Genomic DNA, 72,089 nt, shown 5'->3' on the forward strand with positions numbered 1-72,089 from the left:
ATCTTGGAACATACACTTCATTGGAATCCGACACTGCAAAAGAAACAAAGGCAGTTAGGAAAAGATGATAAAAATATATAAGGGAAAAAGAACCCTACGTACCTGTAGGGTCAATAACAGGCCGATAGCCGCCAGACCCATCACCTGAACCTAAAGGAAATCCATCCAACAGGTCAGGCAGACGGGAAGGTGGCATAGATCGGCGGGAAGCCCGGCGCATACCTGATGGTTCGGCCGTCGGTGCCGGGGGCGCAGGCATAGTGGCAGCCGCTGTGGTTGCCATTGTTGGCGCCGCCTCCTCAGCAGCAGTAACCGCCGGCTCCGTGAGAGATGCTGTAAAAATTGCACTCACAGCCGGCGGAGACATCTTCTCAGCCGGAACAGCCTCAGGAAGGCTGGAACCAGCGGAAGCAGGCGCAGGCGCCTGGGTCGACGCCTCGGGAAGGCTGACCGAGCCTACCGTCATTGGCGGGGGAATACTCGCTCCAAATCCACCCTGGAATGCGTTAACATCCACACCTGCACAAACAAAAGTGTTAGAAAAATTTATTTGAAATAAATTTAGACAAGAATCATGATGGTACTTACGGGGTCTCTTGAGCTTGAACGTACGGACGAGCGGGGCGAACCCGAGGGAACCGGCCTCTTGACACCGGTAACCGTCGTCGTCGTTTCCTCCCCGGAGGTAACAGCTATAGCCTCCGGAGCGGTGGTCTCCTCACCACCGGGTTTCCCCGCCACTTCTGCACTATCTGATTCTGAGTCAGATAGGACTACCGGGTCGGCCGTAGAGGCGACCTTCTCCTTGCCTTTCCCGACGGCAGCCTTCTTCTTCCGCACCAGCGGAGGACCTTCTGCGGATTCCTCAGAAGAAGACATGTTAACTCCAGCAGCAGGCACAGCATTGAGGGGTTCAGGATAGAAGATAGGCTTACCTGGCCGTCGGTGGCTCAAGATCTCTTGGCCCGGCGGGTAAACCTCCACGAACCGACCCGCGGTCTGCTCTAAGATGGGCAACTCGTTCTCGTCCAGAGCACGAGTACCCATCCGCGCAGGACCATCTTCCTCCCGCGGATTCAGGAGCGACTGAAGATCGTTACCCTCTGAAATCAACAAGAAAGTTAGAAAAATTCGAAGTCAGCAAAAAGAAACAAGACATACCATAAGGGACAGAGTTCGAACCATATTCGAGGACGATCGGAACCTTATCCGCATTCGCCGCCTTCCACACCCGGCTCATCCCCAGCATCACCATCGCCGACTCCGGAAAACGGAAAACCGGGGACTGGACCCGGGATATCTTCGCGAACCATTCCGCCTCCTCATAGTTGATGGCGGGAAGGTTCGGAAGCGTCTGGCCATTCTTGAACTTCATGGCAATGGGGATGGCTCGAGCGGATATGAAGAACTCTCTTCTCCATGAGCGAAGACTCCGCTCGGTGGTACAAATCTTTAAACCCTTGATACGGGTTGTAAGAGTGTACCACCCTTGGATGCACCTCCAAGTATAGAAGGTCATCAGGCGGTCAACGAGGGGCTCAAGGCCCAGTATCCGGCACACCCACTCAAAGTGCCGGACCTTGGCAATGGCCATGGGGTGCACCTCTGTCAGGTGCACACCGTGCCTCTCTAGGACACGGTACACAAACTTTGTCAACGGAAACCTAAGGTTCCCGTAGACAAAGAATGCAGCATAAACCCCGATCTTGCCACTAGGGGCATCGTACACAGTATGGTGGGGCTCAGGAAACTCAGGCTCGAGAGACTCGAGCATGAACTTCCTGACGATATACTGGTACAGCTCGACAGGAAGAGAACACTGGCATTCGCCAGCAGTCTTCTGATCATCAGCATCGTGAGAAGACATGGTGGAAGAAAGAAGAGATTTCAGAGTAATGCTTTACCGAAAAAGAGAAATTCGCCGGAAATTACTGGAGAAGAAGAGATGAAAGTGGAAAGTGTGAATTGCAAATAACCCTCTCCCCCTTTATATAGTAATCGCAATTAATGCGATGAATTTAATACGGAAGAGAGAGAAATCAAAGGTGCAATGAAACTATGACGCGTGGCAAAGGCAAGCTGGCAACAGCTGTCAAAAGGACGTGTGCCAGAGATTTCGCGGCTACGCGCCCGAAATCCCGTGCCCACGCGCCTGAAAAAGCAACTGGAATGACCACATAATGTCATGTCGCCATAACTTCTGGCACGTCCTGACACAGTCAGAAGAAACCGTCGCACGACGTTTGAGGTATTGGGTTGTTATCCATCCACCAACTCTTCAAATTTAAAAATTTAAAAATTTGAAGACTAAGGTTCAAAAAAGTAAGCGGGAAAATACCCCTTACCTTGGCAAACAAGTAACCATAAGCCGGGTGTGGGTACAGTGTAAAGGCAAAACCCTTCACATACCTAACACCCGCAGGGAATTGAAGCCAAAATATTTGGCAACCAAGTAACCATAAGACGGGTGCGGGTACAGTGTAAAGGCAAAACCCTTCACGTACCTAGCACCCGCAGGGAATGGACGCCAGGAATACCTTGGAAGTAAAGTAACCGTAAGACGGATGCAGGTACAGTGTAAAGGCAAAACCCTTCACATACCTAGCACTCGCTGAGAATTGAAACCAGGAAGGATCTTCTGGGCAATGCTTGTGAAAACGGAAATAATATCCCCGCATAGCGGGAACATCGAGTACTACGTTGTTTGAGGCTCCAAGATGGAATTGGTGGTTTAAACATAATTGATCACTATGTTCAAAAACTACCAGAACCACAGGGAGAATCCGCACAACTAAGACTCAATGCTCCTGACTTGCGAGGAGGTTACAGACCTACCCGCATCATACCCAAAGACCAAGCAGGAAACTCGGGAATTTCTGCAAGTGACAAGGACTTCCGCGGGAAGAACCCCCATGGAAAACCTTACAAAAACCCCTTTTCAAAACCCTTTGCTTAAGTCCAAAAGTTCACCTCACTTTATTAGACATTCGTGAGAAGAACATTGGACTGGGGGGACTTGAAGAGGTAGGTCCCAGCAGGGCTCAGTTGGTCCCGCATAACTCACCTTGAACAGGGATGTCTGCGCAAAGACCATCTACTCCCGCAGGACCCACCATGCTCAGAGAAGCCTACGCGCAGTATGCAAGCTGCATACGCAGGGAAAAGCCTCCCAATGGTAAAGTAACCCGCCTGTTCCCGCAGTTGCGGATACAAGCCATCAGGGAAGGCTACCCGCACAGCATAGCTACACGCATAAGGCTTAACACTTACAAATATTCAGTGTCACCTGAAAGAATGAGCAAAGGCGGGAGGGGGAAAACTCCCGCCAAAATGGGCCAGTCCGTATGATGGAGGATCTTTTGCGTGATACCTGACGAGGTAAAGACAAAAGATCTGACCAAGAATGCGACAGCTCACTGACAGCAGCGTGGCAGACAGCACGCCACAGCACTGTGACCAATAGCCGCCGCCTGCCCACCAACTCCTGCCAGACCACGTGCCTAGCCTGCAGTTGGTAGAAGACGAAGAGTGCACGGCACGCCTGCTCTGTGTCAGCCGCTACCTATCCACCACTCACAGGTAGGGCACGTGCATAGGTTACAGTTGGTAGCGTGTTGGGCCGGCTAAACCCCTTGGAAACCCACCTTCGGCTATAAAAGACAGCAAATGGTATTATCATTTCATCATCTACTATCTCGTATAACTTACTTGATAATTGCTCTAATAGTATTCATATACTTTTATATTTAAAGAGCAATATAGACTGATTCTCACGCCGGAGGGTGGTCACAAGGAGGAACCCCCCCCCCCCTTCTCAGTGACGAGCTCACGGTGTCTGTTTTGCAGGTTCCCTGAAGTACAACTTACTCTGCTGGACCTAACCTTCGAGGGAAACATTACTTAGCCCCCAGATTACCCATAATCTGCCCGGGGTCACTTAGTGTTTCTTCAATAGCTATTTATTGAAAGTGGTAAAAAGATTGCTTCCAGGTCAACCCGACCCGTACATCCTTCCAACTCTATTCATAGATTTCATTAAAGAAGCATAGGAAGATGTCATACCTTAGGCTAGCATTTACGGGCGGATTTAAAAGTCCATTAACGTTTGAAATGTAGTTGTTTCGGAAATCGCTGCAGAAAATATTTTAAGCATAGTCAAGATAAGAACAATAAAGTTTAGGCAAGTCAAGAACAATAAAGTTTATATTCAACTAAGGTTTGACTTTTGACTTTCAAGAAACCAAAGTTAAAGTTATTAACTTTAAAACTAAAGAAAAGTGGACTTTAATATGCATGATTTCTTACAGTAAAAGTGTTGCGGTTGCACTAAATGACTTGTTCTGCCATAGATCAGTGGAGATGGACCCGTTAAGAAAATTGTTGTCCAAGGACCTGCGATTTTCAACATTTTTTACGATATACAAATTTAATAGTGAAATTACTTGATTTTTTTAATAATGGAAAGTGAAAGAAAACAAGTTAATAACATTCGTACAGTTTTTGAAGATAAGGAAGATTTGATAAACTTTCAGGAATCGGTCCGTTTAACTGGTTATCTGATAAATCACTGCACAAGACATATAATGGTTATAAGATCAATGAACATAACAATAAATAGAATCAAACTTGTAAATGAATTTATTCTTTAATATTATTCGACATAGTTTGTTTTTTGCATACGTGGCATCTGGCATGGCATAACTAGTGCCATGTCAGCAATTCACGTGTAAAATAACATAAAATGAAGCAGCAAATATTTTAAAACTTACATAGTTCTTATATTATTTGAAAGCTTATTTGATGGTATCTGTCCAGTGAGCCTATTTCTGCTGAGATCTCTGTTTAATTAACCAAAAAAAAAAGACAAACATAAGACCAATAAGTAATAAATAGATACATACATACTTATACATATATATATACACATATACTTTGCCTATAGACATAAGCTTACATATAGCTAAGATTTGATATTCTGCTAAGATCAGGTATAACTCCTTGCAAACTACAGTTTCTAAGGCTCCTGCAATAAATGTAAAAATCATTCAAAAAACCTTTTTTTTTCACAGAAAAAATTATTATTTATTCACATGAATGACACCATATATTTCTCCAAAATTAAATCATTAGTACTTACAATTTCACTAGTGACGATATATTTCCATACGACGAAGGAATTCCGCCTTCAAAATGATTGTTATCGAGTTGACTGTAAGATAAGATTGGCAAATAGATGAGCATTTAATATTCTTAATATTCATTTTGTAGCTATATCATTATGCAATATATATTTGAGTATGAAGAGAATATTACAGTATGCGCATAATTGGAAAACTGCCAAATTCTGTTGGAAGATAACCAGATAAGTTATTGTTATCCAGAAGCCTACAAATATGACACATAAATGTTAGCAAAAATATTACAGATGAAAAAAAAAAAAATAGGCAGTTCTGGCAGATTATAAGACGGGTTAATATTTGTTCGGGTCGGATTATCAATGGTTCGGAATTCTTTGTCCACATTTAATTCTTTTGTAAAAGATTAATGTGGTAAATATGATTACAAAAACAATATTTAATATTTTTAATAAAATAATCAAAATCTTTGATAACAAGAATTTTAGAATGTTGCATGCATTAAACGTAGACATTGGTTGACTTTCACCATGTTTAGCAAATTTGACTAGTTTCTCATTTTAGGTAATTAATATATAGGATTTGGATCAAATACAAATTAAATTAATGTGCTAACTGTGAAAATCAAGTAGTGTAAGTCATAGTGTAATTATAGTATGCTGCATATATAATTACACTACTTGATTCTCACAGTGAGCACGTTAATTTAATCTGTGCATTAACTTTCTCCTTAATATATAAAACTAACCCCTTTAAAAACTATAAAATAGTTTAAAATGTCACTAAGGGAACTCACAAGTGTATTAGAGTAGACAAGTTTGACAACTCCACGGGGATTTGACCGCTCAACGAGTTATTGTTGAAATGGCTGCAAAATCCAGAAAAAGAAAAATGTTTATGTAATCACATAAACAAACACAGACTCACTTAAATCATGGTTTTGTGATTCACTCACATGTGTCTAATATTGTTCAGATTTGAAAATGATTTGGGAATCGGTCCCGATATATGGTTCTCGTCTATTTGGAATCTATTCAAGTTTTTAAGATATCCGAGCTCATCGGGTAAACTTCCCGTTAACTTGTTCCCATTCAAAAGCCTGTCAAGATTGTAAAAAGATACAAATTAGGCCATTAAAAAAAAAAGTTAATCAAATTATTTAAAAATTGTGAGTAAATAGCATTTTGTTTTAACTTACAAGAGGTACAAAGATGAAATATTTCCAATCTCTTTGGGTATACTTCCAGTCAAGTTATTCCACATGAAATCTCTTCAATAAAATAAACACAAAAGGTAGTTAATAGACCATTTGACCACTTAAAGAAACTTACATATTCAATATATTAAATTTTTAGTATGATTATGACTTACAAAATTCTTAGATGAGAAAATTGACCGAGTTCGGGTGCTAACCGTCCGGAAAGATTCATGTTTAGTAATTGTCTGTAAACCAAATAAAATAATAATAGACCTGTGTAAGCATACACGAGCTAGCAGACTCATACTTGGACGGTTGGACCAACTCGAGCAAACGGGCCAGAAAAGGAGAAAGAACATACATTTCTTGAACATGCCAGTATTTGTCGGCATTGTTTTTATGACCGCATATAACTCCGGTCCAGTTTGATGTACATGGATCCCCTTTATTCCAGTTACTAAGATGATTCATTGGATCAACTAAACTACCTTTTACCGCCAACAATGCAGATACTGAACATAAAAAAAAAGGAGTTAATATACACATGGTGGAAAAAAGGAGTTATCTTTATGTATCATAGCGGTAATTAGAATCATAAAATCAACTGTAACAACTTATTATTGTATCGAAACTCGCAATAAGCATATAATCAGTTAACCTTCAGAAGGATCAGTAACTTTTGCAGCTGCAACCATCAGCAAGCAATGAACTGTGAGTGCAAAAACACATCCACATGATCTGAACTTGAAGCCCATCATCCTGAAACTAATGTTCAGTCAGATGATATAACACTCAAAAACAAAATCTTATATTAATTTTTTCATACTTGAATTCAAGCATCTTGAAATTATGTCTGAATCAATGCTTTCTGACTTCAGCAAGATTGAACTTACTTCAAATAACTGTGTCAATCACAGAAATGAAATCTTCAAAATTTCAAGATTTAGAAATAAAAATTGTTGCTTTTTCTTAAGAATCTTGAAATTATATCTAAGTACATGTGGGCAAATAAACCGGTTAACTGGAATGACCCGAAAATCGAACCGAAACCAAACCAATTTGAAACCGATCATGTAGAAACCGGTTTGGAACCGACTAAAACCGTAGGTTCAGAACCGGTTTGTGATTTTCTCAACCAAAACCGGTTAACCGAACTGAAACAAGCCAAAACCCGAACCGAAACCAGTTGTAACCTGGTTAATATACCGGTTTCAACCCGAACCAAAACCGATCATAAACCGGTTTTGACTTTTGTTAACCAAACCGAACCGGTTTCAACCCAAACCGGTTTTGAGTTTTAAAATGGTTTGTGCACCTCTATATCTAAGCCAATGCTTTCCAACTCTTAACAAGATTGAATTTGCATAATTGTGTCAATCAAAGAAATTACACCCCCCCCCCCCCCTCCCTTCCCCACCCACACCACCACAACCACCACAAATTCTTCAAATTTCAAGAATCAGAAATAAAAATTGTTGCTTTTTTCTTGAAAATCTTGAAATTATTTCTAAATCAATGTTTTCCAACGTCACCAAAATCAAGCTTACTTCATACAACTGTGCCAAACAGAGACATTACAACAAAATCTTCAATTTTCAAGATTCAGAAATAAAAATTGTTGCTTTTTCTTGAAAATCTTGAAATTATATCTAAATCAATGCTTTCCAACTCCAACAAGATTGAACTTACTTCATACAACAGTGCCAAATACAGACATTAAAAACTTCAAATTTCAAGATTCAGAAATAAAAAATGTTGCTTTATCTTGAAAATCTTGAAATTATATCTAAATATGCTTTCCAACTTCACCAAAATCAAACTTACTTCATACAACTGTGCCAAACACAGACATTAAAAACTTCAAATTTCAAGATGCAGAAATAAAAAATGTTGCTTTTTCTTTAAAATCTTGAAATTATATCTAAATCTAAAATCAATGCTTACCAACTTCACCAAAATCAAACTTACTTCATACAAATGTGCCAAACAGAGACATTACAAGAAGACCCTCTAAACAAAATCTTCAATTTCCAATATTCAGAAATAAAAATTGTTTGCTTTTTCTTTAAGTTCATCAAGAAAACAAGAAAGTCAAAGATAAAACACAACCCATAATTATTTTAGCTAATAATAACAAGCTTACCATTATACCATATCTGTTAAAGAGAATCAAATCCAATTATTAATTAAAAGTGAACAATAATAATTTGTTTATGATAACCTCATATTATTAAGTCAATATCCAAGAAACGTGGATTCCCAAAGTTGAAAATTTGTCACTATGTTCACACTAGATAAAGAAAATAAAAAAACACCTTAATATTATTAATTCATATTTACATAGGGGTTATTCGATTTTAATAATCTCAACTTTTACCTAGTATGTGTTTACAAACAGTCCCAACTTTAAGCGTATTTTCATCGTGTATAATATATTAACTGAAAAGTGACGTGTTAGCCTTTTCACCTATGGGTCGGGATCAATCCCAGTTCAATAAATGTTTACAGGCAGTCCCAACTTTATATATATTTTCCTCAGGAAATACTCTATTAACTGAAAAGTAACCTGTTAGTTGTGTCACCTATAGGTCGGGATCAATCCCATCTCAGTAAATGAATGTTAACAGACAGTCCTAACTTTAAACGTATTTTCCTCTAGCAATCCCGTACGTTAGCTTTTTGATGATGTGGAAAATACGCATGAGATTGCTGGAGGACTATCTGTAAACATTTCCACAATACTGTATTAACTGAAAAGTAAACTGTTAGCTTTTTATAACGTGAAAAATACGCATGAGATACAGAGTTGGGATTAACCCTGAGACAAAAATTGGATTATTAAAATCCAATAACCTTGACCCTTTATTTATTAATAATTTAATAATATGATAGATGAAGTGGGTGGGATTTATTACCTTTGTTTGTTGAGGGATATTAGAGTGACCAACAAGATTCATATCAATGCACACTAAAGACATACTTTGTGTGTGTGTGTTTCTAGGAATTTAAGGTTGATGATGCACTCAAATCATGTGGAAGATAGGCCATGATGATGTTGACTTGTCTTATTTCAATTTACTGAGATTTTGATATTTTTGTGTGCTTGTGTGGATAAATACAAGTTGGTTGTTGATGGATGGCTACCTTTTATATTTATTGTTGGAAAATTATGAGATTATGATCTTAAAGATATGTTTGTGTACATGATTCAAAGAGTGCATAATTGAGTTGTATGATTGAGGTTTAATTGCTTCAATTTACCTTTTTGACTTAGATTAAAGTGCAAGCAATAATTTCTTGATTATTCAGCATGTTTATATAATCTATTTGACTATTAAGATGCTTTATGAACTATTAAGAGGTGTAACTAAACATACTATACATCTAGCCGATTTTGATGTAGCATCTTAATGAAATCATTAAGAGGCTACCAAACAACCCCTAGTTTAGTCTCTAACTATATCACGTTTGTTATTGTAGTCAATTAATAAAAATATTTAGTTGTCACACGTGAATGCAGGTCAGCTTAACCGAACCACATTAAATGTTTGTTTGTTTATTGCTTTTTCGTGTTTGTGCATGGTTCGTGTGTGCGCAGATCCTAACATGTGGGAAATTTAGTTGCACTTGCAATTATATGCGAGTAACTTTAATATTCATGTAAAAATCATGATTCTCAAAACAACATTTTTTTACAAATTCACATGGATTGAATGTACAATATATTTTAGTATTTGATCAACATTGTAATCTCAATTACTTTTGAGTTGTGTTAGTTGTCTTTTGACAATTAAAAAAAAGTGTTACATCCATAGTGGGGATGGAAATGAAGATCTAAAGTAGCAGGGATAAGTCGTAGCAATTGAGAATAACATGTCATTCATAATGTCTAATCGGGTCATTGTTTTCTCTAGTGCCTAATGTCGTTGTAGTCTATCGTGACCCAAATGAATAAACGTACATTTATTAGGGTGTCTGTATGATTGACGAAGAAAAAATATCTTTGTGTTTCAATAATTGTCTTTTTTTTATAAAATTTTATATTTGTAAGGCTCAAAAACGTTATTAAAATAGAAATTAGAAATAAATATACATGCATAATCTAATGGTGGCAATGCGGCCGAAGAAGGTGTGGGTGGCTGTGAAGAGCGAGGGCCAAAATAGTGGGCGACTATAAAAGATGCATGCCCAACGAGCAATTTTGTCGACAAGGATGACAATAGCTATCGAAGGTCCATGGTGCTGAAAAGTAGTGATGAGTTAGGAAAGTAGTGTCATGAAATTTTTAGATAAGAATAATTTAAACAAATTTTCTGTTTTTTAACCCTTCAATTCAGGGATTTTCTTTAATGGCTTAAGCATAATCGTCAAAATCCCGGGCTATGTGGCGATTGATCCCTAACTAATCTCTAGTCGCTACTTCACCGACTTGTCACCGATTAATCCCCATTATCCAAAATCGGTTAAAATTGAAAATTATATATATATATATATATATATATATATAAATTTGGAATATATATGTATATTTGAAAATTTACATATAAATTCCAATCCGATTAATCCCTGTTAATCGCTAGCCTCTACCCACCGTCCGACTCACCTAGCGAGTTCTGCAACACTAGCCTTTAGTGCAACCGATTGCCTGGGGAACTCCGAAAAGCTTATCACCCGCATACAACTCACATTACCCGAGTTTGAATTCTAAAACACCGTTCTCCTTTATTAATGACATACACTTGTTGGAATTAAACTGAGACGTTAAAAAATTCTCACAATATTCTTGTTGCATATGTGATTTAAATCGGATAAATTCTCTTGCCTCACACGTGGCCTTCACTTTAGTTTTTTTTAGAACAGCGACTTTCTTATATAGGCTACCGCATCCTTCAAATTTGGAGAGCCTCGATGCCCCACTCTGGACAGACTATGTTGTCTTAACCGGGCCCACGCTGGTTTCAGAGTTTGGCTTGGGCGTTCCCCCGGGAAACCATACCGTCAACTGCCACTTGACAGCCGTTGTGCCACCACAAGAGTAGAACTCTCTGGCGTAACACACGGTGGGACAAAAACCCGGGTGGGCTCAGGATTCGAACCGACAACCTTTGCACAAGGCCTAGCTCAAATCTATCACTGTCAATATCCACCCAAATATGATACGAGTGAAATTCGAATTTGAGCCTCCATTAAAAAACCCAAGCCCCCTACCACTAGACCGGAAACAGGGGATTGGCCTTCACTTTAGTTACCTGTTTCAAATATTAATTAAATTTAATTGAATAATATAATTTGTTATATCCTTTGATACGTTTCCCTAGGCAGTTGTGCTAAGTTAGTTGTATATGAGCTCATTCATATAGTCACGTGACGTATTTTTTCTTATGAAAATAATTTATTTACTAAAAACTGATTAAAAAAAATAACATCAAACATACAAATATTCAATTTATTAAATAAATAACAAAATATCAACTCATTTGACTCGTCCCATAAAACTCACTGAGTTGCTTATTTCCAATTTCCCGGATTGTTGATTATTATCATCTCTCATATTTTCATGATCATGTCCGCTTACTCTTTTAAAAGGATCTTACGAATCTGCATAATAAAAAAATATAATGAATAACATAAAAATACCAACAATTTTTTTTTATAATTTTAGTATAAACAAGATAAATAATTTACTTTGTTTAGCGTTTTCTATAATAATTTAGATAATATTCTACACTCATGTTTTGATTTAGAATGCATACCTCGGGAAGTTTAGTGTGGAAAGCAAGATCGAGACGGGCATCAAGTGTGTTCTCAATAACAATCTTCCCGTCTACAGAAGCTAACACGACCCCTCCAGAGCTTTCAAAATACATAACATAAGTTTGAAGGATAAATAAGAACCTAAAAGCCCTAGTTTATGTACAGTTTTATGATAGTGAGAACCAGTCATATAAAAAGTCATGGGCCTACCTGGCTACACTCTCTATTAATCAAAAAGACTAGAATAAAAACCTAGCTAGCTTGCACCGGATGGTTAAAAATACAATAAAGAAATGTAAAATTACCACGAAAGACGATGAGGACTGGTCGGAGGCGGTGGGAGAAACACCTTTTTATCTATATTAACCATCGGTGCTTGTACTTTTGCTTTTGAAGCATATTCTCTTTTAGCCTCCTCTACAGCAGATTCAACAAGAGACAGATCAATCTCTCTACACCGCAACGACACTGATGGCTCTCTAACCCTCATTAGACTCTACAAGAGTTTTAACTTTAACTAATTACGTAATTAAATTTTAATTAATCATCACTGTTTTAAATATTTAAATGAATAACATAAACCTGGACAATCAAGTCTCGAATAAGTTTTCTGTATGTGTTTTTGTTATGAGAAACACTTAAAAGCTCCTTGCTAGCAGAGTCTCTCATGCCAGTTACCATATCATCTTGCGCTTGAAGAAATTTGATCCGAGATGCATTTAGCTGTGTTGAGTATTCACTAAAACAAACGTATCAGAATACATAAACTTCATATAAAACTGCAACTTTTCACAGTCGGTGATTTTATAGATTTGTGTCTACACAAATTATACGACAAGTTACTCTAATGAAACCAAACTAATATTATTTTTGTAAAAGAGATCCGTTTTGACCTAAATCAGAGATAGAAGTACGGGTGTAAACTTACATTTTCTTTTTGACCTCCACTTGCTTTGTCTTTCGCTCGAAATCTTGTTTGATCTTCTTCTTATCGTTCTCGACTATTTGCATTTTTTGAATGTTGAATTCCTACAAAACATTTCAAATAAAAAGTTATTTATAAGGTTGTTTTGTGTTAATACGAATATAGGAGGAGCATTCAATCCAAAACTAACATAACCGTAACAATAACATAATAAACTTATATATATTATATAGTACTTGATATGCTAAGAGTTTGGAAAAAGAGTCAGGTAAGCCATTAGCACTTACGTAATCTAAGGATTAACAAAAAACTGAACCGACAAAACCGAACCAAAATAATGGACCCAAACTGATGACCAAGGTTCCGTTTCAGTCATGTGTTGTTCCAAAACCGAACCGAACCGAACCGAACAAAACTTATTTATGATTTTTGTTATTAGGCTTATGACTCAAAATTATTTGGGACATAAATTTTAGGCCCAATTCACAAATAAGCGATTGACAAATAATATTAACGAATTTTTCAGGTCTAAATTCATGATTTTTTTGCCAATCTTTTTGGTATGACATTTCCAGCCGCGAAATAAACCGAAAGTGACACATAATCGAACCGAACTTAAACGGAAAAGCAAAATTTTGGTTTGGTTCTGCTTTAACCCAAAACTGGCCTAAAATTGTCCCACGCCATACATATACTCACTTGTATATCGTATATCATTCATACAAAAGAAAAACATGATACAAATATATTATGCATGTCTATCCTAATTGCAAAATACCATAAAAACAGTTTTAAAACATGGACGTCACCACCGACCGGTTCCACAAAAGGGGTCACTCATGGTATCTGCAATTCTTATGATAAACATGCATAATATAATTATCGTGGAGACGAAACTTCAATAAAAAACAATTTAATAATGCGGTAAACGACCGTGGGCCGATCAATGACAATTTGGGATTCGTTAAAACACGATTAACATACATATATTTTCTACAATTGCACCCGTTCTAAGCATCGGATACAATTTCATTAGGTTTTCGAATTAAAAAAACATACATTAAAACATTCACATTATCATACATTGCACAAAGAAAAATAATAAGACGAATGATAATATAACAATAATAACCTCTTCTGCGGAAACCGATATCTCATTGGCTTTCTCTTCGGCTTCTTGCCGAATAAATGCAACCATTTGTTGTATTTGTTTCGATACATCTGCATCATTCATGATTTCAATATCACCTTGATCACTTTAAAACTATAAAAACAACCAAAAAAAAAGTAGATCTAGTGATTATTCCAATTAATATGAACAAATCACAGGTTGGTTAAGATTGGGATGATTGGAATATGTAAACCGAAGATTAACTAACTGAAAATTTTGTTTTTATAAATTTGTTGACGATAGTTACATAACTAGTCCTTTATCTTAAGGGGTTTGCTTTCGGACGGTCCGTATTGTTTGTAAGGAGCTGTTTTAGTCCCTGGTTTGATTATTTTGTATAATATTAGTCCCTTGTTAGCATTTGTGTCTAAATTAAGCTTCATGAGTATGAGGCAGGTCAAGTCGGGTTAAAACCAAGCCTATAACCAATGTTTTGGTTTTAAAATTTTTATAACTAATCGGTTTCGGTTATAAGTGATTGGTTAGTTTAGTTTTTGAAATTTTGATTCGTTAATATTATAGGTTAATCGATGACTTGGATGCAATCCTTTAACTTTATAAATACTAATAATTAATAGCTACTATGTTATTTATAAAAAAAGTTATTAACAAAACGTTTTGTAACATGTAACATATTATTTAAGTAGAAATGAAAGGTAGTTTTAATGTCGCTTCAGTTAATTCAATTATTAATATACGTATGTATAATCATGAACTGTTAGTTTTCTAGTCAGTTTGATTTTTCAGTAATTTAGTTATGATTTGGTTACCTAAAATGCTTTAAATTACGTGACTTAAGCTACTTCAAAATGATCGATTCTTTGTTCTTGAAAGCTTAACAAGCAAAAGCACAAAATTATAAACACGAAGACTAAATAGATGTTTTTTTATTTATTACGGATTATTATGTAACTTAATCATAAGTTTAGGGACAGTTAATGTTATCCATCTTGAATTTTGTTTATTTTTTTTCTTTGTTTCACGAAGTCTTAGGCGAGCTAATAGGGCCAAGATTTGGACTTTGCAAATTGTTTATTATTATTATTATTATTATTATTATTATTATTTCACATAACACTTGTGATACAATTATTTATTATTATTATTTTTTATTTTTTTATAACACCAAGATGTTACACTAATTGATATAGTGATATAGTAACAATTATGCGGTGGCGAATGAGTTAGTTGCGGAATGATAAGGGAGAAACTTGTTGTTCCATCACTTCATGTGACTGAGGTTTGATTCCTGTCCCTAGCATTTAGTTTTAGAGACACAAGGGTGATGATGGGAGACTACTCGACTAGGCGAGTAAGTGACTTTCACAAGTTGGATTCTTGAACTGAACGGGTTTTATCTCACCGCATTGTCGTGCCTTTGAGTGAGTGTTCACGGGTGTTGGCCTTAGGTGAGGGTTTTTTTCCGGATCGAAAGACGAGTGTATCCCGATGCAATAAATTAGTCAGTAGCCTATTTGAAATATTTGTTAATTGTTAAAAAAACAGTTAGGCGGTGGACATGAATAATATTTTTAATATGATTAGAGGAGTAATTGGTTTTTTTTTCATTTACTGAAATATGAATTGCAAAGAGTATTATATAAGAAAATAAAATCGAAGAGTATTTGATACGAACTAGGATTAGGATTAGGATTAGGAATAAAAGATACACATAAAAAAATAATTCAAACATCTCATTCTTTTAATTTTTCTTTTAATGAATAAATCAGATTTGTGTATGAAGATCGAACTCAAAGCTACAAGATGTCATGCAATATGATTGTCTTTAGAGGTGATCCCCCCCCCCCCCTCGAAACGATGACTTTTTTGTGTGTTAGGTCGCCGCATTCTCTAAATTCGTAGAGCCTCGTTGTTCTGGCCAGACTATGTTGTCTTAATCGGGTCCACAATAACTTCAGAGTTTGGCTCGTATATTCTTTCAAAAAACCAAACCGCCGCCTAACAACCGTCGTGCCCCAAAATAATTTTTCCTATTATTTAAGATGGTCAAGAACTAGAAAATATAAATAAAGGGAAGGCCAAAAGCATAGAGAAGTCTGAAAAAACCACATGCAGTGACTATTGTATATAAAGCATCAAAGTTTGTATCTTCTAAGTTTTAAAGACACGTGGTCCTCCATTACAATATAAATAAATAATCTAATATAACGTAATATGTCATTTATTATAATATTATACTATAATATAATGTAATATGGTATTATAGAATAAAAAAATGTAACATAATATAATGTAATAAATTGTGTATGAAAAGATAAAAGCATCTAAAAGGACATAAATGCCCCTCGTTTAATAATAATAATGAACGGTCTTAGTCTTTTGGACCAAAATGATAAGAAAATCAAACCACAATACAAGCAAGAACCCAAAAAAATAAAAAGAAAACACTAGCGAAAATAGCAAAGCTATAGTGACTCATATAGATACCACTCTTCTTTTTCCTATATTGATGTTAAAAAGTTAGGTAGTATAGAATTTAAATTAATCAAAAGAAATGAGACAATTTAAATGCTTAATCCTCATCTTAAAGATAAACCATTAATTTTGTCATGTTGCACCTGTTTCTATGGACTAATGATGTGACAAAAGTACAAAACATTAATTTGTTTGTACATATAAAGCCCACACATCAACACTTCACCATTCCACTAGAGAGTTAGAAAGATGGCAGAGGGAATCCTTGCCGGAAACTCGGCCGGTGCCGGAGTAGTACCGACGGTGAAGTCGATCTTCGTTTATCCGATCAAGTCATGCAAGGCTATTTCTGTAACTAAAGCATCCCTTGCTCCTACGGGTAAGTTCCGGTTAATTACAGGTATGCATGAAACAGAAAAAAAAAACTAAAATAGACGGTTTGGCTGGTTCTGTATTGGTTTTGCATGTCATGAAAACCAAAAAAACAAACCGAATGTATAGATTTCATTTTTTTATTTTAAGTAATTTATAATAATATAATAAAATGTAACTCAAATATTTTAACTTTTAACCCAAATATAAACTAATCAATTAGTTATTAATTAACAGAATGATTTAGGCTCAAACTCATTATTTTGGGCTAATGTAACAAAAAAAAACTAGATCGAAACAAAACCCGACAATTTGTTTGATTTTATGTTTTTGTAAAAGTCGAACTTATGGTTCGGTTTTGGTTTTGCATGTAATGAAAACTGAAAAAACGAATCGAATTTGTAGGTTTCATTTTTTTTAAGTAATTTATAAAAATGTAACAAATATGTGACTCAAATATTGCCCGAATCGAAAATAATCAATTAATAAAATAATTTAGGCCTAAAGTCATTTCTTTTCAGGCCATAAATTTTCAAGCCCAAATGGAAACCGAACCAAACCGAGCCCATATTGAAAACCGAAAATACCAAAACCAATCAATTTTAAAAAATTAAAAACTAAAGTTTTAAGTTTGGTTTTAACCCAAAACCGACCTATACCGAACCATGCACACCTCACCGTCATATCATCTTTTAGTACAAGCCATGACTCATGACTGTGCTATTGTTGTACTGTGCTGACTTTTTGGTCAACAGGGTTTGTGTGGGACCGTCATTGGGTGGTGATTAACTCCAAAGGCAGGGGGTATACACAAAGGGTGGAACCAAAGCTAGCTCTGGTTCAAGTGGAGGCGTGGAGCTGCCACTTGAGGCTTTCTCTTTGGGCTGGAAGCCCAACAAGAATTCTTACTTGGGTATGTTTACTTCTATTCGGGTCGGGTGTTTATTAATAATGAACCGGTTGAGAAACCAATAGTTTTGGTATGATTCTTTCTTATAACAAGCTTTTATGTTGGGTTATGGTTACATGTGCATAAATAACGACGTGTTTTAAATGGATCTTTTGAGAATATTCAAAAAAATAAAGACGTTTTGGGAGACTCACTTTTCAAAAGGGACATTTTGGAAATTTTCCATAGTTTAATGACCAACTAAGTAACGCCGGATACTCCGTACGCGGCCCCCATTGGCTAAAGGTAGCCCGAGCCGGCCACGAGTCCGGACGGACGGAGCCCCTAGCGTTCCACCTATTGAGGGATTCCCCGGATAAAACCCGACCCCTATGTCCGTCAAACGGCATGACAGCTAGGAGCCAGTAAAACCAGGTGAGATCAGGACTCGAACCCTGGCAAGCCAGGGTTATCCCTCATATCTCCCATAGAAATTGGTGATAGTGAGGTTTGAACCTCTACCTCTCACTAATAAAGTGAGTGTTCTACCATTGAGCCACATCCAAAAAAAAATATTGTTTATATTTAATTAATATAAGACAACAAAGTTGAATATACTTAGCCCAATTAGCACAATGTATGTTATGTATTTTATTGTGTTTTGATTACATATTACTAGTTGTGTTAGTGTGAATTTGTAGCCATTGTAGTTTGTATGTACTGATCTTAGGAGTTTTAATTTTTGCTATGCTTTAACGTAATTTATCAGAACCAGCCAGTCCTAAGCTAACCCGTTTTTGGTACTCTAGGATGAATTTTGGATCCACCACTGAGTAAACTAAGTAGACGTTAAAACTAACCCGTATAATTTTTTTGATGAATTATAAATAATATCTCACATGCCTAAAAAGTAGTATTATAAATTTTTATATTAAAATATTAATGGTAATTTATTTTCCTTTGTAAAATCAAAAGGTTGTTACCATTTTATGTGACCAAGACATAATTTAATTTATTAACTGAAATTTGTTTCAATCCACACAGGCCCGCAGTTAGCCAATGGTTAATCGAATTAACCTAACCATCGTTCTAATAACCGAAGTAACGAACCACGGTGTCACACCCTCAAAATCCACTAACGGAGTTTTACCGTCAGAGGGTGTGAACTAACAGGATCGGAATCATCAGTTATAATCAAACCATAAAATAAAGTTTCAAAACCATGAAAACGTTTACGAGTAATTAAATGCGGAAGCGCAAAAACCTTTAATCAAAAGTTGCGTCACGCAGGACGACTTAAAACCAAAGATAATCGTTAAAAATAAGTTTGCAGGACAAAAGCGTTTTCAATCAATGCATGTTCCTAAACCGCGCGCCCGCCTCGGCTACCTGAGAATAACATACTAAAAGTGTCAACACAATGTTGGTCAGTTCACAAGTTATATAAAATAAATCGTTTAGCGTTTGTGTTCAGCGTTTTACGTTAAGCGTTTTGCGTAACCACGTTACGGCGTTTTGCGTTAAGCGTTTTGCGTAACCACGTTACGGCGTTTTGCGTTACCAGATAGTGTTATGTCAAATTATATATCGATAGGTAGCTAATCTATACAACAAGTATTACTAAGTGTTCGACACCGAAGCTGACTCGTTTAGTAAGTGCCTTGTCACCAGGTCCTCCAGACCATGGTACGTGTTAGCCAAAATTACACCCGCTCGACCTCCAGTCGAGTTTAGCGTTGGGTGGGGTTTGTCAAACCCAGTAGTACTACTCAACAGTGACTCGCTATTCTAAATATTAACCGGTTCGATGTGTAGGACTTCAAATGTTTCGTTTGCCACTTAGCCTTTACAAGTGATATATAATTTATAACAAAATCTTAAATGCGTTGTGGAGTATGTTATCTCCCCCAAGTGAAAAGCGTTTGAAAACAGTTTAAAGAGGGGAAAGTGAAACTCACTGTTTGCGAAGAATTTCCCAAAATAAATCACCAAGATGTGCGTCACCGAAAAACTCTCTCTAACGTTCTAAAACAACAAAGAGATTTTTTTCTAAGTGTCGGAATATTATCGAGTCTCTAGACCCGGCACACAATACCTATGCACATAACATGTTTCGTGTTTCGTTTGTGAATCGTGTGTGACTTTAACTATGTATTTGTGATACGTTACATGTGTAAGCAATCATATACGTGTCATGTATTCATAACGTACACTACTAGCAATTATTCCCCGTAAGGGCATTTTGGTCAACAATTAACAATCAACTAGCCATTATTCCCCATAAGGGCATTTTGGTCAAATTATGACAATCAATTAGCAGTTATTCCCCGCAAGGGCATTTTAGTCAAAACACGACAATTATCTTGCAATCATTCCCCTCAAGGGCAATTTGGTCAAAAAACGATAATAAATTTGCAAGTATCATATTTCATGCATTTTCACAAAACTCAGCAGCTAGTTTCACCGAGGCAGAAATCCTACTAGAAATATTGTACTATTTCACCAATCATAGCGTCTCAATTAATTTACCAAAAATCATCACAGAAGCACATATGTCTTAGGTTTCCATAACATATTTTATTACATTTTTATTCCTCATAGTTTTCTCACAATCATCAAATCATTACAGCAAACTCATAACAGTCAGATTCATGCACAACAGAATGTTATTTGCAATTCCCGTTAAAAGAAAAATCCAATAAATGCAAGACCACTTGGGTTAGGTTCCTAACTCAATGAGTCAACTTCCAGAAGTGGAACCAACCCAATTGGTCTCGTAGTTCATGAGATATAACATTTACAACATAACCTAACAGCAGGTCTAACAGCTCAGCTTTGCACAACGTTTTTGTAAAATCATAAAAGTTAACTTCTACTTGTCCAAAAATTACAAACTTATACTTTATAGAAACTAGACTCAACCTAGTTTACTGCAGTACCCACAATCTCAACCAACTTTCACGTTTACACTTCGTTACAGTCACTTAAACATCGTATACACATTCTGTCCAGAATCTGTTTGCATCCAAACTCAACATAATAACAATCTATGAACTATCATGCATCCATATAATCCTCTAGACTCCATAAACACCATTCATACACATCAATTACATATTACATACTTGATTAGGGTTTGTGTTTGAACTCAAATCAAAGACACAACAATCAACATGCAACAAGATTCAATCTACTTATCAAATCATCATTCAATCAACCACAATCATGTTAGCTATCTACATACACAAAATCGGCAGGTCTAGGGTTTGTGGTTAACCCAACAAACATCAAAATTAAGCTACAAGAATGTAAAGGATGATCAATTATACCTTCCTAGCACCTAGTTCTTGGATTAAACACTTGATTTCTTGATGTATGTGTGTGTGGAAGTCGACGGCAGCAAGGAGCAAAGGGGAGGGGGGGGGGGCGATCGGGTTGGGATTAATAATAATAATAGTTAGGGTTTAATTTTTAAGGTTATATTTATAGACACACAAGTTACACTCAAGTCCCTCTACTTTCAAGTGTTGTTTTTCTAACTTAACTAACTTAGTTCTTGTTTCTTGTTTAGCATTACACACAATATAATCAAGTAACACATATTTTAACACATAATTATCACATAATTATTATGTTGACGTTTTTCGTTTATTCCTCAATCGTTTGCGTCAACTTGTTTGCGTTTCGGTGCAAATCCCGAAAGACCACACATGTAGTAAGTGTTAATCGTCATTTAAACCCTAGTTTAAATGTAATGAAGTGTGCGTTATAGATTTAGTGATCTTAAGTTTGAATTGACGGAGTTGAGTTAACGGAGTTAACCTGAAATTGACGATTGTCACACACGGTCATTTATGAAAATCTAAAAACCAAAACAACGGTTATGTGTTTCGTCCTGACCAAACCGACCCATGCTCACCCGAGGAGGCAATTCGTCATGTTTACTAGATATTAGATAAAAGTTTACATTTAGAAAATATTGAACTGAAAAACATTATTTAATAACAATTGACTATTTTGTTAATTGTTACTTAGTTTTGCTGCCAAATTTATAAAAACATGCAACAAACCCGAGGTGACTTGTTGCTGGCTTACCTGCCTCTCTGTTGTAATTGGATCCTTTTGTTCAGTATTAATGAAATGATGTCTTTCATTTAAAATAAAAAAAAATGTATATATTTTGTTACCGAATTCACTTGATATTGTTCATGCAGTGGTTCGTGCTATGGGTATGGCTGAGCTCAAGGTCTCATTGGCTAAACCAGGTTTACGGTCTGATGGAGTCTCGGTCTGGGAATGGTCAGGCTCGGCCCTGGACGAGGGGGACGAGGCTGCTAAATGGTTCACTGAGTATCTCGGGAAACCTAGCCGCTTGGTGCGCTTTAATGAAGGTACAATCCAACACATGTTTACACTAAGCTTTTTTTCATTAATATTGTATACATACATACAATACAAGACATATTAATTTGTTACGCTTTCTATATATAGAGTCCGAGACTAGACTCGTTGACCCTCACTATGCTACCGGATTCAATGTGAAATTTCCCGATGCATTCCCCTTCCTTTTAATCTCTGAGGTTAGTCCGTTTTTAGACACTTTGAAATGTGTTATTATCAGACTAGATTATGCGTAACATGTCATTATTGTATAGACTATGTTAAAATTTGTAATTATAAGTATGTTTAGTTAATGACAAGGAAATCAATTATTATGGCTCAATGAATTGATATCCATCTCATTAACATAACATATTTATAATTATACATTATTAACACTTGGCTATTCTAGTTACGAATAATTTAGTCTAATAGTAATTGGTTGTAAACTTGATTTCTAAATCTCTTTAAAGTCCTGCAGGCTTCTTTGGATGCGGTGAACGAACAACTAAAGGAACCAGTCAAGATTAACCGATTTAGACCCAAGTACGTGTTTTACACATTAACTTAGAGGTCGTGGTTGTGACTAATATACCAAAAACAAAATAAAAAATTTTTACGTCGATTTTTGTTTTATTTTATTTTCAACTAGTCAAACAAGTAAAAAAATCACACAACGTAAATTGATGAAAGCTTTTGGAGTTTGTAGCATTTATGTGAATGGTTGTGAGCCGTTCGCTGAAGACCTTTGGAAACAAATCATAATTAACGAGTCGACTTTTCAAGGCGTGATGCTTTGCCCTCGTTGTAAGGTATCACAATCATACTTTTATAATTTCGTAACGCAATTAGTCTGGTCAGCAAGGTATTAGTGGGGCCCGTGAGTTTTCCCTGATGGATTCTCGTCATCACTAAAAAAGTTAAAAAAATGGCATGCGCTTCGCATTAATAGTATTATTATTTTTTTGCTCTTAGGTACCCACTGTCAATCAAGAGGACGGAACGCGAGGGAGTGAACCAACCGAAACCATGATGAAGTTTCGGTCTCCTGAAGTACTGGAAGTCGACACCTCGACTACCAAATATAAGGGACAGGTCAGTAACCTAACACCTTCGAGTTCTACTTTGCGTGTGCGCGCTAATGAAATTGGTACTAGGTATTGGACAGAAACACAAACACGAACTCGTATTTGGCTAACACCCAAACACGTTTATTATTGAGAAACTACACAAACTCAATTACAATCTCTAATACCCAAGAGGCCAAGACACGGTATTTATAATCTAACATGTCACGTTAGACTATGACTAGGATTAGCTATATAATTATCTCATAAACATCCTAACCTAAATCTTATTGGATACTAGATAATTATAATTATTATTACTCGGACGTGATAATTATTATCACTAGAAATTAAATCTAAACACATTTAATTATTTATAATTATCCGCTCCATGTTCTTTTTTTTATGTTTAAACGCCTTTTTTTTTATAAACTCTTATATAATTTCACAAAAGGATCCAATTACAATAGATAGGCAGGTGGGCGGGCAACAAGCTGCGCCGCAACCCCTTTTTGAATGGCAAATCCGATCCTACTGAAAATAAAGTTACAGTTCTTCGGTGTCGATATGTTACCGTGCACGACCAAGAAAGATCATAACGAAATGCCCACACGCGTGGGCAGGGCCAAATCCGAGATCTCCTGAGACGAGTATAAAAAATGGATCTTATATAAAAAAAAATTCTAGACTTTTTGGCTGAATTAAACATAAACAGACTAATTACTAAATTACTATGCCCTTTTTTCGTACTTTTTGCCTAGTTTCACTTGTTAATGTTTTCAAAAAATTGTTATATATATATAAAAGAAATTAAAAATTTTGTGCATCCACCGAATTCATGGCCTAAACCGCCCTACGGGTGGGTCCCACTCTCGATGTGCGCGTTTGACTGATAAAGTAAATTATTTGTGTTTTGTAGCCTTATCTTGGGCAGATGTTGGTGCGTGTGGATAATAAGACTAACGAGGGGAAGATTGTAAGTGTTGGAGATATTATTGAAGTTGAAAAAGTATTTCCTTCGTATGCAGATGTTGCAGTTTAAGGTTTAAACTCTACTTTAATGTTTGTGGCTTTACAACTAACTATTAATAATATGTAAAGTCTACTAGTTGTGATTTGTACAATTGTACAAATTTTCAAGAGACAGAATCATTTGAGTTGGAAACATGAGATTGTTAAGTTCAGTTTAATCTTGATAAACAAATGATCATGAACAAGTTTTTGAATATTATTGCTATCATTATTGGTGAATAATTAGCTACACCAAATGAATATTATATTTTTGGCATGTTAAAAGAACAGTTGTAATGTCAATTAAGACACATTGGTTTTTAGATTATATAGTGAAATACTGAAATATCAAATATGTATTTTTCACCTCTAATATGGATATACTTTGAAGCTTTATTTATTTAAACTAAAAACATATTTTACATCCAACAATGTTACATAAACAAAAAAATGGTCTTTTAACATGTAAGAAAAAACAAATTAGTGGTTAGTGATAAGTATTTTCATGTAGGAACAAACATTTTCATCAAATACCGCTAACTTACCATATCGAATAGATACCGACCGAACATTGGTACCAATAATGGTATTCATTTTTATAGTATTTGGTATGAGTTGGTTTTGGTATTTTTCAATACTGATTTCAAATAAGTACTGTATCACCATAATCGGTACAATATTCGATTTTTGTTTTTACACATTTTCGGTTTTGATATTTTTGTTATTAAAATGTTAAAGTATCACCATAATCGGTACAATATTCGATTTTTGTTTTTGCGCATTTTCGGTTTTGATATTTTTGTTATCAATAGAACCGTGGAACATCGGTATCGGCACTGGTATTTATTTTTATGGTTTTCTGTTTTAGTATGTGTCAGCTTTGCTATATTTTTCACTACCAACTCCGAACCAAAACCATACCACTATAATCAGTACGCTATTCGGTTTGTATTTTTATTCACTTCTGATTTTGCATATTTGGTACCGTATTAGTAGCAGTCCTATCCATATTTCCATGGCTGATTCTCTATGATACTTTAACATTTTAAGATTTTTTTCTGTTTTACATATGTTTATATAAAAATATGTAAGGCACCTTTTACTCGAAAAAGTAACATGCATGTTAATCTGGTGTAGAACTGAGGAGGTCAAGAATGTCCGCTAACCCTCCATCTACTTGAAAAAAAACTCTCTAGTTGTAATCGTTAGAGAAAAAAAAAAGATAAAAACCCTTTTGACAACCCGATAAAAAAGTTTTGATTATATCACATAACATGTTTGTTGCTGCATCGCACGAGAATCATAATGCTTAACCCTTATGTAAATAAGATATTTTAAGTAATAATAATAATAATAATTTGGGTGCACAAATAAAGGCAACGGGACATGTGAAATTGGGTTGAAGGTCTGGCCCATCTCTGTAAAGAAGAATGTGTGGTCTGATTCACAGTGTCTTCTCACGTTCGTCATGTGCCTTCATCCTCATCAACACTTATATTTATCTTTCACGTACACGTGATAAGTGTTACATTTTTTTTTTATATAAAAGCCACTAGCTCGTTAAATTAGGATGGTGTATGAAACCCAAAAAAAACTATTTAAAACCGAACTTAACTGAAATAAAACTGACGGTTCAGTTTTTGTAAAAACGGAACCGAACATATAGATTTTAACTGTTTATTTTTGTAAAATCAACGGTTTGGTTTTTATAGTAGTTTAATATCTAATTTAACCAATTATTTTAGCTCAAATGTATAATAATTAATTAATTGTTTTTTGCCAACGTTTTCTTTTAGGGCCAAATTTTCAGGCACAAAAAACAAAATTTAAACGAACACAAACCGAAAAATCTAAAACTTGATGATTTTAAAAACTGACATTTCGGATTTCAATTCGGTTTTAGCCCAAAACTGAACCGAACAATGCATAGTCCTATTGATTAGATAGCCTGATAGCTTAACTAATATTTTATAATGTAAGTATATAACCAGTGAATAATGAAAAGAATATCATTTAATTCTTATTTAAATTTAAAACACACCCAATAATAAACAATGATAAGAACACACAATTTAGTATGTGAATTAGGGTTATGAAAAATATATGTAACCCACAAGGTTTAAATCTGTTAAGGATCTAATCAAATTTATGTGTTGGTACTTGTCATGTGTATGTGGTCGTCCAAGATGTGATAGGAGGAGACTAATTCGTTTAATGAAGTTAGCTAGATAAGATGAACAATTTGGTTGAGAGGTAGAAGATGAAGGGTAAATTACCAAATCACCCTCGTGTTCGAGGCATCCAAAGTTTGGGTGCTAATCACGTCTTCTGGTGGGTTGACATGTTTAATCGTTGAACTAGGACATGACTCGTATGCTTGTTTGTGTAAGAGACTCACTTCTAACATGAACACAATCTCAATCGTGAAACTGGACACGACCCATTAATCTGAATGCATCAAACGGTACTGATTGTAAAAGAATTGTAATAAAGCTGTAAATGTGTTAAAAGAGATGACAACATAATAAATGGAGTAAAGAAGTCATAAACAAGTAAACAAACTGGCATGTTTAATGAAGCAGTTAAGCAAGTCAATCCGGACACAACCCATTTAATTAAACAAGTTAACCAAACGAGACCCGTGTTATATTAATATGTGATAATTGAGGAGTAACTCTATGTGCCCCTACTTTTTATTTATAAAGGTTTCTTACAAGATTATGGATGTGATAATAATCATCTAACTGTTCATGATGGATAGAAGAACTTACTTCTCCGTTATTGTAGTATATTGTCCTTGGTACTAACAATAAATGTTAAGAATGTTGCATATTGCTAGTATGAATTATTATGGACAATAAGGTGCTGTTTGTTTTTCCTCAAAAGCACTTATCCACCTCTTTTGTCTGCACTGAGAAGAGGGCGCGCAGACGTTGGGCTCTGCAGTGTGTTTGTTTTTCCGAAGACGTTTCATTAAAAAACGTCCGCGCGCCCTCTTCTCCCAGAAGTGTTGGTATTGTTACTTCTCACCTCTTCTAACCAATTTCTTTCCATCTTTCTTATTCCATCAGACACTCCCAAACCCTAATCCCCTCATCCTCTCCACTGCCACCCAACTCACCCACCATCAACCCGTCACTCCACTGCCGCCCAACTCTCCCACCGCTGCAACCCCATCTCTCCACTGCTCCAGCGCCGCCGCCCCACCGCCGCAACCTGCCGCTGCCGCTCTACTGCTCCAGTGCCGCCCCACCGCTGCAACCCCGCCGTCCTCTATTCCCCCATATCAGGTTTAATTTCATACCTTTTGTTACTATTGATGTTTGGTGTGTAGGTTCTATTATTATTGAGTTTGGTGATTTTAGGGTTTATTGAACCAGATTATGCTATCTCGTAGTGGTTAATACATGTTTTGATTGATTTTGGTGATTGTTAGGGCTTATTGAACCAGAGTGTGTGTTTGTTTGTCTCGTGGTAATGAATACGTGTTTTGATTGTTATTTTTATGCTATAAACATTTTCATGATTTTACTTGATAATTGTTGCTATGTTAGGCGTTAGTTTGTGGAAAAGATAATTGCTTTGAAGTTACTTGAACTGTGAATGCTAGCTAATATATCAAACATTAACTTGTTATATGTCTTCTAAGATTAGATTAGATTAGATTTAGAATAGTTTTGGTAGTCTGCAGTTATTAAAAAACAAACAGTCTTCTTGTTGCAGACTGCAGAGTTTTGGTCCACCTCTTCTGCTACAGATGTTGGCAGATGTGGTTTCGCAGTCTTCTGACATTTTACCTCTGAAAAACAAACAGCACCTAAGCTACTGTTTGGATTATCAAAATGCAATTTCTGTATATCATAAGGGTATTATCAGTTATTTATAACAGTTTACTCATTTAAACGTATAATTTTCATACCTAAGTTATATGTGATTATAATAATTTTGTTGCTATTAACATACCTAAGCTTTGCATTATATATATGCAATCATATGTGATAATTATAAGTTTGAAGATTTTTATATAATGTGACGAAGTGTACACCAATAATAGGAACAACATGGGGTGCCTCACCTCGTCCCACCCTCACGTGCTTCAATATTTGATAAGAAAAATAAAAACAAATAACGATTGTGATGGTCAAGTGTATACAAATCTCTCTAACAATAAATGCATATTCGTGCATCTTCGTAGTTTCGGGACATCCATAGTGGTTCCACAAAAATAAATAACAAATTAAATCGGTAATGACTAGAAACCCAGAATTTGGTTTTTGGATTTTTGAAACTTTTCGGTTTCGGTCTTTTTTTGGTTTTTGTCATTTGAGATTGAAATTTTTTTGAAAAAAAAAGGTTAATAAATTTAGGTATAATAGTTTTGTTAATTATTAACAAACTGATTACTATGCATTTGACCATAAATATTTTTTTATTAATTCTAATAAATTACTTAAATAAAAAAAATTAAATAACTAGAAATTCGGTTTGATTTTAATAAAAACATAAAACCAAAACTTTGATTTTTGTTTCAATTTGATTTTTTCGATTTTCAGTAAGTATCTTATTTGGATTTATTGCACACTCCTAAGAGAGAGGGTCTATCCACTATGCTGCAAAATAATATATTTTTCATGAAATAGTATTATATTTATGCGAGTTTCACGAAATAATATGACATGACACCATGAATTTCATGAAATAATATGAGGCTGAGGGGTGTGGGGGGGGCGCGAGAGGGGGCGCGAGTGGGGGCGCCAGCCAATAATATTGTGACGTGTGGCAGAGAGAGAAACTTGATAAGATGGGTGTTGGTTGTGGTGCTCGCGCCCAGGGACATGGTGTGGAGGGGCGCGAGAGGGGGCGCGAGCGGTTTTTTTTTATTTTTTTATAAATGTATTAAAAAAACGTATTATTAAAAAAACTCATAAATTATTTAAAAAAACACACATTAATTAAAAAAACACATTAATATCTAAAAAAAAATTAAAGTACTAAAAAAAACATTATTCTTATTCTTCGGCTTGGTCTTCTTCGATCAACCTCTTCCGGATACGTTCCTTTTGTTTTTCCATCAGCATTTGGTCGACCGGATTTAGGTTACTGAAGTCTCTTGTAAGGAAGTCCAAATCTCTCATTCTTTTTTTTTCCTTTTTGTCATTAGAGACCACCTCCATGGTTTTGTTGAATTTATTGAGGGATTCAACAAGATCGTTGATGTTTACGGCTTCCCCCTCAGCCGGTTTTTTGCCCCTGGCGTCCCTTCCCAATGGCCGCCTCCTCGGCGGTGAAGACGTTTCCTCCCCCGCAACGTTTAGGTCGAATCCAACCCGGCAATCCGACCCGGCGGAAGTGCTATACGCTCCAGACGAACTAGTTTTAGTCCGTTTCGGCCCTACTTCCGCATCAAGGTCCGGCGCCACCAGCTCAACCCACTTAGAACACCTTCTCAACCTCTCCCACACCTTTACACCGTCCCACGTCTTCACCGTCCCATACCTCCGCAGGCACTCCTGCTTCCACTCTTCGACAGTGAAATTATAAACCGCCAAATCGTCACTGCCACTTGGTCTCATACGACCGGCGTTCCTGTTGAACAGATTAGTAAACAAGCCGACAAATTTTCTGATTTCGGTCCACCGACCCGAAATCATATCGGCGTTCCGCTCTGTACTCCCAACGAGCGAATAGAACGTCTCCCTAACCTTTGTCCAAAAGACCTTGCTCTTTTGGTAGTTCGCTGCAAAATGCATAAATAAATTTGTAAGTCATTTAACTTTTTTATTTAACTTTTTTATTAAAAATCATTTTTAAAAACGTTAAAACAATTACCGCAACGCCGATCCTCAGAAATGACTATCCAAGCCCGACACAGGGCTTCCTTCTCATCCGATGACCACGGAGTGGTTTTCCGTTTCGTCCTTCCAGTCGAACCCGAACCCGACCCGTCCGTTGCAACTTGTTTTTTCCGGTGGACGCGTCTTCTTTGTCCCGCAGCTTCACCTTCTGGTTCTTGTGTCTCCGGAACTACAAAGTTAGGAGACGGTTGTATGTTGGATGGTTGAAAGCCGGATGATTGGTATGTGATATTGGTATGTGATATTGGTGTTGGTTTGGGTTTGATATAGGTTTAATAGAGAGAAAAAATTGTATGTTATATTGTTGTTGGTTTGTGTTTGATATAGGTTATATAGAGAAAAAAAAAATTTTTTTTTTAATAAAAAACGAGCCCAACGGCTCTATTCACGCTCTTCCCAGCCGCTAGCCCATCCGCGTCTGCCTCTTTTTCCGCGCTCGCGCCCCTCTCGCGCCCCTCTCGCGCCTCGGTGGTGTGGTGCTCGCGCCCCGGGGCGCGAGCGGAAGGGCTTTGCGCCCCTTCTCGCGCTCCGCACCCCTCAGCCTGACATGGTTAAATACTTAAATGGTACAAAAGGGCGGTAAAAGCTGAGATTTGTATTTGGGGAATTGGGATAACAATAAAGACCTTGTGAATTGGAAAAAAAAATAAAAGAAGACAATTTTTCTATTTGTTTATGAAAAAGATCTCTTCAACAAACATTGATCTATTAAAGTTATTAAGCTTGTTTAACATTAACGTACTTGTGATTTAAAAAATATATTTATATTATTAGTAACTCTATTAGTACCTACGTATACAACTTTTTGTTAAAGTTGATGTTGGAATAATTTACTCGGGTGCTGGAATAATTTCAAACACATTTAAAAAAGGTTAAAAAACATGAATGCTGATTATTTTTGTAGTACATTAAATGATTCAAACATAATAAAGTTAAAATAAGTACACAATCAAACAAAGTACTTTTAAGTATATAGCTGCTAAACTATAATTTACTATCTAAGACAATAGTATGCAAAATCTCTTGTTGACCTTAACTTTGTTCCTATTTCTTTTGTATCAATGGACCACATAAATTCTACACCAAACTTATTTCACATTTTATGTTTTAAGATCATTTAATAAGTTTGCTTGTAAAAAAACATTCTCTAGCCATGTGTCCCACACGTCCACATTTATAACACTTGAAAGGAAATCGTTTACTACATACGATCTTGATTTCTTCTCGTTACCTTAAATCTTCCTCATTATATGACCAACTCTCCTTGCTTGTGTCGTGATTGTCGTTTTGATAGTCTTGTTTCTTAGACCGCTCTTGATAACTACTTTGACTTCTATTGTTTGACCAATACCTTCCTTCTCCTCTACATACGAGGCTTTTGCAGTTTCAGTTTTTAAAGGACTAAAGATTCATACTTGAATCATCTACTTTGCTAACACTTCCAAAATCGCTAGTTTCTAGCAGTTTCTCAAACTCTATAAGCGACAGTTGGTTCGTCTATCCTTGAGCAACCGCTACAAAGTTGCAAAACTTTGGTTTTGGACCATGAATGATGATTCATTTCAATATTGAATCACGGGCCCTATCTTGCTCGTCTAACTCACCAATCTCCCAACACAACATCTTGACCTTATGAAAGTGCCGTGCAATTGTCGAATATCGTTAGGTCATCAGGAAAAAGTCGTTCTCCAACAATTGCAAATTGACATTGTTGAGTTAGGCAAGAATATCACAAACCATGTTAGGAATTTATGCCTCTCGGAATTGCTCTGGCATCTCCTTTGCCACCGTGGTCTTCAAGATGAACATCGCTTTCCCAACCATGATCCTTCACATGTATATGGACCCATTCACATCTTTTCTTGGGGGTGTTGTCTATGACCCATAAACAACCTCCTACATGTGTTGCATTTGTAAGTATAGACTCATGCACGTAGACCATGTGTTGTAATTTGGATAACATGACCAACCCCAAGCCCAGACCTCGAACTTAAATCGTTGCAAAACTGTATTCGACTATTTTATGTTATTCGAATGAGAACAAACAAAGGCATACCTTGCTATCCAAGTTTCTTAGTAACCTCTAAAAGATAAAACTATAACATTAATAACAAACTATCACTTATAATTACATGTCGATAATAATTATCTTTTATTATTCTAACATTAGCAAAGTCAGTTTTGCCTTGCTTGAATCTTTGATTTTTTTTTATTTTTATTTTTTAAACAGTGGTAATATATTAGAAAGTATCAACTAACAAAAAAACTAGATATGTGAAAATAAAAAAATTACATTATTAGAAGAGGGTTTTTACTTTTTTAACCACTCTGTCCAAGATAATTTACATTATTATTACTCTTTTTTGACATTAATCTTTGAAATTTTAGAAAGTAAATTTAATTTGATCAATCACTTTAGTAGATTCATTAGAGTGATACATCTCATCCAAGAGGCGGGTCAAAGTGAATTGAACCAAAGTGTCAAACCATCATAGTCACATTAATTCCCCTGCTTTTACATCACATCATAAAATTAATGAATCAAACATAGATGCCATATTAGATGAAGGTATTAAACTAAAAATACATATGTTCCGTGAACAAAACTTTTGTTTGAATTGTACTTTTCGTCACTTATGTTTTATCAAATTTCATGTGTTGTGTTTTAATTATTCTTTATAGTTTATTTTATATATAGACGGTGTCCTTTATCTTTCTGTTAAGTACGGGCTATTAGAAGGAGTTTTTAACCAAAGTAGTGTAGTTAAGAAAAATAATTACCAAATTATTGTAGTTAGAAACATATTTACTCAAATGGGTATTTTTAATGGGGTCCACATCCCACCCACTTCATCTTCTTCCCTATCCTACTTTATCTCTCTCCAGTCTCCACAGTCCAAACTCAATCTACCGACCAGAAGACCAACACCATGAAATCCACCGCACCGTCGTGTCCTTCTAGCAGTTGATGTATTCATTGTAATTCCCACACTAAAACTCACGTTGACTGGAATTTCAATCTAGAATTTGATAAAGAACTAGCTAGATACATAAGTGGGCTTTTGAATAAAGGAACTGAAGAGGTAGGTCCCAGCAGAGCCCAGTTGGACCCGCAAGACTCACCTTGAAGAGGAACGTCTACGCAGAAACCAACTGGATCCGCAGGACCAACCATGCTCAGAGACGTGACGTCCTTACGCGCAGTACGCAAGCTGTTCCCGCAGGAAATGCCTCCCAAAGGTGAAGGACTCCGCCTGTCCCCGCAGCCTCGGATACAAGCCATCAGGGAAGGCCACCCGCGCAGCAAAGCTACACGCACAAGGCACTTAGCTCTCAATCACTCAGTGTCATCTGAAGGAATGAGCAAAGCCGGGAACAATCCCGCACAAGGGCGGGAGGGGGAATACTCCCGCCCAAATAAGCCAGTCCGTACGATAAAGGGAAGATCTTCTGTACTGTACCTGACGAGGTATGGGAAAAAGATCTGACTAAATATACGACGGCTTATTGACCACAGTATGGCGAGCAGCATGCTCCAGTACTGTGTCACTATTAGCCGCTGCCTACTCACCAACTACTGCCATACCACGTGCGTAGCCGGCAGTTGGTGGAAAAGGAATAGTACACAGCAGGCCTGGTCACTATCAGCCGCTGCCTACCCACCAACTACCAGCAGGGCACGTGCGTAGGCCACTGTTGGTGGAACAGGAACACTGTTGCAGCCGGCCACACCTCCTTGGAAACCTACCTTCGGCTATAAATACCACGAATGGTATGACCATCTCATCTTATCTTGTATCATCAGATTATACCTGATATCTGCTCTAGCAATCTCTTAATATACATTTATATTTTAAGAGCAATCTAGTCTGATTCTCACGCCGGAGGGTGGTCACAAGGAGGAACCCCCCTTCTCAGTGACAAGCTCACGGTGTCTGTTTTGCAGGTTATCAGAAGAACCATCTTCTCTGGGTCTAACCCCTCGTGGGAAACATCTATCTAACCCCCAGGTTACTCGTAATCTGCCCGTGGGTTCACTTAGTGTTTCTTCAGGAACAAAGGAGAAATATGTATTACTGTTTCACTATCAAATAATTGATAAAGATTAAACCTTTTTCTAATTTAAAACCTAATTCAATGATGAATGCTTTGAGGAACTGCAAATCTTAAAAATGTTGTTTTTTTTAGTTACAAACAGAATGATTGAAGATTATTAGAATATCAGTTGTTGGATATTCCTGTAGTTAGAACCGGAAACAAATAATTAGAAACAATAAATGATAACGGTGAACAGGGCTTGTGTTTGACACAATTCCCTTAAACAGATTCGCGGTCTGTTCCCAGGGTACTCCGGTTCGAAGCAGTAGCGGACTACCAGACTTGATCACCTGTCTGAAATGAAACCGCAATGATGTTGCAGCGGAGAGGATGAGAGAGTTGTGTGTCTTTGGTCATATGAACTGAAGCATTTCATCTATTTTTATAACAATAAAACTTGTAACTTATTATTGACCATTAGTGCATAATAATACATAGTAATTATCATAATAATGGTCATCATTAGTGCAATGCAACAGAAAATAATAATAATTACTGTTTAATGATCATTAATGTCATTGCCTATCAGTTACGAAATTAATAATAATAATCATTAAGAGAATAATTATCATTAAATCGTTTGACCAACTTCAGTTATGAAATTCTCAAAAACAAATGCATAACCGGAAACCCAATTTTGCACCCCCCCCCCCTACGCGCGGTAGGAGTTGTAGTAAAACATATCACAAATTTTCAAATGAGTAGTGAAGATTGCATCTTATAAACTACTTCTCATTTTGTTCTACGTCCGATGTGGGACAAGGTTTTACAACTTTAACTTTTGAGACATTCATTCACACACACTTCTATTTAATTTTCCAACATCAGTTTCTTGTTAAAAATGAAAATCAGATGCCTAATTCATGAAATTGAAGATCATTATCATTAATTATTTTTTTTGGCATCTCTTGATAAGAAATTGTAGATATGCGGAGAGAGAACGATGTGGGTGTTTAGTGTTTCAGAAATATTAATAGATAACTATGGAGACACCGGTGACAGCCGGAGATGGTTGTTGTAGCCGGTGATGATGGTGCTAGCCGAATAGAGAGTGTTAGAGAGGGGAAAATATGGTTTAGAAGGAAGAAGATGAAGTGGGTGGGATGTGGGTCCATTAAAAATACCCATTTTAATAAATATGTTTCTAAATACACTAATTTGGTAATTATTTTTCTTAACTACACTACTTTGGTTAAAAACTCCTATTAGAAGTTACCATAATCATAAAAAAAAATTGGTGCTTACTCATAAAAAATTAGCATTTATTGCAAGTCATCAATTTGGTCACAAACTATTTAAATGCATTTTTATAAATCATTTACAAGTAAAAGCAACCAAATTTAATAATTTACAACTTATAAACATATATATATATATATATATATATATATATAATTTTCAATAAAACAAATTTAATAATAAAATTAAAATAATACAACCTTATTGGCATTTTTGTTTTATTTATTTATGCTTTATTGACAATTGTCCCAAAATTTATTGACTTAAGGACTAATATATATTGATGAAAATGACTTGCTTGTTTAACCCCTAAAAAGTGTGGCAAATTAAAAACATTAGGTTGCAAGTATTTCTAGAAGTGAGATGTTCTTGAAGGAACATTTATTCATGATTGGAAAAATGAAAGAAAGAACTGCTATTTTAGTAAAAATTGGGGTCCATGTTAAGAACAATATAGGTCGACTATAAATGTTCTCATTTATGAGACCTACCTTCTTTTAAGTTTATGGATCATGTTTAAATTTCATTCAAACCAAAACAGTGAAATCTTTAACTTAATAGCTTCTAAAATTGACATTAATAGTCTGATTTCATGTCATAAGTCATAACTAGCAATAAAGAGTTGCATGTATATTAGCTTACCGTGTAGCTGAGTTCAAGCAATACAACCATACAAGAATAATTGCATCAAATTAAGAAACAAGAACCCAAGAACAATGGATTTGATTTTTGTACAAATGGTTTTCTCCAAAGTGTACCATTGATTAGCTCTCTTACACCTATATACACACGCGTGCGTACACACGTTTTATTAACGAGTCATGTAAAGAATTTTCACAACTAAATTTTAAAAGACAAAATTAGATTTTAATTATTAATCTAGATACTAACTAATGGTTGATAATATGACTAATGGCACCTATAAATTTTACTTTCATTGCCAAAGACAGCCTTCATCTAACGAAAAAATAACCCCACTTGCTTTCTAATTTTTCATTTATGACATTTCAAAACAATATCCAACATTTTGAATGGTATAATATCAGTAATATGTTCATTAAAGGCAATCAAGAGTTACGTTTCCATCAAACTGAGATTGTTATTGTTAATAAAACTAAAAGTTATGAGTATTGCTGGTCACACTATCAATCATTATCATCTTGATCTTTCATTAGAGCAGGCAAGGTTAATTCCCAGCTAGACTTAGATTGCTCCCAACAACGACAATGAAAGTTAAATGTGTCATTGATCACACTACTGTATCAATTATTACCATCCAGGATTAAGTGTAAGCAATAACCAAACCAAAAAACTAGGGGTGCAAACGAGCCGAGCCGAGCCCTAGCTCGACTAGGCTCGAGCTCGGCTCGTTTCGAGCTCTATTTTCAAAACTCGAGCTCAGCTCGTGAGTAGATACTTAAGCTCGAGCTAGACTCGGGCTCGGCTCGTTTACTATTTATCAATTGGTTTTTTATATGATTATAATTATTTTATATATTTTTTTCTATTATAATTTTATGTATAAAATATATATATATATTATTTAGTTATTTTATTTATTTTTTCATAACATTATATATATTAATTAATTATCATTAAATATATATTTTAAAAAATTATATAAATGGCAAGCTCGTTTAGGCTCGCGAGCCGGCTCGAGCTTGATAAGTGAAGCTCGGGCTCGAGCTCGATTATTAAAGGGGCTCACTTTTAGGCTCGAGCTCGGCTCGATTAAGCTCGGCTCGATTGAGCTTTTTAACGAGCCGATCTCGAGTAGCTCGCGAGCAGCTCGGCTCGTTTGCACCCCTACAAAAAAACTAACAATTAATCGATTACTGATTATTTTTTTACCCATCGGTTAACTGAAATAACCGAACCAAACCAGTCACATTTTCTCATATTTCTAGCTTTTATACCTCAATTTCATGTTTTATACCATCATTTCATACCTTTATAATATTTCATGTATTTATATGTTCATATTCATATATATTTAAGAATATAAGTAAAAATTTTAACCCAAATTTACTCGAACTGAAAAACAAAAAATAAACTAAATAAACCAAACCAATTATCTAAAAACTGACCGACTACTTTAACTAAGGCTATTAACCAAACCATACCAAACCGTACACACCTTTATCCTTATCTAGGATTATTAAAATATAATTTGCTATTTCTTTTAGAAATATAAATAAACAAATTATTTTACAAGTAACGAAACAATAAGAAATGAAACTATCATTATTTTTATCTTTGTTTTGGTTGTATAGATCTCAATCATTTAATTAATTTCCAAGATCCATTCCCATTAAACAAAAACAAAAAAAAGCTTAGAGTCACATGGAGGATGATGAATCCATCAGACTAAAACTTAAAAAAAAAAAAAAAAAAAAAAAATTGTTCGTAAACTTCACTCCACTCCACTCCACCAGTCTTCTTCACCGTCAACTACATCTCTCTATACTCTCTCTATATATATATATACATCACATGAACTATTATTATTATTATTATTATTACTTACTACTCATGATACCTTTCAATTGATCCATCAATCGATTGATTGATCTATGATGATGAATCGGAGCTCATCAAAGGACTTACTCACTGGTGCCGGAAGCCGTAATCACAATCACAATCTCAATGCTATGAATATGATTAACGGCCGACGAAGTATGCCGCTAACCAAACCTAACGCCGTTGAGCATCCTAACGGCGGAAATCACACGGATCTCTTCTCGCGTAATCGGACTAGTTTTCCGGCCGACGAATCTGACCGTACGTTTACTCTTTATAGCTCTCTAGCTTATTAATTTAATTAACAGTAGGTTTAAAACCTAGATTGATTGATGCGATTCACATATTCGGTTAATTTTGATAACGATAGTTTTCAGGCGTCGGAACGACGTCGTTTATGCTATTATTTTGGCTTATTGTTTCTGTAATAATAATAATACGGATCTCTTATCGCACTAGTTTTCCGGGCGACGAATCTGACCGTACGTTTACTGTTCATAGCTTTATAATTTATTATTAATATTAATTAATTTGATTAGCAATGAGTTTAGATTGATAAATTTTGAGTCGGAACGACGTCGTTAATATAATAATAATACGGATCTCTTATAGCGTAAAACGTCGCTACGAATCTGACCGTACGGTTATTAATTTGATAAAAGCAACAATAAGTTTAAGTACGGTTATTAATTTGATTAGCAACAATAAGTTTAAAACCGAGATTTGATTGATAAATTTTGATAACGATAGTTATTTTGTGGAGGAATCGGTGGAACGACGTCGTATATGCTCTGCTATTTTGGTTTATTATTATTATTATTATTGTTTGTATAATAATAAAAATAATAATATGCTTCTGCTTTGGATTTATACTAGATTGCTAGGGTTTCAGTCGTTATCTAATTGTTTAATTATTACTGCTAATAGGTAGGTTTATGGATATGTGTAATTAATTAGGTCTAATTTTGTATTTATTTAGTGCAAGCGAGATTAGCGAGGCTTTCGGTTGGAACAGCGAAACCTGCTAAAAGCATATTAGATGATCTGCTCTCGTCTAATGAAGGCGGAAAGAATGATTACGATTGGTGAGTTTTTGGTAACTTATTTGAACTCTGAGCTTATAATTCAGATCCAGCATGTTTTCAATTAGTTGAATGAATCATTTGTATAGTTGTATCTAATGATGGATCTGTTGAATTTTATATATTGTTAATAGGCTAGTATAGTTATACATGATGAGATTTACTTGACTACCGGTTTTGATTTAGTTTATTTGTTGATTATTATCTGATATCATTCATCTAATATTTTCAAGTTTTAAATTGTTGTTGATTATTAAATGTTTGCAAGAATTTTCTTGTAAGATATGGTAACTGTTAGTAAGATAGATTGCAGGATATCTGTGAACGAAAATTGTTTCACTACCGTTTGCTTGAAAGTTCATCTTCTATAGGTTGCTACCTTTTAACTTGTAAGTGGAATTGATTGTTTTTAGGCTTTTAGCCATCTCTTAGTTATTGTGCAAAGAATGATTACGATTGGTAAGTTTTTTAGTAACTTTGATTCAGATCCAGCGTGTTTTCAGTTAGCAGAATCATTTGTATAATTTGTATCTGATGACAGAATTATTGAGCTTTATATCTTTTTAATAGGTTAGTTGAACGCACAGGGTGTCAGGGTGACATAGACTACTTAACTACTAATTTTTTAGGTTTGTGCTGATTGTTGTTCCAAGATGTTTTTTAATTATTAACTGATATCATCTAACTTTCAAGTTTTAGAGTATTATTGATTATTACATGTTTGCAAAAGTTTTCTTATAAGATATGATCATCTCACTCCATTTGTTTAAAGATCACCCTCCATAGGCTACTAATTTTTTAACTGTAAATTTATTTTGACATACTTTAAATGAAATTGGATTGTTTTTAGGCTTTTAGCCACCTATTAGTTGTGCAAAGAATGATTATGATTGGTAAGGTTTCTAGTAACTTTGATTCTGATCCATCATGTTTTCGCTTAGCAGAATCACTTGTATAGTTGTATCTGGTGACTGACCTAGTGAATTTTATGTCTTGTAAATTGACTAGTAAAGTTATACAGGATGAGATTAGACTACTTGTCGAGCCGGGGGTCTCACCGGAAGCAGCCTCTCTATCCCTATGGGGTAGAGGTAAGGCTGCCTACATCTTACCCTCCTCAGACCCTACCATAGCTTTGCTATTGGTGGGATATACTGAGTACGATGATGATGATGATGATGATGATGATGATGATGTTGATTGCTGTTAGAAGATGTTTGATAATCATTAGCTGATATCATCTAACATTTCTAGTTTTAGAGTGCTGTTGATTAGTAAATGTTTGCAAGAATTTTATTGTAAGATATGGCAACTCTGTTTGTAAGATAGATTGTGGGATATTTATGAATGATCATCATTTCACTACCATTTGTTTAAAAGTTTACCCTCTCTATGCTACCTTCTAACTGTAAATATGGCCTAATTTTAAGTAGAATTGGATTGCTACCTATTAATTGTTTGGCTAAGAATCAACTTTGTTGTATAACATTCTTCAATTCACATTGACACTCATCTATTTAAGTGATCTTCAATAACTGATACCAGCTGATAGACACAGAAATGAATAATTGCTTTTGCATAGTGGATAACTGATAGGTGGATGTCACAAGTACACTTAAGCACATACTAAAACTTGATTTTATATCTTTTTTTTTCTTTAATCTATGAAGATATCATGTTTGGACCGGGATTAATGAGGTACCTCATTGACTTTATACAGGCTTCTCACGCCTCCAGGAACCCCTCTTGTTTCTTCTATGGATGCAAAAGAATCTCAACCAAAACCTGTCGCTGCAAGAAGCAGGTCTTCAGTTAGATCAAGTTCTATAAGCAAGACATCTAGGGTTCGTGCTTTTTTTTTTTCCTTTCTTTTTCGAATGCACATATTTATTCACTGTTTGCTCATACAACATGTTCTGCATTTGATCCTTGGGCAAACTACATGAAAGAAACAAACTTTACACTTTTTTCCTGATTATAGCAACAAATTTAAATTGCAAAACTGAAACTAAATACACTTAAAACACACTTTATTACCTAATACCTGTATGCCACAGCATCTTATGTGACATTTAATAAATTTTTTAAATTCTACAAAGATCATTTAAAACTTGTTAATTTTGTCTCATAAGCATTTTTTTGCATATGTGACATATATGTGTGCTGGTTAGCATTGCATAAATCAGCTCCCTTTCAGAAATTACAGTTAATTTGTGGTCTGGTTACTAAAATGGGTAATAAATTGTAACTTGATCTCTATTTTGCACCTAATTAAAATATTGTTTCCTAAATTAAAAAAGGACTGAACTTAATTTCATATGTGAATTGCAGCTTTCTGTATCTCAATCTGAAAGCAATCCTTCAACAAGACCAACGAGAAGCAGTTCGGTTACACGTTCTTCAATCTCAACCACCCAATATACAAACTACTCCAACCGAAACACAAACATCCTAAACACAAGCTCTGCTTCCGTTTCCTCTTACATAAGACCATCCACCCCAACTAACCGCTCGTCCACGTCAGCAAGAGCATCCACCCCGTCTGCCACCCGTACAACCCCGTCACGCGGGTCCACCCCTTCTAGAGCCCGTCCAACTCCCACTGCTGACCGAACCACAAGACCTTCACAACCCACACGACCTTCAACACCGAGTTCTAGCTCCCGGCCACAAACACCCGGATCCTTAAACTCACCCATGGTTCGTCCCGCTTCCCGATCGTCCACGCCGACTCGTAGAACCCTAACACCGTGTCTCTCCCAATCTGCCACGTCACCGGCTTCTAGTACACGTGGGCTGTCTTCAAATGGCCGAACCGTTGGGCCCGGGTCTAGACCAAGCTCGCCGAGTCCACGTGTACGCCCGCCACCTCAGCCTATCAACCTACCTGATTTTTCACACGAGACGCCACCTAATCTTAGAACGACTTTGCCGGACCGACCTTTGTCGGCTGGTAGGTCCCGCCCGAGCGGGTCCACTACTGTGAAGGGGAATCTAGAACCTTCTAATACAAGTGCTAATATTACAAGAAGACATTCTTCACCTATTGTTTCTAGGGGACGGGTCGTGGACCCCACTGGACGGGGGCGGGCCCACGGTAACGGGCATGTGTTGGAGAATGTAGAGCCTAGAAGAACTTCACATTTGCCTGAATCACTTACTAGAAAACCCGTGAAGTCAGTAAATCCCGAGAGTGGTACCGTATTTGGGAGGAATATATCAAAGAAGTCACTAGATATGGCAATTAAACATATGGTATGAAACTATAACTCCTTTTCTTTTTATATCTTCGTTTTATATATTGATTTGGACTTTAGGATGTCAAAACACTTCATATTTAGGTTTGGCTATTTAGGAGAAACTTGAAGTTACATATAGAAATTAGATCTTCATATATTTTCAGCAATATATATAAGTGTGTCCTCTTTGGTCATTTTTTTCTGTTAGTTTTTTAAATAACCAGAATTTATCGAACACTCAAGTATATGGGTGTAAATGAGCCGAGCGATCTCATCCAAGCTCGAGTTCGGTTCGTTTAACTTATGAGAGCATAGGATCAGCTCTTTTGAAGATTGTGCTCCATTCATTTTTCTTTGTTGAATATTTATTTACTTTAATATGTGGGTGTAAATGAGCTGAGCGGGCACATTTAAGCTCGAGTTCGGTTCGTGTAACTTTTCTGAGCTCAGTATCGGGGCTTGTTTAAAGCTTATGCTCGTTTTTATTTGTTAAGTGTTAAATTACTTTATACACACACACACTTAGTTGTTTTTATATTTTTTTTTATTAATTTTATATATAATTTATAGTATGTACTATTTTTACCAGATTTATATATTTATTATATGAAATATAAAATTTTATATTTATTGAAGTAATAATCTCATTTGCTCGGGCTTGTTTAAGCTCTGCTCGATTCACGCTTTTAGCGGGCGGATCTCGAGCAATTCACAAGCGGCTTTGGCTTGGCTCGTTTACACCCCTACTTAAACCTCTTATTATCCTATTTTGTCAACCTCAAAACACTATGCGCAACACCTTTTATTATAACCGATCTAATTTTAATTATTCAATATCAAAATGCATACCCAAATCTATCTTTCTTGCCAACATTAACTATTGAAAAAAATTTATCTTTAAATATTCATGAACACGGTTCATTGCTTTTCTTACAGGATATAAGAAACGGAAGCTCTCGCCCGCTTTCAGGGTCAACACTCTTTCCTCAAAGCATTAGGTCCAGCACCACCAGGACCCAACCGGGACGCACCTCAAGTGCACCAGGGTCCATAGACGGTTCTACCAACAACGGTCACGGGTCAGAAAACGGAAACTTTGGTAACGGGTATCTATGGAACCGAGGCCAACCCATAGAAGATCAAAGTCCACGTTCTTCTAAGTTATCATCAGAAGTCGACATTTATGAAAGCTCGAGGTATGATGCAATTTTATTAAAAGAAGATTTGAAGAACACGAGCTGGTTGCATAGTGCAGATGACAAGATTGATGAAGGTCCGTTGTTTGATAACGGGTTCGAGTCACTCCCTGAACCGTTTGGACCGTTGTGACCTTCGAAAAATGGTTTGTTTCGTTTGTCGGTTTACTAAATTTGTGCTTAATATTCATTTAATTAGTAGTTAAAAAGGCCGTTTAGTATAAGAAAAGAAAAACAAAGAGAATGTGTTAACAAAAAAAAAACAATAAAAAGAGGGTGATTTTGTTGTGTATTTTATACGCGCTTAAATATTTATGTCGAGTTTTATCGTTTGTTAGTATGTGAACCTGTGTGAACTTTTGAGGTTCAAGTGCCTTGGTTATGTTCGACCGTTCGGTTCAGTTTAGCCTGTTTTGACGAAAATTTTGGGTCAACCCGTTAACTAGGGAACAAGAAGTCAAACCGCCTGTTTAATTGGGTTGGCTGGACCTGGTGGTTTTGTCGGTTTGACTACTTAATTTATTATTACATTTTCAAGTCTTTAGCTTTTTATTAAAGCTACCAACTTAATAAAGACTATTCATGTTTATACGTATACAAACCATTAGATTATATTAGAACTTTTAACATAACAATTCTTGTCAAAATCATTGATATACTGCAAGGGTTATGCTAAAGTATAACAATCTTTAAATCTGTGCATCATATGGGAATGGACTATGATGAAAATTGCATGTACGGTTTCGTAACAGTGAATCTTTGAATTGAATGTACGACTGTAACGGGTGTCGGGGTGTCAGGTCAATCGTAAGGATAGACTTAATATGAACTATGCGTCTATACAAGTATACAACTAGAAATTGATCCCTATGAGTCTTTGACCGAAGTTACATGATCGTGAGTTAAAAAAGGGTTTGGTTCATTGATATCATATACAAAAGTGTGATTCGTTCTATTAACCCTTATAATTGTTGGGGGTCTTTCGGTTTGAACCTTAGTACGGTAAAAAAAACTTTTCTTTTAAAGAACTAAATTTTAACCTTTTGATGACACGGTGGAAAACAGCATGCTCAGTCATCAATTATTTATGTGTCAAGCATGTCATTTAAGCTGTATGATTATTCATGCATGTAGCATGTCTCATACGATGTGTTAGTGATGTCTAGATAGTGTGCTAGTAATGCTTCTTTAGCCGACTTAACATTTATAGAGGTCGTAAAAGACGTGTGGGTGACAATTAGTCCAATAAAAAAACAATACCGAATGAACCGTTGTTGATTGTTGAAATGGTAAATGGAAACATGAAAATAGAAGAAGAAAAAATATATATATTGACCCATTTTTTAACTCCTTCCATGAAAAGATAAATCGTTTATATAGAATCAAATTCATTAAATCATGCCCATAAGTTACTTGTTTTATAAGGCCGGCTCTGATAAAAATATAAAGTCAAAAGCATTATTTGACTTCTGAGTTCTAAATCATGTGTACCGAGTTTTAAAAAATTTAAATCGAAAAAGCATGAAGAACGGAAGGTGTGAAGTTTTTTTATCATTTTGACGTTGAGCTATTTTTTCGTAGGACCTGCTTATGGGATGGCACCATCCTCGGGCACAATTCGTGTGTCGACTTGACTTGTTTACAACAAAGAAAAACATATTACTTGCGATATTAAAAGATTGGTCACCAATCCAATTTTAGTGAAAAACTTGTTCATTACGTCAATCAAATTCAATCCTACCATTTAATTACCAATCCAGTTTCTTAACCGATCTGCCGGAAAGAAGGTTAACAGTTAGACCAACTGACATTTTGGTCTTTGGATGGAGAGAAGAAAAAACATTGTGGAGAGGTGCTGTTTGTTTTTTAAGACAAAAACTGTCTGCAATCTGATTTCATCTGATTGCATGTCTGGAACTGAAGATGTGGTTTGAAGGTCTGCAATCTGAAAATATAATACTGTTTGTTTTATAAACTGAGTATCGTCTGCATAAGCTGAAAATTAGTTACCTATCATACATATCAAAGTAGATAGAAGTCATTTAACGTCTGTAGACTAGTAAAATAGTTGGTGGTGGGCGGTGGACGGTGGTGGTGGCGGACGGTAGGTGGTGGTGATGGACGGTGATGGTGGTGGGTGGTGGACGGTGTTGGTGGCGGATGGTAGGTGGTGATGGCGGACGGTGGGTGGTGGTAGTGGACGATGGTTGTGGCCGACGGGTGGGTGGTGGTGATGGATGGTGGTGGTGGGTGGTGGACGGTGTTGGCAGCGGATGGTAGGTGGCGGTGGCGGACAATGGTTATGGCCAACGGGTGGGTGGTGGTGGTGGTGGGTGGTGGTAATGGTGGGTGGTTGTGGTGGACGGTGGGTGGTGGCGGTGATGGACAGAGGTGGTGGCGGACGGTGGGTGGTGGTGGTGGACGATGGTGGCGGTGGCGGACGGTGGGTGGCGGCGGCGCACGATGGATGGTGGTGGTGTTGGACATTGGATGTTGGTAGGATGTTAAGAAGTGTGAAGATGTGTGAATAAGTTAAACAATAGCTTCTTTTTTAAGACCATAAAATTAGTTTGCAGATCTTATTTAAAAAAAACAAACAGTTTTCAGAAGTTTATGTCTGCGCGCCCGCAGACATAAGCCTCCTGCAGATGTTTTAAGAAAAACAAACACCACCTTAATGGGGGTTTCCCTTCTCAAGGGCTTGGGGAATAGTGTTTTCACGATGGGTCAGACTGTATTGAAAGATTCTTCATGCGAAGTGACTAAACATGAGAAAGCGTGTCTGATAACAAACACGTGTCCAACTGGTCATGAATAGTAGCGTTATAACCGCCAAATCTACGAGTGTGACTTTCAAACATTTTGGTTTTGCTATTCAAAAAAGCTAGTGGCGTATCTTATTATCCGTTTGCCAACCAATTCGATGTAAATACTTATCTTTAATGAGTGATTAAATATCTTATATTCTTGGATGATAATGAATTTGTCAAGAAATATTCCTAGTATTTGTTCTATCAATTCCATCGTTTTAAGTTGATTCTTTAAAGGTTACTAGGGACACAAGTAAAACTATTCGATTCACATTATCTAACCAAATGAGAACACCTTATTTTTTTATTACCTATGTACCCAAAAGTTTTGCCAAATTGGTAAGGGTAGTGTTCCATTCATACCAAAGTACCCAAATATGCTCCAATCAATCACACACACGCACGCAGTTATTCATTCATATGTTAGAGATTTGATTCATGAAACCGATTTCTTTGGGAGAGGTCCTTTGCCGAGTACCCTAATATTCATCGGTCGAGATGAAGACGAAAAAGAAAACTAAGTGAAGGCAAAGACGAAAGAGAAGAATGATAGGAATAATTATCTTATAAGCTCGTTTCAAACACATGTTGAACTACCAAACTCTTGAACCGCAAATCAAGCATGGTGGTCCCAATCATACATACTTTGTCAATTTGCTCAATATGTTTAATTGTGATTTGATTGTTGTGTTGATCTCATATAACCGTTTCCACATATGCATGACCTTTTTTTTTTTTTGATTTTTTAATTCAACACATATGTAACGTAGACTTGTATAACCTTTATCTTTAAAACCTATGGTATCAAATCTGCTTTGAAAAATTAACTCTTAATGCACATGCTTAAGGGTTGGTTAGTTAAAACCTATTACCTAGGCTTTGCTAGTTAAACCATAACACACCATCTCACGGTCTACTTTTAAAGCATTGGTATGTCTATAACATAGCATGATGTATAATAATACCAAATTAAGACAAAGCATGCCTATGAACGGCAACTTTTTTTTTTTTTGTGTTTAGGCTACCGCACCCTTTAATCTGGAGAGCTCCGTTGCCCAACTCTTACCAGATTATATTGCCGTGCCCAAACTGGTTTCAGAGTTTGGCTTAGGTGATCCCCCGGGAAACCATACCGCCGGTCGCCACTTAACAGTCGTTGTGCCGTCACAAGAATATAACTCTTTGACGTAACACACGATGAGACTAAAACCCAGGTTGGCTCGGGATTCGAACCAACAATCTCGCAAGACCTAGCTCAGATATTTCATTGTCAATATCCATTCAACATAACACTAAATGAGAATGAAACTTAGATCTTTACTGAAGAATCTTGTTACCACTAAGCCACAAGTGGGCTATAGGATGATCACAACCAAACATTAAAAGTTTGATTAACCAAACACAAATAATAATAAAATATATATAAATAGTAAATCACCACTAACATGTTGAGGGACATTTTCGTCAATCTAATTATTCTAACCCCCCAAGCTACAGCTATCATTACAATACTTTACAACCTTAATCCAACTAGCAACAATTGGAAGCATTTGACTTATGTTACATGCCAACCATTAATATTAATATACACATATGTAAACATCTCATCTCATAAACTTATAAATACAATTTATATTAATTAGATATCATATCATATTATATCCCAAAAGTGAAAAAAAATAAAAATAATAGAAACAAAAAGCCTTCAAGATGATCAAACCCTTGTGTGTAAAAAGAAAAGAGTAACATACCAATTTATAAACCATAAGACATTAAATTTACCCGTCTCAACGGCCTTTCGGGTTCATAATTTGCGAGAAAACTGCACTCGGGGTTAACCCATCCGAATCCTCACTAGCGAGACTCCGGCCACCAATGCTCATAGACATCCCCGTGCTTCGAGAGTCGGTCACATTCTCATCATAGTCACCGCGGCCATCTGCCGCTTTGCCCTTTAGTGGCATTTCCTCATAACCACTACCGCCGGATTCCAAATCCAACGCCCCTTTGCCGCCACTATCCTCTGCACTCTCTTGAAGCTGCAAAGCAAACTCAAGGTTCCACAACACATCGCCCATTGATGGGCGATCGATACCCTGATCCGCCACACACTTTACAGCGGTCTCCGCTACTTTCTTAAAACACTCTGGTGAGATTTTACCTTTCAAAAATGGGTCAATGATTTGGTCAAGAATACCCTTTTTGTGACAGTGTTGAGCCCATTCGGCTAAACTCACTTGCTCTTTAGGTAGTGTCGGGTTCAAAGCGGGCCGGGCACATAATATCTCAAAAAGCACCACCCCAAACGAGTAAACATCGGATTTATCGGTCAACTGTTGCCTTCTAAAGTATTCAGGATCTAAATACCCGAAACTACCCTTCACCACGGTGCTGACGTGGGTATGATCCAAAGCAGGCCCTGTTTTGGACAGCCCGAAATCAGAAACTTTAGCGACCCATTTCTCGTCTAGCAGAATGTTGGTTGTTTTGACATCACGGTGGATGATCGTGTGTTTCGCACCTGTGTGGAGGTAATGAAGCCCGCGGGCCGCCCCAATACAGATCTCGAGGCGTTGTTTCCATGGTAACGGTTGGTTTTGAGTTTTGTAAAGATGTTCGCGAAGAGTCCCGTGAGCCATGTAATCATACACCAAAATCATCTCGTTATTGTCTTCACAGTAACCGATTAACGACACGAGGTGGCGGTGACGAAGCTTTGAAAGCATCTCGATTTCTGTTTGAAATTCATTTACACCTTGATCGGATAACGGGTTGCCCCGTTTTATAGCGACTTTAGTGGCCCCACCATCTATTTCGCCTTTGTAAACTTTACCAAATCCACCCACACCGAGAAGTAGAGATTCATCAAAGTTATTGGTGGCGGCTTTGATATCGGAAAACGAAAAGTGGCGGCATAAGTTTGATGGAAGGGAAGAAGCATAGCTTCCAGTGGTGGCCGTCTTGGCGGTAGAGCCCGAAGAGTGCGAGTTTCCATATAAGGAGAGCGGGAGCCAGCCCGACGGGCCATCACTCGAGCTCGGATCCTTTCGTTGCTTCCTTTTACGAGTTAAAAAGCAAACAAGCAAACCGATGATGAGAATAGCAGCAATACCGCCACCAACACCTCCACCGATCACCCCAGTTTTGCTTGACTTACTTGACTTTCTTGACAATACCCTACTAGGGTCAATGATTGGCTGTACTGGTACGGGTTGTGGAAGTGACCCCGCAAGATTACCGTCACTCGCATTTATTTTGAATATCTCAACACCGTTCAAGATCGCATCATAATATTGCGGTTTCAGTGCAGTGTTTGGATGCAATTCTAGCCATAGATCTTGCCTTGGAGTCTTGCCAGAAAAAACGACAACATAATCTTTAATCACGGGAACCTCTTTCTTCGTTGCCCAAAGCATCACATCAGCTTCGGTCTCTGCAGTTTGATTATTGATGAAAACTTCAAACACCCGTTGGTTAGACTTGGTTATAAATGGAGCAACTTCACAGAAATGGAGCCTAACCAGATACGAAAAGCCCGTGTCGACATCAAAGTACCAACTTAGATTGTAACCCAAGTTGACTTCCGGGGTCGGGCCCATTGACCGGGCTGTTTTGTACACGTCAGCCGGTGCCACATAATCATGCATACCCGAAGGGTAACTGATTGTGATGTTTGGATCTGTAGCAACAGGAACCCCAGCAGACACCCCAAATATATAAGGTACATCACCTAGCCACTGTCTATAAAGCCCGGTATCACCCGATGCTGAAATAGTCTGACCGCCAACGTTTAACCGATAAACTTTTTCAAGAACCGTGGAGTTGTCGATATTAATTGTTGTGCCAAAACCTACCATCATGGTGTTTCCATTAGACGCGTAAATATCGGGATGTGAAACGATTTCAATCCCGTTTACAAATGCATATGAGCCGGGAGTTCCCGGAGCAGGAGTGAATGTTAGATTCAAACTCCCTGAATCAACATTAAAAGAATATTCCTTCAAGATGTAATCATAGTTCAGATTCTTAGCGGTTTCATATGCACTGAAGTTTTTCAAAAGAGTATATGATCCAGACACAACAGAGAAGACACCTTTGGAGGTATCATTAATATTAGCATAAACTGCTGGATAGAAGTAAAGACGAACAAATTTTCTTCCAGGACCTACAGGGAAACTGTAGGTGAATTCAGATGTGAAAATACGAGCTGTCATGTAAGGAACTGCTGGAACATCAGGTTTTTGAACGGTTGCATCGGCAGCTATGGAATTTGCAGTAGGTGCGAATTTTGCATCGGAGGTCCATTTTCTATCGTCTTGATCAGATAAATCATTACTTGCACCACAGTCTAGAAAAATTCTATCGGTAGGGGCGTAATTAGCAGCTAGAATTGAATGAATTGCACAGCCAAGTAGCAGAAAACAAAGGAAGAAATCGAGCTGGTGATGCTTATTAGGGCTTCTCATTATAATTCAACAAATTCAAACCTGAAAGAGAGAAAAATGATCAAACAAACTCAAATCAACACTTGATTATCAAAAGTCTAAAGCGATACACATATGAGCATACAGATAACACAACTGATAATAACTGAAAGTGATATATACACAAATAATCAAATCAACTTTAAATAGTATGAACAGTTGACAAATTCAACAGGTGATGCCTATTAAAGTTTCTCATTATAATATAACAACTTAAAACATGAATCATAAAAAAATAACAAAAAATAAAAATAAAAAATATTCAAATCAACTCTCAGCTATCGAAAAATCAAAGCTCTGCGCACATGAACATACAAAAAAAAAAATTAATATTAACTGAAAGCGATATCTATACAAAAAAAATTAAATCAACTTAAAATACAATGAACAGTTGATAGATTCAAACTAAGCATATGCTCCGTATCAATTCTCGATTATCGGAAAATCAAATCGCTACCATACGAACACACAGGAAACACAAATTACCTATTAACTAAAAGTGACATCCACACGAAACATCAAATCAAAAAAACTTTAAATACGATGAACAGTTACTAAACACGTAATACTCAACAGCAATCGCAAAAGCTATCATACTCTATAACAGTTAACAGCACCGAACAACCTAGGGTTTCAATATTCGCCGATTTCAATCATTTTACAACGAATTTGAACTCAACAACAAACACAAAGCTAATTATCAACAGTAATCGCAGATTAACAGCACAATGAACAACCTAGGGTTTCAATATTCGCCGATTTCAGTCATTTTACAACAGATTTGAACTCAACAACAAACATGAAGCTAATTATCAACAGTAATCGCAAATTAACAGTACAACGAACAATCTAGGGTTTAAATATTCGCCGATTTCAGTCATTTTACAACAGATTTGAACTCAATAACATACACGAAGCTAATAATCAACAGTAATCGCAACAAATTGAAAAATCTATAGCAATTAACAGTATATAGAATACCTAGGGCTTCAATATTCTCCGATTATAGTCATTTTACAATAGATTTGTACTCAATAACATACACGAAGCTAATTATCAGCAGTAATCGCATATTAACAGTATATAGAATACCTAGGGTTTCAATATTGGCCGATTATAGTCAACTGACAGCGGATTTGAACTCAGTAGTATAGACGAAGCTAATACGCGTACAGTTAAAACAGATCTACGAAGTTTAAGAGCTAAATTAGGTTAAACAATTGCTGTGAGAATCTGAAAACGTGTGAAATGAAGAACTAAGTGTTACCTGAAGAAGAAGAAGAAGAAGTAGTATTGTTAGGTTTAATCCATTGATTTTGAGACGATTGAATGAATTGGTTGTATGATGATCAGAGAGAGAGAGTATTATTAGTATAATATTAGCTGGCTGGCCGGTTTATACATACATATCATAAATTATATTATTATTATTATTATATGTTGGTGAGAACGTGGTTGATGTAATGGTATTGGTAGAGGCGGAGATATTATCAAAAGACAAGACTGCCCTTCATGTTAATGCTTTATAGCAATGTTTTCAGACCTGGCCTGGACATCGACCCGGACTCTTTACCCGGTCAAAGGTTGGACCGACCCGGAAGGACAGACCGGTGTTTGACCTGGATGATGTCATAAATAATTTAAATATATATTTACATATATATATAAAATTCATATACATATAAAAAATAATAATAACCAAAATAATAATAATAACAAACTTTAATGTTTATTTATGTTTTATACATTGTTTTTTAAATATATGTGATTTATGTTTGATCAATAAAGACATCAATGAAGTTTGGTTGGTTGGCTTATGGGGTAATTATTAAAGCTTCTATATTTGAAATGACCCAAGTTTGAATCCTGGCATGCATATTTCATTTTGGATTTTATAAAAAATGGGTTTTACCGGTCCACCCGTCGGGTCAACCGGTCCGGTCTGACCGCCACCCGTAAAACCCGGCCGGGTTTTTAGAAACGTCCAAAATACATTGACCCCGCCGACTGACATGAACGACATTTATTATTTTTTTGCGTCTGGAACTGTAGAGTTGCTTAGTGGAATTCAGTGGGTCATGCATAGTAATGTTATGACTCAAAGATCAACCAATGTAGTTTTTTAAAAGATTGAGTTTCGCAGTTCCACAGCTTGTTGCCCACTTGTCTTCTGTTTCGATTTAATCACTAGTTTTCAGTTTATATGTAACTAGTTTTTCACCCAGTGCAACGCGCCGGGCAGGTTGGTAAAACTTGGACGTTGTCGGTCCCAAGCATTGAGCTGGTAAGTCGACACCAATTTGGTCGGTTTCATTGATGTGCATTATTGTTCCGTTTCCCGTCGCAAAGCGCGGACTCTTCCGCTGGTAATTATAAAAGCACCTTAAAAGTAAAAAACTAAAAAATGAAGGAAAAATATAATGAAATAATAGGCATAAGTTTTGTTAGTGGAAAGGCTTGAACTAGGACTACAAATGTGGAACATAATCCTCTTACCATCAAAGCAAATCAAACTATGTTAACAACCTTTATTTCTAATTTATTTAACAAAGAAAACCCAACTAAAATAATCAAAAATAAGACTTGTGGTACCAAACTTTTCTTTTATACTTATTAGATAATTAAAAATAATAATAATTGTGTAACGATTGCTGTAGAGTTTTGAGAAGAGTTTTGACTACCTTACATTTTTGTAAAACTCTAAAAAGCTACGTCTAAGGGTGAAGAGTTTTGACTACCCATGGTTGACGGTGTAGCGAAGAAACGCCTTTGGGGCGTTTGTCGGAGTCAACACCAGGTGGCAACACGAAGGGTGTTAAGTGGTATTGATAGAGCGTTACATGGGCGTGGTGAGGTTGGGTGTTAGCACGGTAGCGCCTAAAGGGACGCATGAGGAGGCGTGAGGATGAGGCAGTGGGCTTGGCGGACATGGCTATGATGGGTGTTTCTCCTCAACGTACGGTCTTACAAAATGAGACGATTATTATAAATATGTGATTAAAGAAGTTAATGTAGGTTTGTTTCACCATAATTCAGTTCGTGTATGATGTAGAACATGTTCAAATATTGTAAAGTGCAAACTAATATCTGTGTCGATATGTGCAGGATATATGGTTCCATAACAAGGGTATATTCGTAATCAATTATTCTTGTTTATAAATAATAAATCTCACAAAGATTTTTAAATAAAAGAAAATAATGTAAATAATGCTTATTTTTGTTATATTTCCTGAATATGACTTTCAAAATAGGTTGTTTTGAGCATGATAAATTGGTAATTATATTTATATCCATGGTTGACTTAACACAAATCGGTAGTGGGAATATTAATAATTTCTATAATTATCAATGAATATTTTAATTACATAAGCTTGACATTAGGTAAAAATGACGTGATTGATATAGAGATAAACATTATAAAGCTATAGGTATGTGTAGTTGGCCTTATAATCTAAATATCCAATGACATAAGAACAATGGTTAATATTTGAGATCTTAATGTCTTATATTTGAAACCTAACTCAAGGTAGTTTTTTCACAGTGGTAAGTTTTCTCCTTTTAGGTGAGTCAGTCCTGAAGCATCAAAATCAGTATAGACAGCTAACATCCAGTCTCATAAAGGCTCATTTTGATACTATTAGAAATGGTTCCAAACATCTGTTAGAAAAAAAAAACAATTTATAGGTTTGTATACAAATTTCAACTTATCAATTAAGTTACCAGGGCAAAGTATAAGTGAGACCCATGGTGAACCCGATCACTATCGTTTTTTCACTTGTTAGGTTAAATTTTCACGATTTTTTAAAAACTTTTATAAGTATTAAATACGATCATCCCGGAGTCACCACTATAGCTAAGCCTAAACTTTACCACTGTAACTTGCATGTTCACCTATTAAACTGAGCCGAAGCAAATTAACCATAAATATACGTAGATATAAAATACGATAAAATTAAAATTAACCATAAATATATATGGATATAAAATAAATTAAGACGTTTGTCAATATTTAAAATGAATCAGGTAGACTGATATTATTATTTATATTCCAAAATAAAATATTAAAATAAAAAACCAATAGAAAAAAGTCATCTTTGGAAAACAGAAAAAAACACTTGAATTCCAGTAAGACAGACAAGGGGTCAAATTGAATAACGCGTGAAAATGAGGGGTGCAACAAATTGACAGATCATAAATGCACCAAATAGAATATTGTAGCCGCGTAGCAGCGTAAATTGTAAATTCATTTAGGTCCTTAGACTATAACTTTGTACCAATTTAACCCCTAATGTTTTATTAGCATTTGTTCCTAGTCATCCATAACTTGGCACATGCATTGTTGAACTTAAATTGTCTAGACATGTTAGATGTCACCTTTAAGTTGATACTGGTCTATTTTCCAAAATTTGAAGTTCTCTCTACACAATTTAAGGGTGGCACACAAAAATGGTATAAATTACATGTATGTAAAGCTGATAATCGGATTTATAATACAACAGTTGAATTAAGCTGTGTTTTCTCGTATTGGTCGTGCTCTTTATGGTAATAGATTGCATACATACATAAGTTATTTTGTTATAAATATTAGTGAACTTATAATATTTTTCATAGATATAATCTCCCAAAAAACAAATTTCTTCATATTTTACCATTCCCAAGTACTCCCCGAGTAGGGCTGTAAACTAATTGAACGTTCAACTAACAATTCGTGAACTGTTCGGTGGAAAGTTCGTTTATGTTTGTTCGTTTAATAAATGAACAGGCATGAACAAAAAATATTGTTAGACTAGACACTAGTTAAAGAAGCGAACACGAACAGAGCCCCTGCTTGTTGGATAGTGTGTTTATGAACATTCTTTCACTTCGTTTGTATACGTTGTTCATAAAGTTTTTTTTATACATTTATTTATATTATCTAAACATTTTATGTTCTTTAAGTTATTACTCATAACACAAAATAGGAAACAATATTCTCACATTGTTTTTGTATTGTTTTCATTTCCTTTCTCATTATTCACATTGATGAACACATCGATCTCAATCTATAGGTTCTACCAATTTTATTTGTGTGCGTTTGCATTCTTGAACCGTTCGTGAGCACATTCATTTCCTTAATGAATGAACACGAACATAAAATCTCGTTCAGTAAGTGTTCGTGAACACATTATTTCCTTAACAAACGAACATGAACAAAACCTCGTTCGTGTTCGTTCGGTTAGTTTACAGCCCTATCCCAAATAATCTGTGTAGACTCGCAACTCTTCAATCGACCGACTTGGAAGCGTCTAACGACTTTTGCAACCTTATTACTCAACAAATTATGAACCAGAGTATTTATAAAAAATAATTAGCACTAGGGTACTTTTAGACTTTAAAAACTGTACAATACAATTTATGTAACTGAAACTTGATCTATACTCTACTTAAAATTATTATTATTGATGTAACTAAAGTTTATGAGGGTAACAGTTTAAGTAATTGTTAACTTGAGGGGTTAATATGTAATAAAGATATAATGTAGAGACATACAAATAAAAAATAATAAAATATTGTTTAAGCATTTTCAAACTATTAGCTGGCCTAAGTTTTGGACTTCTATAATTCTATTTAATGGATTTTCGGCCCACCAAAATAATTAATATTATTTAATGATCTCCAAATATTTACGTGTTAAGTAGAAACATTATTTTACTAAATACTCACATAATATTTTTCTTGTACGTGACAACAACATCGAAACATCGTATGACTGTCTGAATCACGGTATCCTTGGTCTTGGATCAGGCCCGTGGCCCAACAATGTGGTGATAGTCTAGTCTAATAATGTTAAAAACATGTATACAAATAATAATAGCTTTTAGTGTTAACTATAGTTTATACATGAGCTCGAAAGCACGTGTGGCGGTAGTGGCAGAGAAAGGCAACCGGTGGTGTTTGGTGGAGGCGCTATGCCTGGTGTGGTGGTATTCGGGAAGGAGATTTTTTTATATTTTTTGACGAGTTTAATTGTTGTATGAAATGAATGTTTTGTTACTTTATCAAAGGAATTTGATGACATTCGTTTTAAGTATTAATTGTTTTATTTGTCTAGTGATGCATGAAAATGTTTTTTGGGCCAAACTGAATTGGTTTGAAAGTTGGTTCAGATTGAGCCAAACAAAGTCAAAATTGGTTTCATCCCCTAACCCAGTAACCGGATTCCAAGCAATATACGCCCATTTTAATCTGGCAAGTCGAATCAAATCCAAACAGATTATAGATCTGGATCTGACTCGGTTGTGCACCATTACGTGGCGCACCATTGTATATTCGGGTAATGGAACATACGAGGTTGGCACACCATGTAACGAACACTGACACACTATGTAATGATCTCTCACAATGAAAATATTTATTTAAAGAAAAACAAATAATATAATATAGTTTGAAAAATCCACTCACTTGTAAGTTGTTTCCATGTGTAATACTTTCTATAGCACTAAAATAGCTCTTGCTCGTAGGTTTGTGCGTGTGTGGTTTTTTTTCTTTTCTTTTCTTTTTTATCATCACTCTTAGGGGTGTAAATAAGCCGAACTGTTCACTAGTTCCTCGAGTTCGGATCGATAAAAAGCTCGAGATAACCCTAGCTTCTTCGAGTTGGAAGTGAGCCTGAACCTTATACATTTTTAAGTTTTACCTCTTTTGGACTTCTATAAGTAACTCTTTACAACCGACCTTGAGCCAAGTTTTGGGTCGTCTAAGGTTGATGTGCTTGAAGTAGTTTAATATTTATTAACTAAATTAACTAAAAATAAACACTAAGTAATATTCTAAACTCTCTAAAACTCGACTAAACTACTAACCGGCAAGTGAACGATCAACTCTAGTAAAGCTAAGTAAATCTGGATATCGAATCCACGAGACTCATTAAATTGCGTTTATTAGCTAATTAGACTCGACTACAAAACACGACTTATTAATTATATTTGTTTGGGGGATTTTTATTTAAAACACTAATTTAATACTATAATTAAAAAAAAAAACTAATTACGAAAACAAGCAATTTAAACCAAAGCAAAGTTTGTTATGAAAATAAAATGATAATAAGAAAACTACCCAGGCTAGACTCCCCTAAATTTCAGTAATGAATTGACTCGGGAAAATATTTAGTTATAGACTGGGATCGTAAAATAAACACTTAAAAGAAAATCTGAACAGGACCCCCGACCCTTCTCAAGAGACACCTATGGATTTCTAACAAGTTTTAACGCACACCAGTATTAAAAATCAAGTTCACTTACGGTCACCTAATTATTTATAATTTAGTTCCTTTATACGAAATCCTACCTTAAAGCGCGGAAATCAAAGGCAATTTACTATACTTAATTGATTTGATAAAAAATAATAAATAGTCAACCCTAGACGGACTCCTTACGAAGAACTAAATCTAGCAAGATTAAATAGTAAAGACTTATCAATAACCTAGCACTTTACTGATTTTAGGTTAGCAGCACACTTAGGTTTATTTGACAATATTATTCCTATGACCTTATCATGACATCAATCATAAAATAATAAAAAAACACGAAGTAATTGACCTAATAGCAATCCTATCATATGACAAACAATAATCAAGGAAAACTATGGAATAAAACTTATCGAACAATCAAGTATCCATGTGCGTCAATTAATTATAGATAAATCTTTTAATAAACCATAAAAACCATAACATAAATAAATCCTAAAGTCAAATCAAAACATCAAAGTCGGCTCATCATAAGCCTAGATAGTTTATGCAATTTAGCCTAACATCTTAAATTTAAGCAAAAAAAACAAATAAGAATTCATGGCGGTAAATAAACGAAAACGAAAGAAATAAAAGATAAAACCCGTATTCTTCGCCTTCAACTAATATGCGCAACGCCCGCTGATTCTTTGACTCCAAAGCTGCCAAAATCTGCTCTCGGATGTCTCGGAACTCACCAAATTCGTCTGGAACTTCAGGGTATGTTTAAGGGTGAGTTTAGGGGTCTTTAAATAGGCAACAGGTGTCCAAAAATACGTAAGACGGTGTAAAAATCCAGAATGTTCTGACATAGGGGCCGCCGCGCCACGCGGTGGGCTTGGCCACCCCAGTCGCGCGGCGCTCTGGCATTGGAGGGGGGGGGGAAGCCCGCCTAGCCGGTCCGGTTCTCTTCCTGGTCCGGTCCGGTTCGTTTCCTAATCCTTCGGTTCTCCGGTTCGGCTTCTTTTTGCTCCTTTTTCGTCCTCTTTTCACCACAATTCAAACCCGAAGCCTAAAATATAAAAATATATTAGTAGTATACAAATCTTGTATGAAAACGAACAAAACTAATAAAATAATAAATAAAATGTACACGGGATTAATGTATATTAAACGTTATATCAAACGAGATTGAGACGAGGCTCCTTAAAGGTTATTTTCAAAATATATAGAGAAAATTTATGTACATTAATCAATAAAGTAATAAAAATGTCCAATCCGAGCTTGAAAGATATAACTTACGAGTGGGACTCGAGCTTTAGAAAAAAAGCTCAAGCTCTAGCCTTCGTAAGTCACAACAAGCCTAGCCCAAGCCTAGGTGAACTCGGGCTTTTCTTGACTCACACCCCTAAATGCATCATTAACTATTAGATAAAAGAAAGTTTGAAAAATGTGGAGTGAGTCAGTGACTTTTTATGACTTTATCCGTAACATAAACTTTGTACTAGATGAGTAAATTACAAAACTACCCTTTTGTCTTCTTCTAATATGTACCATGTGTGTGATTCAATTACAAAACCACTTTAGTCATTCACTATTTCACCTTTGGGTCTGGTTAATCAATACACATTGCAAACACAAACACCTTGTACCTCACCTCCGGCCACCACCACCGTGCTGTAGAAACTTGTAAGCTTGTTAACATACTTTTGTTATTTGATGGAAAGTTTGTTAAATATACAAAATGTTTATGTATATTCATATATTGTTTGTTTTTGTTTCTTGAAATGTCAAATGCTTATGTTAATTCAAGTAGTTTTTTTTTTTTACTTTTCATTTTTATGTCAAACCCATTGTTGAGCGGACCATTTTGTTATTAGCAATACTTTTAGGGATACTAAAGGATGCTGGTTATAAGTTTGGATCATAATTTATTTTACAATTCTTTTGTAGACCAATTCTTCAACAAGCATGAGGTTTAAGAGGATTTGCCAAGCAAACCTCGAATGGCGTCTTATCCAATATCGTGAGTTCAGAGGAAGATATTAGTATAACGTGTTCTTAAGCTTTAAGTTGTAAGTTTTCATCTTTTTTTTTTAACATAGTTGACATATATAAATTTTTTATATCAAATGTTTTTTAAACTTTTAATATATGCAAGTTTTAAAGTTATATTCATTTCCATCTCATTGAAAAAGAAAAAAAAGTATAGCCATTCAAATTTTGGAACTAGAATGGAGAGGCATCTTTTAAAAAGAAAAAAAAAACTTGATGAAGAAAAAAACTTGAAAGGAAATAAACTTGTGCATTTAACAACCTGACTCTTGAACCCTCTAGGTAGAGGTGTTCAAAAAAACCGGTTACGGAACCGGTTTGGGCGGTTAACCGGAAAACCGGTTTTTTAAAAACCGGTTTTTTTAAAAACCGGTTTGACCGGTTTACGTAACCGGTTTACGTATCGGTTATACTTTTTGGAGCCAAAACCGGTTTTATAACCGGTTATAAAAAAAACCGGTTTTTTGTAATAACCGGTTAATAAAAAACCGGTTAACCGGTCTTTAAAATAACCGGTTTATAGCCGTTATAAAAAAACCGGTTAACCGGTTTTTTAATAACCGGTTAACCGGTTAAACCGGTTTTCGAACGTTACCAAACGGCTTTATAGCCGTTTTTTTTTTTTTGCCCGTTTTTTTAGCCGTTTTTTTGGTTTACCATTGTTTTACCAAAAATTGCTGTCATGTGCACAAAGTTGACTGAAATTCATTGTAGGGGTGCACCTTATTTTGATATGGGTGCAAAAATGAAAGAAAAATTTATAAAATATTTTCAACAACTACCCGCTGTTTTGACCTGTGCGGCTGCGTTAAACCCTTGCATCAATGTTGGTGGTGTTGAAGCTTTAATAGAAAAAATTTGTGATGAGCTAGGGTTAAACGACGATCAAAACCCCTATTATAGCCAAACTTTAAAGAATGATTTCAACACCACATTGGCAAACATGTATGATGTTTACCTTACAAAACACGGGTCGTCTTCCCAAATTCATGACTCGTTAAGAGCTGTTGCCCAATCCCAATCCCAAACCGACCTTGAAATGGGGATGTACTACATGATTTGGGAAGACGCCGGTAAACGTCAAAGGGTAAACACCCCAAGCAGTGAACTTGGAAGGTATGGTGGTACCAACTTTGTGAAACACATGACTCCGGATGAATTTAGAAGTCTTGATTTGCTGGCTTGGTGGAGAGGTAAGGAGGATGAGTTTCCGATCCTCGCCGCCATGGCCAAAGATTTACTAACGGTCCAAGCTTCCACGGTAGCTTCGGAGTCTGCTTTTTCTGTTTCTGGCAGGGTTATATCGATTAGGAGGACTCGACTCACTCCAGCAGCTGTAGAGATGTCGATTTGCTACAAGGATTACTTGGACTCTTTAGACAGGGCACAACATCAACGCTCACTCGAGGGGGAAATGGACTATGAGGCGGCCTTGTATGAAGACGAGGTCAATCAAGGACACATTCAACCAATGACCGATGAAGAAGCCGCGTACGACGATTACCTAAGGAATAGCTCGGGATCGGGTAGCGAAGAAAATGAGTAACAAACATCAACTTGTTAATGTAATCGTGTCTAAGCATTCTTTAATGTTTGTATTTTTGAGTTACGAATATGCGATAACGATTTAATGTTTGTATTTTTAATGTAAAAGCTATAAATGAAAGTTATGTGTTTTTAATCTTCCAAGCAAAGAATGCTAACAACGAAACCCTAAACCCTAAACCCTAAAAAAAAAAAAAAAAAAAAAAAAAAAAAAAAAAAAAAAAAAAAAACCGGTTAACCGGTTAGACCGGTTATTAAAAACCGGTTATAAAAAACCGGTTTAATAACCGGTTCTAACCGGTTTTTAAACCGGTCCAAACCGGTTTGGCCGGTTTGAGTTTTCAGCAATAAAAACCGGTTAATAACCGGTCCGGTTATTAACCGAACCGGTTTTTTTCTGGATAAAAAAAACCGGTCCGGTTAATAACCGAACCGGTTTTTTCAAAAAAACCGATTTGTGCACCTCTACCTCTAGGCCGAATGAGAAATTATGAATATGAACCTTTTTATCGAAAATATGAATTTCGATAATAATGCTTCCACGGCTAATTCACAAACTATATTGTACATACCAACATCATTTTTACTTGATGATTTAATTATGTGTAGATCAACGAACTTCTCTACAATCAACAACCGGTAACATTGGCTTATAGTGATGCTACAACTGATTTGGTTTGAAACAACATATTTATAGAAAATAATATTGTAATACTCATCAACAATTCAAGCATATTGCAACCGACATACTACATTAGGGTTGATACGTCGAACAAACTCGTGATCGTAGGCTTTCACACCCTAGCTACAAGCAACTAGGCCAGTGGACAAAGTTAGGATATGAAATGGAGTCGAAATCGAGTCAACCATCATCTCAACTCAAAGGTTAGAGTGCTTTGCCATTGCTCTTTACAGCCAACAACTATATTTGCAAAATGCTTATTATATTGTTACTAAAAACAGGAATTACAAATGAGACAAATATAGAATCTAATAGCAAATCAAAAGACTTGTATGAAAGCATTTGTAGAAGCGGATGCGGATTAAAAGGCATAACCTTTAGAGATTTAACTTTGTGTATCGACAACGGCCGGAACAGGTTGGGCAACGACGGCTTTCAGAGCAGGTTGGGCAACGGCGACTGCCGGAGCTGAACGGGGAAAACCGCCAAACGAGCCGCGCAGCCTCTTAAGTGACATAAGAACTCTGCCATGCCAGAGAATTCCACATTGCAGAACAAGCACCGACTTGCCATTGTTTTAGGGTGAAAGGTGCGGTATATCGGGAAAATGTTCAGGGGGTCGGTGATGTGACAGGATAGCACCCTATTTTATAGGCATTCAAAACCCTAGGGTTAGCCGACCTATTTAGGCCTGTTCACGAGCTGAGCCAAGCCCGAGCCAAGGCCAGCTCGAGCTCGATACTCAATCGAGCTGAAATTGTGAGCTCAAGCTCGGCTCGATTTTGCTCGAATTTCCTGACAAAACCCACATATATAAAATGTAATCCTTGTTCTGATGAACTAAACAAATTTACTAGCACAGAAATTTGATATATAGAAAATAAAAAAAGTAAAACTTACTTGAGCAGAAAACAGCATGGAAACAGGCGTGTGGCTATGAGTGCGTGACTTCGAATTAGGGTTTATGACTTCGTGACTTCAAATTAGGGTCTATAAGCATGACTGCGTGACTTCGAATTAGGGTTTGTGATCTTGATAGGAAGGAAACAGTGCTGAAACAGGGGTGTAGCGATGACTTGTGTTGATGACTTCAAAAGATTAGGGTTGAATAAGAACGTTAGTGAGTTTGAGATGTTAAGGTGAATCGGGTTGTGGTATTTTGTATAATTTTATTGGGCTGGATTTCTCTAATTGAGAAAGGAAGCCCATATGTTTAGTATTTGGGCTAGATAATTATATGCATATATATATATATATATATATATATGTGTGTGTGTGTGTGTGTGTGTGTGTGTGTATAATAAATTAAAAGAAAATAGTTCGAGCCAATCGAGCGAGCCTATCGAGCGAGCTCGAGTCGAGCTGGGGCTAGCTCAGTTTCGGATCATTTAGAAATCGAGTCGAGCTCGGCTCGGCTCGATTACAATCGAGCCGATTTCAAGCAAGCTTTCTCCGAGCTTTTTTCGAGCGACCTTAGAGCCGCGAGTGTAACATCCTAAAATTTTAATGTTGAATAAAGAAAGTTATGTTTAGTGATTTCGCGTTACTAATTATTTAATATCGAGTAAGGAGCGGATCATGAACTTAGATTAATTGAGATGGGTTAAATGAGAATGGGCCTTAGGTCCATGGGCTTTAAGGGATATAAATATCCCCTAAACCCTAAACTATCATTCATTCCATCTTATTCTCTAACACTCCAAAACACACACACCACACACACCGCCGGCGGCCGAGGAGAGGAACGAACAAGATCCGAGAGAGGGAGAGCGATTAGTTGTGATTAAACAAGTTAAACGAGATCCAAACAAGCTCAAAAAGGTATGATTCTTGATCTTTGAAGTTTAAAGATCCAAGCTTTATAGTGTATAAACGACCGAAAACGGTTGGGGAACGTAGTGGGTGATGTTGAACCATAACAAGGGTGTTAAAATCGCCAAAATGCTTGATAGAAACCAAACAGCGGCTGGACTGGGCAACTTCGCCGCGAACTGGGCAACTTCGCCTTCAAAGCGATAGCTTCGCCTTCAAAGCGATAACTTCGCCTGAGGCCAAGTTCGCCTAATTGATAACTTCGCTTACGGCCAAGTTCGCCTAACTGGTAACTTCGCCTGAGGCCAAGTTCGCCTAATTGATAACTTCGCTTACGGCCAAGTTCGCCTAATTGGTAACTTCGCCTGAGGCCAAGTTCGCCTAATTGATAACTTCGCTTACGGCCAAGTTCGCCTAACTGATAACTTCGCCTAAAGTCAAGTTCGATTAGAAAATAAATTAAAAACCTAATGAAAAATGTGTTAAGACAGTTAATGGAAATAAAATTTTTCCAAGCTGACCTGGCAGCTCGACCCCAGCCAGGGGCTCTGCCCCTTGGACCCTGCTAGGGGCTGCCGCCCCTAGACCCCGCTGCCAGGGGCGCTGCCCCCGGACCCCCGTTCGTTGTGGGTAGTAATTAAGACTAGAAAGATGATATGAGTAGTGATAGTTAATTGATATGTATACTTGTTATACAGTCAGCCGTGCACAACTGAAGAAAGGGATTACGATTAACGGTGAACGTAACCGTGTTCAGGTGAGTTTCTAGCCCCATTCCTTGTTATGTTTTCGGGGCTGTGTGCATACTCGATGTGTTGTTAATACATTTATCCTAAGTGATAAGTGTATGCCATATGTGATATGTATGAATGATTGCTTGATGGTACGTGAACGATCTTCGGATATTGCACGTACCGTCAGGTTGTAACGCTATGTATAAGGTAAGTATGATATGTATGCTTACGTGTATGAATGTAATAAAGTTAATAAAAGAAGGAAAAGACGGTTGTATGGTTGTATGGTTACGAAAAGGGTACCGAGCCCTAATAATACTCGAGGTATGATGTATGGTTGTATGGTAACGAAGAGGGAATCGAACCCTACTAATATTCGAGAACTAGGGAACCGAACCCTACTAATATTCGAGGAAAGAGGGACCAGACCCTTATAATATCTGTGATGTTAGGGACCAGACCCTTATAATATCTGTGATGTTAGGGACCAGACCCTTATAATATCTGTGATGTTAGGGACCAGACCCTTATAATATCTGTGAGGTTATAGGGCGAAAGGCTCTTTAAAACGTAGGATTATGTATGTAAAGAAAATATGAATGAAAGTATGAAAGTATGAATGAAAGTATGAATGAAAGAATATAAGTTTATGTGTATTGTATAGTGTATGATTAACTAGAACTCACTCAGCGTAGCTGACTTTTAGTATGCACGCAGGTGAGTAGGATGAGGCAGCTCGCTTGAGGAGACACGTGGCACTGAATAAGAGGCTGGCATCGAAAGACTCAAGACGTTTAAGTTTAATGTTTCGTTTATTTTGAAAGACAAAATGATGTTTTAAGACAAGACGTGTTTTGTTTTGAATGTTTTATGAAAGTTTTTAAATTCCGCGAATGTTTTAATTAACTCTGATATTTAGAACTGCGTTTATGAGTAAATCCAACACGAAAGTAGGGTTACCGGTGACGGGGCCTTACAAGTTGGTATCAGAGCAAAGATCGAGAGATTTAAGCATCCTACATGCTTAGACTCGAACAGAGAATGGGATTTAAGTAATAAAGGAAAGAAGATGCCAGTTCAAGAATGCCATGTGTCGCTCAAGCAAGATCAGTAAAGGTAAAGAGTATGATTAAATGATATATGTTAATGAGAAAGAAAAGATATGTGAACGTCAGGGATAGGAATAATTGATTGTTTGATTTGACTAACTGCGTAAGTAGAACCAGCACAAATAGACTCATAAAGGGAAGTGTATAGGACACGGAAAGCAACGTGATCAGCTAGTCACAGCTGGCCACTGTTATTACCTGTTAGCCTTGCTATCTTTGTACTAAATAGTTCCTTGAGTGATGATGTTTGTGTTTTCCCTTTTAGAATACGATGGCTGGAGCTGGAGACATTGTTGGAGCTGGAGGTCGCACTGGACGACGCGGCAGGCCTCGTCGTGTCCAGCAACCTTTGGTTGAGACAGCTTCCAACACCGAAGCTGAAGGAAGCGCAGCTGGAAGAAACCCGAAAACAATGAAGGAGTTCAACTGGAACCCGCAATTCAAGCAGCTATTGTAAAAGCTGTAGCCACTGTTGTGAAGAATATTACCCCGGGAAGGTCTGCTGGAAGGCGTGAAAGAACTGTTGAAGGGGCAGGTGGTAATGGTGGGAAAGATGATGAGGGGGGAAAAGGGTGATTCAAGTGAGGTAAGGTCTGTGAAAGTTGATGATAGGAAGAGAGGCCGAGGCGGTTGCAACTATAAGTCCTTCAAAGGTTGTGACCCGCCTAAGCTGACCGGTTTAGGAGACGCAATCGCTACTCTTCAGTAGATAACCGCCATGGATAAAATTATCCGAATCAGCGAGTGTCGTCCTGACCAAGCTGTCGGTTATGCCACCCAATCATTTGAAGATGAGGCTATGTATTGGTGGGAGAGTGTGGAGCAGAGGAAGACCCGAGAAGAGATCAAAGAGATGAAGTGGGACGATCTGAAGGAGTTAGTGATGAAGAAGTTCTGTGCTGACGCCGAGGTTGAAAGGGCGGAGATGAAGTTCCTAAACTTGAAAGCTGGGACGATGACACATCGTGAGTACACTACAGAGTTCAATCGAATGTCATGGTCAGCACTGAGGCTAAGAGAATCAAGTGTTATGTGAGTGGATTACCACAGAGAGTCCGCATGTTAGTCAGGACAAGTAAACCTGCTACTTTCGATTCTGCCGTCGAACTCGCAGAGATGGTCTATGCAGACCTGGCTGCGGATGATGTGGTGGTGGGAGACGAGAAGAAAGAGAAGAAATGGGCCGTTCCTGCTAAACGACCCGGTACTCAGTTATGGAACCCCAAAGATAAGAAGCAGAGAGTGTGGGAGAAGAGATCGTGTAAGACCTGCGGAAAGATGCATGGTGGTGAGTGCAAGTGGGGTAAAAGTTCTGGTGTTTGTCTCAAATGTGGAAAGGCTCACGGTGGGGAATGCCGGATGGGGTCTAATGTGTGTTATAAGTGTGGGAAGGTAGGGCATTATGCCAATGAGTGCAGTGCAAAGCCAGCATGTTACAAATGTGGCAAGACAGGACACATGGCGAGAGAGTGCACCGATGGTGAGGCTGGAGGTAGTGGGAAGAAAGATGCTGATCAAGCAAGGCCGAGGACTAGGGCCTACATGTTGACCCAAGAGCAAGCTAGACAGATTCCTGATGTTGTGACCGGTACGTTCTTAGTAAACCGCATTTCTGCTGCCGTATTATTTGATTCTGGTGCGAATAGAAGTTTTGTAGCTACGACATTTAGTAAACTAGCTAAAATGAAAGGCTGCCGAGTGCCTGAAACTTTTGTAGTAGAAACCGCCAGTGACACTTCGGTTAAAATAACAAAAATGGTTAAGAACTGTAAGATAGAATTGGAAGGACATGAGTTCCCGGTTACCTTGTACGTTATGACCTTGGGAGGGTTCGATGTGGTTTTGGGTATGGATTGGTTGTCTGAGTTTGAGGCTCAGATAGTATGTATGAGTAGGATGATAAGGTTAAAGTCATTGGATGGTAGTGCGGTAACGGTTTATGGTGATAAGGAAAGTTCTGGGCTTAATGTCATGTCGATGATAAAAGCCGAGGGTTTGCTAAGGCGAGGGTGTTGTGCCTACCTGGCGTATGTCGTCAACGCTACGGCCGAGACGAAAGAAACGAAAGATGTTCCTATTGTGCGCGACTACCCAGAAGTATTCCCTGAGGATCTTCCGGGGTTGCCACCGGGGCGAGAGATAGAATTTCAGATAGATTTAATACCAGGAGCCCAACCTGTCGCAAAAGCGCCTTACCGTCTAGCACCGTCCGAGATGAAAGAATTGATGTCCCAACTGCAAGAACGCCTCGACAAAGGTTTCATAAGACCGAGTGTTTCCCCGTGGGGCGCACCAGTATTGTTCGTGAAAAAGAAGGATGGAAGTATGAGAATGTGCATAGACTATCGTGAGTTGAATAAGCTTACGGTAAAGAATAGATATCCTTTGCCAAGGATTGATGATCTGTTTGACCAACTGCAAGGTTCAAGTTGGTTCTCACGAAAGATCTCAGATCAGTCTACCATCAGCTGAAGGTGAAAGAGGCAGACATCCCTAAGACAGCGTTCCGAACGCGGTATGGACACTACGAGTTCCTCGTAATGTCATTCGGTCTAACAAATGCTCCTGCAGCATTTATGGACATGATGAATAGGGTGTGTCGACCGATGTTGGATAAGTCGGTTATCGTCTTCATCGATGATATATTGATTTATTCAAAGAGCGAGTCTGACCATGCTGAGCATCTGAGAGAGGTATTGGAGACTCTGAAGAAGGAGAAGTTGTATGCCAAGTTTTCGAAGTGCGCGTTCTGGTTAAGAGAAGTGCAATTTTTAGGTCACGTGGTTAATCCGGAGGGGATCACCGTGGACCCAGCTAAGATTGAAGCGATAACGAATTGGAAGACTCCGCAGAATTCGACTGATATACGAAGCTTCCTAGGGTTAGCTGGCTACTATAGGAGATTCATCGAAGGTTTCTCCAAGATAGCCGCACCACTGACCGGTATGACCCGAAAGTCGATAGTATTCAGTTGGGGAAAGTTTCAAGAAGAAGCCTTTGAAGAATTAAAGAAGAGACTCACGCAAGCTCCAATCCTTGCTCTACCCGATGGTGACGAGGATTTCGTTGTTTGTGCTGATGCCTCGCATCAAGGGTTAGGTTGCGTGTTGATGCAACGAGGGAAGGTGATAGCTTACGCGTCTAGACAGTTGAAGGTCCATGAGAGTACTTACCCGACGCATGATTTGGAGTTAGCAGCTGTAGTGCATGCTCTTAAGATATGGAGGCATTATCTGTACGGTACTAAGTGTACTATTTATACAGATCATAAGAGTTTAAAGTACTTCTTCGAGCAGAAAGAATTGAACATGAGGCAGAGAAGATGGTTGGAGTTGATTAAGGATTACGACTGTGAGATTAAGTATTACCCCGGTAAAGCTAACGTGGTCGCTGATGCGTTAAGTCGTAAAAATGAGGAAGTCCTTGCAACAGTGAAGTCATACAAGCTGATCATGAACCCAAGCCTTTTTGAAGAAATCATCAAAGTGCAGTCAGAAGTGTTAGTAGATGAAGGGTTAGTAAAGAAAGAAAGGATTTATGGCCAGCAAGATGAGTTGATGAAAAACACTCATGGAGTTAAGACTAGGTTCGACCGTATGTGGATCCCACGCCATGGTGATCTTAGAAGTCGAATCTTAGATGAAGCTCATAAGTCAAGGTACTCAATCCATCCTGGAGCTACAAAGATGTACCAAGACTTGAAAAGAGATTACTGGTGGCCAGGAATGAAGAATGATGTAGTGGATTATGTTAGTAAGTGCTTAACTTGCTTACAAGTCAAAGCTGAGCACCAAAAGCCTTATGAGAAGATGCAACCGCTAGAGATACCTGAATGGAAATGGGAACACATCACCATGGATTTCATAACTAAGCTACCTCGTACAGCTAAGCAACATGATACCATCTGGGTGATTGTGGACCGTTTGACCAAGAGTGCTCACTTTCTGCCCATACGAGAGGCCATCTCGTCAGAAACGTTAGCAAACTTGTTCATCAAAGAAGTTGTAACCAAGCATGGAGTACCGTTATCGATCGTGTCTGATAGAGATACACGGTTTACTTCGAGGTTCTGGAAGAAATTCCATGAAGCTATGGGGACGAGGTTGAACATCGGTACGGCGTATCATCCTCAAACCGATGGACAGTCTGAAAGGACGATCCAAACCCTTGAGGATATGCTACGTGCTTGTGTTTTAGATTTTGGTGGAAGTTGGGATGATCATCTGCATCTGGCAGAGTTCTCCTATAACAACAGTTACCATTCAAGTATTGGTATGCCACCGTTCGAGATGCTTTACGGTAGACGATGTAGAACCCCGGTGTGTTGGGGTGAGATTGGTCAGAAAGAAATGGGAAGCCTGGAAGTGGTTCAAGAAACGTCTTCAAGGTTCGATCAGATCAAAGCAAGAATGAAAGCCGCTCAAGACAGACAAAAGTCTTATGTAGATAAGCGGCGACGACCAATTGAGTTTAACGTTGGACACAACGTGATGCTTAAGGTCTCGCCTTGGAAAGGAATTATCCGTTTTAGAAAGAGGGGGAAGTTGAGTCCGAGGTACATTGGACCGTTCAAGATTGTAGATCGTGTGGGTGAAGTAGCTTATAAACTGGATTTACCCGATGAGTTAGAAGGAATTCATTCAACCTTCCATGTTTCCCATCCGTGGAAGTGTCTAGCTGATGACACGTCTCATGTGCCACTAATGGACATTGAGGTTGATGAACAATTGAACTACATCGAGCAACCGATAGAGATCGTTGATCGCAAGGAGAAGCAGCTTCGTCACAAGATTATACCTTTGGTAAAAGTGATATGGAAACACCGCAAGGAATCAGATGCTACTTGGGAAGCCGAGGAGGAGATGCGCAAGTTTTACCCTAGTTTGTTTATGTAATAGTTAGGTTTCGGGGACGAAACCTCTTTAAGGAGGGGAGACTTGTAACATCCTAAAATTTTAATGTTGAATAAAGAAAGTTATGTTTAGTGATTTCGCATTACTAATTATTTAATATCGAGTAAGGAGCGGATCATGAACTTAGATTAATTGAGATGGGTTAAATGAGAATGGGCCTTAGGTCCATGGGCTTTAAGGGAAATAAATATCCCCTAAACCCTAAACTATCATTCATTCCATCTTATTCTCTAACACTCCAAAACACACACACCACACACACCGCCGGCGGCCGAGGAGAGGAACGAACAAGATCCGAGAGAGGGAGAGCGATTAGTTGTGATTAAACAAGTTAAACGAGATCCAAACAAGCTCAAAAAGGTATGATTCTTGATCTTTGAAGTTTAAAGATCCAAGCTTTATAGTGTATAAACGACCAAAAACGGTTGGGGAACGTAGTGGGTGATGTTGAACCATAACAAGGGTGTTAAAATCGCCAAAATGCTTGATAGAAACCAAACAGCGGCTGGACTGGGCAACTTCGCCGCGAACTGGGCAACTTTGCCTTCAAAGCGATAGCTTCGCCTTCAAAGCGATAACTTCGCCTGAGGCCAAGTTCGCCTAATTGATAACTTCGCTTACGGCCAAGTTCGCCTAACTGGTAACTTCGCCTGAGGCCAAGTTCGCCTAATTGATAACTTCGCTTACGGCCAAGTTCGCCTAACTGATAACTTCGCCTAAAGTCAAGTTCGATTAGAAAATAAATTAAAAACCTAATGAAAAATGTGTTAAGACAGTTAATGGAAATAAAATTTTTCCAAGCTGACCTGGCAGCTCAACCCCAGCCAGGGGCTCTGCCCCTTGGACCCTGCTAGGGGCTGCCGCCCCTAGACCCCGCTGCCAGGGGCGCTGCCCCCGGACCCCCGTTCGTTGTGGGTAGTAATTAAGACTAGAAAGATGATATGAGTAGTGATAGTTAATTGATATGTATACTTGTTATACAGTCAGCCGTGCACAACTGAAGAAAGGGATTACGATTAACGGTGAACGTAACCGTGTTCAGGTGAGTTTCTAGCCCCATTCCTTGTTATGTTTTCGGGGCTGTGTGCATACTCGATGTGTTGTTAATACATTTATCCTAAGTGATAAGTGTATGCCATATGTGATATGTATGAATGATTGCTTGATGGTACGT

General features: G+C 37.1%; 3 protein-coding genes and 2 pseudogenes across 4 annotated transcripts; 2 read left to right on the forward strand and 3 right to left on the reverse strand.

Annotated features, from left to right (window-relative positions):
- Positions 1–4,062: 4,062 nt before the first annotated feature.
- LOC143594835 (uncharacterized) lies at positions 4,063–9,315 on the reverse strand (the record flags this gene model as incomplete). Its single annotated transcript, XM_077074046.1, has 15 exons — positions 9,249–9,315; positions 7,160–7,235; positions 6,992–7,092; positions 6,695–6,845; positions 6,507–6,578; positions 6,334–6,405; positions 6,091–6,234; positions 5,932–6,003; positions 5,314–5,385; positions 5,138–5,209; positions 4,955–5,023; positions 4,770–4,838; positions 4,496–4,567; positions 4,306–4,392; positions 4,063–4,131 (listed from the first exon to the last, which is right to left on the reverse strand). Coding segments are annotated over exons 2-15 (1,136 nt in total), but the record flags the coding sequence as incomplete, so codon positions are not given.
- Positions 9,316–11,904: 2,589 nt separating this feature from the next.
- On the reverse strand, positions 11,905–14,246 carry LOC143594831 (V-type proton ATPase subunit E2-like). Its single transcript, XM_077074044.1, has 6 exons — positions 14,145–14,246; positions 13,016–13,116; positions 12,670–12,826; positions 12,393–12,583; positions 12,087–12,186; positions 11,905–11,931 (listed from the first exon to the last, which is right to left on the reverse strand). The coding sequence occupies exons 1-6, from the start codon at positions 14,244–14,246 to the stop codon at positions 11,905–11,907; spliced, it is 678 nt and encodes a 225-aa protein (XP_076930159.1).
- A 2,622-nt stretch (positions 14,247–16,868) lies between these two features.
- On the forward strand, positions 16,869–24,423 carry LOC143594830 (uncharacterized; annotated as a pseudogene). The gene is made up of 8 exons (XR_013146413.1): positions 16,869–16,998; positions 17,747–17,904; positions 22,095–22,271; positions 22,372–22,460; positions 22,742–22,806; positions 22,970–23,072; positions 23,236–23,355; positions 24,247–24,423. The product of XR_013146413.1 is annotated as an uncharacterized LOC143594830 (transcript).
- A 13,773-nt stretch (positions 24,424–38,196) lies between these two features.
- LOC143594832 (uncharacterized) lies at positions 38,197–43,838 on the forward strand. Its single transcript, XM_077074045.1, has 5 exons — positions 38,197–38,311; positions 39,030–39,135; positions 40,853–40,976; positions 41,464–42,387; positions 43,308–43,838. Exons 1-5 carry the CDS (start codon positions 38,209–38,211, stop codon positions 43,698–43,700), a joined length of 1,650 nt encoding a protein of 549 aa, XP_076930160.1. The 5' UTR covers positions 38,197–38,208; the 3' UTR covers positions 43,701–43,838.
- Positions 43,839–48,122: 4,284 nt separating this feature from the next.
- Positions 48,123–50,889, reverse strand: LOC143594833 (receptor-like protein kinase FERONIA pseudogene; annotated as a pseudogene).
- Positions 50,890–72,089: the final 21,200 nt, after the last annotated feature.

Source organism: Bidens hawaiensis, unplaced genomic scaffold (assembly GCF_021521415.1).
Source record: "Bidens hawaiensis isolate Kalapana, Puna unplaced genomic scaffold, B.hawaiensis_p1.1 tig00044230_1, whole genome shotgun sequence".
NCBI classification, from domain to species: Eukaryota; Viridiplantae; Streptophyta; class Magnoliopsida; order Asterales; family Asteraceae; genus Bidens; species Bidens hawaiensis.

Bases quoted from the DNA above. Each gene is read 5' to 3' on its own strand.
- LOC143594831 (XM_077074044.1), bottom strand. From the start codon at position 14,246: ATGAATGATGCAGATGTATCGAAACAAATACAACAAATGGTTGCATTT. The intron at 12,827-13,015 runs GTAAGTTTACAC...CGTTTGTTTTAG, and splicing joins GTGGAGGTCAAAAAGAAAAT to TGAATACTCAACACAGCTAA. The intron at 12,187-12,392 runs GTAATTTTACAT...GTATTTTGAAAG, and splicing joins AGTCCTCATCGTCTTTCGTG to CTCTGGAGGGGTCGTGTTAG.
- LOC143594832 (XM_077074045.1), top strand. From the start codon at position 38,209: ATGCCGCTAACCAAACCTAACGCCGTTGAGCATCCTAACGGCGGAAAT. The intron at 38,312-39,029 runs GTACGTTTACTC...GTATTTATTTAG, and splicing joins TCCGGCCGACGAATCTGACC to TGCAAGCGAGATTAGCGAGG. The intron at 40,977-41,463 runs GTTCGTGCTTTT...TGTGAATTGCAG, and splicing joins CTATAAGCAAGACATCTAGG to CTTTCTGTATCTCAATCTGA.